The sequence below is a fragment of the Paralichthys olivaceus genome, chromosome 6 (genome assembly GCF_024713975.1).
Source record: "Paralichthys olivaceus isolate ysfri-2021 chromosome 6, ASM2471397v2, whole genome shotgun sequence".
In the NCBI taxonomy this organism is placed as follows: Eukaryota; Metazoa; Chordata; class Actinopteri; order Pleuronectiformes; family Paralichthyidae; genus Paralichthys; species Paralichthys olivaceus.
In genome coordinates, this window is record NC_091098.1 from 4,854,676 (window position 1) to 4,915,623 (window position 60,948).

The 60,948-nt window shown below is 39.4% G+C and overlaps 1 protein-coding gene across 1 annotated transcript; it reads left to right on the top strand.

Annotated features, from left to right (window-relative positions):
* Positions 1-9,215: 9,215 nt before the first annotated feature.
* On the top strand, positions 9,216-58,889 carry ntsr1 (neurotensin receptor 1 (high affinity)). Its single transcript, XM_020089022.2, has 4 exons — positions 9,216-10,417; positions 33,665-33,866; positions 47,556-47,640; positions 53,275-58,889. The coding sequence occupies exons 1-4, from the start codon at positions 9,749-9,751 to the stop codon at positions 53,528-53,530; spliced, it is 1,212 nt and encodes a 403-aa protein (XP_019944581.1). The 5' UTR covers positions 9,216-9,748; the 3' UTR covers positions 53,531-58,889.
* Positions 58,890-60,948: the final 2,059 nt, after the last annotated feature.

Here is a 60,948-nt window from a genome sequence, read left to right on the forward strand (position 1 = left end):
GGTTGAGGGAATTTTAACAGACTTGTTGCACAAAAGGAGAGAGGAGAAATTACTCAATTTCATTCTCAAACTGACCACGCTCTTGAATAAAAACTCATGCAATGCAAAACACCACTATAGAGCACAGCAAACTGGTGACACACCTGCCTGAGCACTTAGCCCAACTCCACTATGACAGTAACTTGAACAACATGACGCACAGCATCAGCACAACACACACAAGCACTAAAAATATGCTTTTTTCCAATATGACTTGTCCACAGCTTCTTTTTACATGTAAAATTCTCCTCCAGTTCATTAAATCCCTGCAGTCATCTGAAGGCAGCAGGACACATATGATGATAAATGCACCGCACCAGAGCACAATGCTATTACACATGAGAATCCACTCTGTTTTCATTAAATACCATGAAAATGACACCAGGCTTCTCCGAAATAACCACACAGTTCTATGACAGACTGGTCAGTTTCAACCTATTCTGTCTTTTTATGTGAGAGACCTCTGAGTAGAACATCTCTGATTCTGTACCTCGAGAAACTACTTTCAAGCGGTCTTCTGTGTGTGCTGTTAAGTCTTGATTTTGTTCAGACCCCAAAGCAAAAACTGATACAGGTTAGTAGATAAGTAAAGTTAATTGCTCCATAAAAGCAACAAAGAGCAGGCAGTGGAGGCAGAGAGCAGGCTGGCTGGTGGAATTCCAGGGACGACACGAGTGCTGAGCACATGGAGGAAAATAGAATGCACTGAAGACACAATGTAGGCCATTAGCAAGGCACACAGGATACCTGGCAAGGTATTTCAAAAAAGAAAACAGGAACACAGAAGATTCACAGGAAGCAAACACGCACAGCAACTATTGAATGAGACGGAATTATCTGGCAGAGCAGTGGAGTGAAGACCAGGCTTTTATGGGCAGGTTGGTGAGGTGAGTTGAAGCATGCCCCCTGCCACACACATGCCCTGCTGGAGAAAGAACAAAGGTCAGAATCAACAGAAATATGGTCAGAAAAACAAATAATCACCACAAGTAAAAGAACTAATCAGAACATGATTCCCGGTCATATAAGTGACATCATGTCAGAAAATGACTCTATACATTGTTGAAAAAAACAAAGCAATTATCTGTGTATCTCTGCATCAGGACTATAGACACGAGTCATAAGTTATGGTAATATGGTAAGATGATGTCACTATGAAGTCAGACATTGATCCCATACAGCATTCTGCATAAACGTATGCAATAAATAAAATAAGAGACACAATCTATGGCTCATTTAGATTAACAAATCATTCACAAATGGTATAAATATCGATGAGATTATAATGAAATGTCATTATTATTACTATTTAAAAGCCCGATTGAGAAAGATAATGTACACGCAGCATTTCCCTGTGATACTTTTCATTATTTAGCGCATACATTATTCAGCTCTGTGACAATGTTATTGATGTGATTATAAAACACAGATATACTTACTAAATGACTTCCATTTTTTAAAGCGGATATTTAATCCCACATATTCACATCACAGAGCTCTGCACTGTCCTGACATTGGGCTTTTGTTGAGGAGCATCTCTTCACTGTCATTAGTTCACTTATTACGTAACATAAGTGATGTAAAGTCCAGAACATTATCAAACTGACCAGACACTGAACGTACAGTATATTGTAATTGTGGCGTAATGCAGTAAGAAAAATGAGGTACTATTTTGTGAGTAGGACTCTTATTATTTTGGGTCAGTTCATCATAAACATTATAAAAATATTACAATAATATCATCTACATATGAAAAAAACACTTTTTGTTTGACAAAAGTGTTTTAGAGTAACAAGCATTCTGTCTTGTTTTTTTAAACAAACCGAAACACTTGAAAATCAGTTGATTGCATATACCAAGGTCAAGATTCAACCGTGAGGTAAAACTGCAAAACAGATGCACTGTGGTTAAAAGTCAATGTGTTTTTCTTTTATTAAATGGTAGATATAAAGCAACATGTCTGACACACACATGTTTATTACATGTTTACCACAGGTTTTTTGCAGAGCTGCGACCTATGAGGTCAGAAACCAGTGAGATCACATTGCTTTGGGAGAGAGCGTGTGTGTGTTTGTGTGTGTGTGTGTGTGTGTGTGTGTGTGTGTAAGAGGACCAAACCAAACTAAAAAAGCCTTTCTGTTGCATCTATAACTAGCACAGGTGCTTTCATTGTACTATTTTAACTTCTATAGTTATCTTTGCAATGATAATGAGGGGGACAATTCTCCAAGGATGTAGAAATAGGCCCTTGTGTGACTGGTCACATGATGTGCGTTTTCTGTTGTGTTAGTATGGATGGAGGTTAAAACGGATACAGAGTGAAAATGTAGCACTATGGACGTAACCTAACCCTAACCCTAACCCACACAACATGAACTAAGCAGCACATTAAGCCAAAACCTCACAAACTGACAGAGAAAAAGTCCTGAATGTATTTTAAACAAATCATGTCAAAGCACATATATTGACTAAAAAATACTATAGACAAGACTTATAATCAAATAAGGAAGTCAAATCTCAATTGTGCCAAAATCATGCAGTACAAATACACTAACACACTTTTCCATTATCTAACAAACTGTTTCTTTTAATTAATTATGTGAATACTGTTATTTTGTTGATGTTCTCAGTTACACATGGCACATGTTGCACTTTTCCACAATCCTGGAGAAGGGACCCTCACATGTGGCTCTCTCTGATGTTTCTACATTTTGATTTCCCCTGTTCGGGGTTTTTGGTCATTTTTCCTCACTCTTGTTGAGGTTAAGGACCGAGGATGTCACTCCTTGTTAAGCCTTATGAGACAAATTGTGATTTGTGAATATGGGCAATACAAACAACATTTGATTGATGAAGAAATGATCTCATTCTTTTTTATTTAGGGCTTGATTTTTTGAAGGGAAGGCTAATGAAGGGCTTACAGTGATGTAACTACTGTATATCTGACATGGCTCACCATTGTTAGTGACAGTAAAGTAATGTTTAGTCTCATATGTTTTCTACTGAGAAAATGTTCCCCACAGATGTGATTCACTAATATTTTTCCTGGATGCTAACATTGTCTATACTCACAACATGAGTTCTAGGCTAATGTGATTTATTTTTTTTAATGCATGAAGCACTTTAGGAACTAGAGCAGACTGAGGATTCCCCCCTGTCCTGACAGTAATTGCTCCTCTCATAATTTCCTGTGCCTCCCAGAATCTGTCCTGTCAAATTTGCAGCCTGTTTGTTTTTCATTGAAATGTGTTTAAGAATCCACTGATGAACTGTAAACTATATTATGCTGTATATATTAACAAATGACCCTAAACCCTTACCTTTCCATATGCATCAGCTCCAACTTTGACATTTCTTTACACCCCATCTCTGCTCTATGTCATCCAATTTCACAACACACTTGAATCAATACAACCTTTGGGCTTCCTACGTGTATGAAATATGAAACCCACTATTCAGGACATGCACAACTGTTGGATAAATCAATATTGTGGAAACACAGAGATTCTCATGAAGGGGGGGGGATCTCTCAGTGGTTGGCCTTCTTATCATTTCTTGACCACAAGACAGTCCCTGGTTAATCAATTATGTAGTGATTGAACCATTCGTAAAGCTGAAACATCAGGTGGACTGAGGGACACATATAGAAGGAGCAGCAACAACCATTCCACCACAGAAGCATATGTGCAGGACCTTTCTCAGATTTAAGATTACATCGCTTCAGAGCACACTGAGATGCACAGTGGTGCTGATCTGTTAAACTAATTGGCAATTTGCTGGGGTTTTTTATGTATCATCCCCCCATCAATATAGAGGCTGTGAAAGGAGAGTGAGAAAGGGGGAGGTATTTTCAAGGCGATTTTGTGAATCAAAGTCAGACTAGCATTTAAGAGTATGCAGCCACATCGGTGAGAAAAAAGAGTGTTTGCTGCCCCTGTCTGTCCCTTCACCAGTCCTGCCTGTGTTCATTCAGGGAAAAGATGAAATAACGACAGATTTAAACCCTGGTCTCTTGGATGAAAGTTTGATACATTCATCTGGCGTGACCTGCTATGTTTGTGTAACAATGACTGTGCTGTGAGAGCTTGCAATCGAGTCTGACAACATCCGCCTCTGTGGGGGATTCCCTCAGAGGATTGCTGCCCCCACACCTCCTTTTTGCGTTGGCACCTCGGTCTTTCGCTGTCTGCGTCCATCTCCATCTATTCTCATCTCTAAGTGTGTTAGGAAAGTTGGTTTTGGTTTTGTTTATTTTATGATTTGTTGTCACCCTCAGCTCTGCTCCCTTTGTTTCTCCTCGTCTGGTTTTCTTTGTGGAATTGTTTGTTTCCATCACATGCTCTCAACAATAAAACGGCTGCGATTGCCTGTTCAAATCTGGCTTTGTGTTTCTTTCTGTATCTGTAATCCGTAATGTAACAGTATGTCTCACCACATTCCCTAAGTTCTGGCAGGTCAGGAAAATCATAATTGTTTGGTGCTAACATGCTGCTTGTTGTTAACTTGATAAGTTAAGCTTAGCAGTCTTCATGTGTCCACCTGAGCCGTAGGGACCGAGACCCATACAGGTTCAGATCCACGTCTCAGTCCTCATTACTTTATCGTCTGTGACAATAAACTATGACAATAAATTAGCTTTTAATCTGAAATCATGAGGGGATTAAGTTAGCCATACTGCTATATCAACCACAGAGAGAAATAGCATAATACCTGTATTCTACACATTTTCTTGGAGAATGTATCATATGAGTAACTGCCAGACACAAGGTGCTTTTTATGCCCATGAAATATGAAATTAATTTGTGGCTTTAATTTTCTTTTTCCACTGTTAAGTAAAATAATATTACCCAAAGACAATAAAGAGATCCCATACTATGTCTGATGTTCTGTGAATTGAATTCTATCCTCACTATCTACCACCACATGGTCACAGCACCGTGTAAGAGAATATATATTATGGCCATGGCCGTGACCTCAGCTTTCCCTGTGTTTTCCTGTTGTTCCCCTTGTGTCTATCTATGTTGTGTATATCTGTGTTGCAGATGTGGCCCCTGTCTCTTCCTGTTCCTCCAGCCCTGAAGTTTCCAAAAGTGATATGATTCAATGTCCCTAAAATGTTGTAGCGTGGAAGTAACCACCTCCTGGACAAGAGCACTGGGACTAATGGGTTATTATTGGACTCCCATTCATGGCATTTACATCAGAACCGGAGGTTGCTGGCCTCTCAGTCAGTGCTTAAACTTTCACTGCAATCATTCACTTGTTTTAACTGCTGTATACATAATGAATAACCACAGGGAGATATAATCTGCAGTAATGAAAGTATCTTACCCTTTTTTATGCAAAAACCCTTGGAAGTTGAACAAGGAAGCTTTAATGAACTTTGCAGGTGACAGGATTCTCAATCTCCGTGCACCAAATGTTTCTCTTGATTAAGCCCTTTCTTAGCCTGCCTTGATCAGAGAGCTCTTAGCTATTAATGAAGGGATTTTAACTTTTTTAGCAATAAATGAACACCATTTGTGTGTAAAGTTGTTAGACTCTTTAGAGCAGTCTGTTGCCCCTCTGTGCAAGTGAACTCTCTCCCTCTTGGTGATGCAAACAGAGATTTTAAAGTCAAATGAAATTAAATGGGTTTTTGCTGCAGGCAGAAATTTGGGTTGTAGGGATGTTGTCTTAACTCCACATTAAGATGTGCAATAATCTTTGCATTTAAAATGAAAAGCTGCTCCTTGTCTCTTTCATTTTAGTCAACAGCGAACATATTGTTGCATCTACACAAACACTGAAAAAGAATGACAACAAGTAGCAGGTGTTATAGCCTGCTTTATCAGTGCCACATTACTTCTTGGGAAAAAGCTGGCCAATTCTGAAACTTAAATAATCCTAGAATAACATGCCAATCATTTTATTGTTTTTTAACCAAACTGCCATTAATAATCAAGTCCTAATAAGCAGTCAGTTAGCTGAGACATTTCCTCGGTCCATCAACATCGACAGCCCGCCTCTGCTCTCAGATGGGGATGAATACCATGAAGGACAAGCTCTTATTGTTTAATCGGGATGTGACGGGCTCAGCAGGGCCCTCCTCGTCATCGCTGTTGAGACGAGAAGTGTTACAGGGCCTCGTGCATGATAGGACTTTTTATTTGCTGCATGTTAAAAACTGTTGTCTTAATGATTTTTTGTCCATCGCTTCTTATTGTTGTCTTCTTATAATTCTTGCTTGCATGCAGTGTTTTTCGTAATGACCCTGAACGAAACAGACACTGGCCAAACCTGAAGCAGCAATCAGCAAAGTGGGAAAGGGTGTGGTGGCACAGGTGGGTAGGAGCTCATGTCCCTTCTGCAATAATAGACCCAGGAGCAGGTTGTGAGGTCAAAGGAAAAGGACACCATGATAGACTCCCACATTGCACCAAAGTTTTCACCAGCTGGGGACAAGACTGGACTTCGACACTTAATTCGTTTTAAAAGAAAAACCTTTAATTTGGTTGGGGTTCTTTTGTTTGGGGTTCTAGGCTGCACCAGCTTTTTATACTTTTTAATTGGCTGAGCTGCCATAGGCCACACAGTTTCATCCTGTCTTCTCTCAACCTCACCAGTGTCAAGATCAAATCATGGTCTTGAGTGTCATTTGTGCCACATTTACACCTTGCATTAATGCATTTTAGGTGATCAAATTAAAGTCAGATAGGGCTTAACCAAAGTACATGTGTAAATACAACTATAATTTCATTGGGGAGGTATTGTTATCGGGGATGCATTGTGATTGCATTTAATTTTGCAGTTTTGTTGTCAACCCACAATCAACAATAACTTGGGTGGACAAACCAGCAAGGCAGGAGCAGTAAGGTATAGGAGTCATCTCCACAGTTTTCAGCAGATCTCAACATTATTTAAGAAACCTGTAAATGGAATGAAGACAAGGTCAACCAAAAAACAAACAAACACAATAGTACAACTTCACGAATGGTACAGATTTTTTTCCTCTGATTGCTAAATCTGAGTAGGTTTGATGAGGTAGTCACTACAGGTAGTTCCTTGACAAAAACTATTTTATTTCCTAGTAAATTTGTAACTTCAAAATTTGGTTAATGAGCTAACAGTAAACATGGATGATGGACATATAATCGCCCCTCTGTATGAATTGTGGCCCCTTATTTAGAAAAATGATAGATGCACCAGTAGCAGTTAATCCAGGCAAAATAAATACAATTAGTCATTACAGTTACTTTACTTTTAATACAGCTGTTTGTTGAAAGGGGCAGCACGTCTCATGTGTTGGGAAGTGGAATGTATATCGAAGCCAATTTTAAGTTGTTTGTTTTTTGCTTGCAATGATTTGTTTCTGAAAAAAGTTGCTATTTTTTTTTTAGTCTGTAGTTTAGGCACATTTAGTTTCCCCTTTCATTCCTTTCAGATGTCTACATTAACTGTATATTTTCTGGGTCAGGCTTGTTTGCTTTAAGCTGCAAAAGGAAATTACTACAAATGAGGAATTCAGATCAGATAGCAGAGCTTCAGTGTTTCGGTCAAAGGGACGATGTGTCTTACATTGCTACTGTCAGGTTAAAATAAATAAATAAAGGAATTTAAATTGTTAGTCTCACGGTCCAATTATATTTGTGGGACTGCCTAAGCCAAGTGCCAGCTGTGTAATTCATTCATGTTTTTTCTGGACTGTTATATTTGTAACCCTGTTACAAACACTGGTACATGACTGAAATATAACATGTATATTCTTCAAACATGGCAAAATTACATTAAAGTGGTGCACCCTCAACTTTTAATACTGTATGTACTGTACTTCCATGTTGAGTGACTTTGGTAAGAAGTCAATTGCTGATTTTAAATGTGTATCCAGTGTCAAAGTTTTATCTGGTGACAATTATGTGGTGCATTATAGAGTAAAATTAGAGACATGAGCAAAGTATGATTATGTATAAATATGTATATATATGTCTATCCAAATAATCACTGAAGGTTGAAAGTCACATTTTCTTTTGTGGCCAAAATATGACAATTTCCAGATAAATACAGTCAAATTTGTCTTTAGCTTATAAATCTCAAAATATTTGTAAAATGTTGACATTTGACATGAAATGTTGAAATAGTGACATGGACAAATGAGCAGAGCCGTATATTTCACAAACAAGGATAATAGAAAAATATGAGGAGAACAAACACATTATCCAGATTCAAAAAAACACTGGTAAAGCTGCTCAAGGCAGGAAGTAAAGCTGGAAAAACTCACTGATTGTTTTTAGAGTAAAATGTCTGATCGGCAAGAGTGGATCCGACTATAAATCAATCTGTGCTTCCATAACATTGATGGATTAGTTCCATGTACTCTCCTTGTATGACAGTCAGTCTTATTCTTTCAGGTGCAGCCCCGGCAGGTTCAAGCTCTTCTGGGAGCAAAAGTAATCACCCGCAGGGAACAAGTAACTCACACAAGCAAAGAACCCTAGATCAATGCAAGCAGTCTGTGGCACTGGGAGCACATTGCTGCTACGTGTCAGGTTGGTTACGTTCGGCTCCAGCAGCTGACAAGGGTTTATTATTCCCTCTGATGAGATCTATATCTTTAATAAAGACACTCATCAGAGCTGGTGAAAAGATTTTGCTGGTCTCTGAAGACCCTCGTCCTCCTCGTAGACTCAAACAATCCACACCAGCTCCTCTATGAACGGTGGTTTCAAAAGCACTGCTTGATCAGTGGGCGGCACAATTATACGGTTTAAACTCTTATCTCTTATCCTACAGGTTAGCCGCTCAGCATAATACATCATGGTGATTTACGAGAAGTGAATTAGCTGTGTGGGACTGAAAATGCAGATTTACACCTGAAGTTACCCTGGTAACCGCAAATCCTGCTTTGTAGTACAGGCCCCTGATGTTCCGCTGCAAATATAACGTGAGCAAGACATGTCTTCTGTGACTCATGCTAACCATATAAGTCCGGTTGATGTGACTCCTTCATGAATCCTGTGTACCTCTTATTTACCCAGATACAAATGTAAAGACATACGTAGCAGTAGACCACAGAGTAAATAACAATTAAGATTTATTCATCAGAATTAGCCAGTTATGTTCATTCTAAACCTTACGTGGTTCAGAGGAGAATCTCATCATCATCATCATCATCACATTCATTGATCTCGTTTTTATTTGTGGATCCTAAAACACACGTTTGCCATGGAAATGGACAGTTATACTACAGCATGTAAACAAATACATACTCTGTCTGCCCAGTGACAATACTTCTCCATACTGACACTGGAACATCAGCACTGAAGACACTGTAGCCTTGGGCACGAGTTATTATACTGTACTGTACTGTAGTCTCCAGCTGTCACTGAAAATCATTTCTCTATATGCACTTCTGCATTTGTGGCGGGGGAGGAGGAGGAAGTGGACAGAGGGAGAGGGACAGATGTTCGATTTGTTGGACATCGTTATTCTTGGTTTCCAAGGTAAAACATGAAGGGACAAAATGACAAGGGCTCCACTCACTGAATGGCTGGACGTCATCGAAGCAGCGCCAATAGCGAGCACGCCTCCTGTCGTGCCAAGTATTAAAGCTGCTCTCCTCCGACTTCCAGACACTGAACCCGTTTCACTCCTGTTGATGACCCAGTGAAAATCGTCAGATGCCTACTCCTTCATATTTTCAGTTCCTACGCTTCCACACATAAAGGCTCAGATGGATTTAAACTTCACGCTCCCGGAGCGCGATCTGGCCGGCTGGGGCGCGCTGGCGCACAGACTCTTTGGGAATATTTCACTGTCTCGATTTGACAACAGCTCCAACGCTTCCAAAACGGAGGAGGAAGATCTGGAAGTAAACACGGACGTTTACTCCAAGGTGATAGTCACTGTTCTCTACGTAGCTCTGTTCACTGTGGGCTCTCTGGGGAACTCCATCACCCTGTACACACTGCTGACCAAAAAGACCCTGCAGAACCTCCAGAGCACCGTGCACTACCACCTGGCCAGCCTCGCCGTGTCCGACCTGCTGATCCTCGTCCTCTCCATGCCCATCGAGCTCTATAACTTCATATGGTTCCATCACCCGTGGGTATTCGGGGACGCGGTGTGCAGGGGCTACTACTTCCTCCGGGACAGCTGCTCCTACGCCACCGCGCTAAACATCGCAAGTCTGAGCGTGGAGCGCTACATGGCCATCTGCCATCCGTTCAAAGCCAAGAGCATCATGTCCCGCAGCCGCACCAAGAAGCTGATCAGCGCCATGTGGCTCGCATCCTTCGCGCTCGCCACACCGATGCTGTTCACCATGGGCCAGGTGATGCGTAAAGGCGAGAAGATATGCACCGCTATCGTCTCCCTTCTCACCATGAAGTCTGTTCTGCAGGTGAGTGGAGGAAAGTCATATCTCTAGTTTGTTTCGAGGTTTTACGCACACGTCTCCTCGGCTGCTCTTTACGCACCAATACGGTTTCAGGTGTAAAATGTTAAGGCTCTGGGGGTCTCCAGCCACAACAAGTAGGCAGGTAGGAGTTGGTGAAAGTGGTTTTCCACTTGTGTTTTAGTGCCTCATAGGCGTTTATGCAGCTTTAAGCGTGAAATTTGTCTCCACAACTCGATTTTTGCGCATGGACATCTGTTGATTTTCATCGGTAACTATTAAAATAAACCAAATCTAATTCTGCGCACACCTAACGTTGATTTGATTAAGTTTTGTAAGCTTTAATTCGGTGTATTAACATAAATCAAACCAGCGAACTATGAGTAATTCCGTTTCATTTCAACTCCATTTCTTCCAACAAATGAACGAGGTAGACTCCCTTAATTATTCAGACAACATGCTGAACGCATAGGAAACGATCTGGGTTTTTAATATAATAAAACCACTGAAACCAAAGGGAAAACATCAGGGACTGACGCGAAGAGTGCGCAAAGTTCCAGCTGCAGGCAGGGCGCCACAGGTGGGAGGTTTTCTGAAAGGAACTGGTTCCTTTTTATATGAGGTGCAGGTAGAGATGAATACTCAGTAATCCGTTTCTGTATTTAGATACAATGAATATGTATATTAAGCTATCTTTCAAGAAAAAAAAAAGATTTGATGGTTTCAGCTCCTTGAATTTGTTCATTGGTTTATTACCTTGTGGTAAAAGTGAATATCTTTGGGTCACTTGGTTTTACAGTCCTCTCTGACGCCAGTTTATGTTCCCCTCTCACACTTGATGTGAGTGTATTTCCAGATCCTCTTCTATCCCTCTGGATGAAATACATTAAACGAAAAAAGAGGCCTATTTCCTAAGTTGTGACTCTGCTTCCATATCCAAACAAAGGTGGCAGCCAGAAATAACATGCAGTTAACTATCTCAATTTATAATTAGTGTAGTGCTTGTTCTTAATTCTAGTTCTCTTGTCCTGTGTTAAAGCTCTGGAGCGACTTCAGAATTATCCCTTGTCATTAGTGAGTCCTCCTCAAACAGTTTTACAATACAAACAATATAATGTCACTTTTTTTTTTAACAGTCTATGGTGACGAGTGATGTTGTTCATATACCTGGATAATCTTCAGTGAAGATTTTATCATCAATGTTTAGTCATTTAAATTAAACACAACTTTGAAAGTTTTACTTAGCTGGTGTTTTTTTCATACATTGCATTTTGGCTATTTCAGATGTCTGTTAAGCGACCAAGTTCACAACTTTTCAAAATAAAACCTCTGCAATTTCACTCTGCCATATTAACTGCAAGAGCAATGAAGCAATGTTGTGCTTTTACTTTGAAGACAACTTGCTAAAGAGGAAGTGATTATATGAATGTTGTTGCCATAATTGAGATCAGCACCTGCAACTCCCTTGAATGTCTGTCAGTCCAATATGGGGAAATAAAAATAGTCCAATTATCCAAATAATCTTGCACTGATTCTGACCCATATTCCGATCAGTGCTGTTTATCCACAGATGTAGCAGACGTGTTCAACTCGGTCCTCAGACTGAAGGAACACTGCCCCACCCCCACTGACACTGCACTTTCTATAGCAATTTACCATACACATGCCAAGTGTGAGGCCGAACAGATGAATGGTTCACGAAATGTGTTCCACATTCAGACAGACGGATGAGACTAAGTGTTCACAATCAGGTTTATATAGGTGTACACTGATTGAAAATAAAGTCATCTCTTCAATCTGTATGATTTTATTTCTCTTGGACGATAATATTCATCTTTTCTCTTGCATCATTTTATTATATATTATGTTAAAAAATGTATGATTTTTCATTTCTGCCTGAAGTATTAATAGAAACATTTGCACCTTGACAAAAGTGTTGAATCGCGTCACTGTGCAGCAGAATGATTCATTTTTCATCCAGATGTTTGCAAGAGTGAGAGTATTTGGAAATGTTGATAAATGACCTTCTGGGTGGTTTATAGATGCAATTTATTTTCCTAGAAAACCTTGTGGCTCTGTAACGTGAATAATAATGATTATACATGAGAGACACAAACAATTGTGATTCACAAGAATCCCAACTAAAAGGTATGCATCCTTAGAGAAAATAATCAGTAATAAAATCATCATTATGTGGATGTTGCAGACAAACGCTTGCTGTTTGTCTGCAACTATTTCATAGTGTGATTCCAGAGACTTGGTATCTCAAAGAAAATGTGATTCTTCAAACAACTTAAAGGTGCATTACCACCACCTTCTGAAGTGGAGTCTGGAAAACTTGTGTGATAAAATGCGACTTCAGAGGAAAAACCAACATGGAGGAGGACTGAGGTGCGTGTGTTCTGTTTTACAGCAAAAAAGAGACAAAGCTATGGATGTAGTCATGGCTGAGAAGGCGGAATTGTTTATAGATTTTGCAGAGCGAGCTGGAGGATGATTTGGAAATGTATTGTTGTTTTGAATCACAGTTGTACAAGTTTGGGACATTTGGTTGGAGATGCTTCCCGGGCAGCTGACTCTCATTAGCTATTGCGATTTTCTGTTGGAGAAGATTCGAGATTGGGGAGGTTGCATCTCAATTGGTAGCATGAAAAACATTTTTAAACCCCTCAGGATCATTTGGGCAGATAATTGGCACCGATTTTTTCCCCTTGATTGTCGGAAGGGGTAAATCAATTGAAAATTTGAGAGAGTTGCATAATACTCTGAGCTCATCGGCCCTCTCTGACAAAAAAAGGCTATATTTTATAGGCTGTCCCCAGTGCTCCCCAAGACAAATGGTGTAGCTGTGAAAGTCGCAGTTGGTATGAATGATCAGGCCAATCTCCCCAGCTTTGTTTACAATGCACATACTTGACATAGACTGAGAAGGTGATCAGAGTCCTCGGTGTTGTGACTTGCGCTCTCTGAAATTAGAAATGATTATGTGAGCTGGACTGTAAAAAGCAAAAGGGAATGTAGCATTACCTGGTGTGGAAAGTATCTGTGACGGCCTTTTATGTAATCATCACAACCCCCATCATCAGCAGCAGAGTCCACCATGCCTGGAGTTACTCTCCCCTTCTTTGTCCCTGTGCGTCTCTTCTTTTGTCCATCCATCGCTCATACATGACAATGCCTAATTGAAACAGTGCCAAGGTTAACAATACTTATCTTTCAATGCCTCTTTTGAGAATATTGGCATTTGTGAGCCCAGGTGGAAACATTTTCCCGTACTAGAGGTCTTCGCCTACAGAAATGCCATAAGCCTGTTATTTTATCCTCTTAATGTTAAGATGAGAACAATAAATAAATCACAGCAGAGTCTGGAGGTAGCGGACGGAGAGAGGAAATCGCTCCTGCAACAATGTGTGTGTGTGTGTTTGTGTGTGTGTTTGTGTGTGTCTGTGCATAAACTGGTTCAGGAGGTGACCTGCTGTTGTGGAGGGTCCCCATGCACTTGCTGCTTTGACAACGGGGAGTGACACTACATAGAGAGATGTGTGTGTGTGTGTGTGTGTGTGTGTTTACGTGTGACAGTCAATCTCAAAGGGAAATATACAGCATGGAAACATCTGAAAACTATTTCGACCTCTGAGAACCTTCAAGGGCAGAGTCTCAGGGGTTACAAAAGTGTTACTCTTTCAAATTCTTTCAGTTCAAAGTGACTGCCCACATAAATGCAGCTTGACTGACTAATCCTACCTGAGCAGACACGCATCAGTCCGGCAGTGAGTTACCCAACATGTGAAAAAGTTCCTCTAAAGGTACAGTCCATATACCTACCATGGAAAAACCAGTCTGTTGGCTGCTCGTATGCACATTAGCTCTGTAAGTAACATACCATGTGCTGTGACTAACAACATCACCTGCTGTTATGGGTCATCGGTGACAGCACATGCTTTTTCCACACATTGTAAGGTGGTGACACACATATGATGTGTCCCTCAGCTGAAACGTCTGGCTCTTATCTCCCACCCAGAGTGAGGTGGTGCCAAGTGCAACACAACTGTCTTTGTGAAGCAGCAGCCACAATGTTTAAACAGCAAATGCACGTGTGTCCCTCTGAGAGCCGAGACGTGGTCATGTGCATTTCTTTATTTTCAACGTGTTTCTATTTCTGACATCTCACATTGATACACAGCAAAGAGTCATGACAGTTAATGCAGTAATCTATGGTCTCTCTATTAAATATGGAGACCATATTTATGTTGATCCTACCTTTGACTGATCAGCTCAAGAAGTCGCACACACACACACACACACACACACACACACACACAGAATGAGGGCGAGGAGCTGAGGGACTTAATTTGAAAGAGGATTTGGGTTTAATTCTTCAAAGTAGAAGGATTTAAGTGACTAAATGTGGAGTTAACTCTATGCAGTGGACAGTCAGACGTTTCCAGTACATTTACAGTTTATATGATGTGGGTTTATCCTGCTGCGACTGTGTGGACTTTCTTTGGGCTTGTGTACATGTGAGCCTGACTGGAGCTGTTGCACTGAGTGCTCTGCTGCTGTGCAGGAGTCTCCACTGGGGTTGCACAGGGCCCTGATGTTTGTGCATCAGAATGAGTCCGAGCTCATCCAGGGCAGAAATATGATATTACTGAGCAAATTTGTTGACATGTTGCTTTTGTTATGTCCTACAGACCACTTGCCTTTTCTCCCTACCATCATTTTTTGTCTTTCACCATCTTATAACTGCACTGTAAAAAGTGCGACCAAGTGTTGCATAGAAAATTATGGAAACAAAGTGATATGTGATATTATTGAGTAGATTTTAAGTGCTACAAATTAAATTAAAAAGTATTGAATAAATTAACCGAATTTAAACCAAAACATTTGTAGGATTTGGTGAATCACGATCAATTTCTCAAGGAAAGCATATTTACATTTACTAATGATCTGGGTCAAATCAATTTAGATTTACAAATGTTTGGGTTGAACTTAATGTTTACCCTTTATTGGAAGTTGATTTAGAGTCACTAATAATCTGGGCTAAATATTTTAGCACATTGTTGCTAAATTCAACACATTTACAGTGATATTCTTATTTATCTCTACATTCAATACTTGTTTTTGGTGCAACGGTTCACTATGTTCCATCAACAGATCCCAATGACAAAAAGAATAGCAAGAACAACTGCATTTATTTGTTCAATTGTGTCCAGCCAACAAAAATAACAGGAGCTAAACAAAACAATGGCAAATCAATGTTTGGGGAGTTGTTAATGCATAAACTAGGTGTTTTTATATCTTACTTATTTCACTTGTATGATAAATATGATATCAGTATTTCTGCAGCTTTCATTTCAACTTTTGAAAAATGTGTGATTTGAACACCACTGACCATAAAGCTGTCCCGCCTTATTTCTAGTCAGTAAATATGAATTAATCCCAGTAACACTTTTATCAGTGAGCCATTCTCTCTGCATAGATCAACTGCTTGCTCAGTGATACAAACAGCTTGGAGAATTAGAGGAAATCCATGTTCTGTCAGTATCAGTGGGATTATTCATGTTTCCTTTAAACAACTGTAAGAAATTAAGAATTCCGACGTCTTTGATGTCATAATGCTAAAGTAGCATATTTACCAGTGTTGTCAGTGATGAAACCAGTGGTTACTATGATTATATAAACTGAAATATTGCTATTCTGTTAATTAAAATTGAACCTATAAAATATCATTATTCATTAATTTCATTATTTCATCCCTTTGATATTTGCAGTTGTGAGAGGACTTTAGAAATATACAGACGTAATCAATGTTTAAAAAATATATTTTCCCAACGGATCCAAAGATTTTGATGCTTTGTGGCAGACAAAAAAAACAATATTATAAATAATAGGCAAATTACTCCTCCATCGGACTAGAAGCAAAAAAGGTTTCAGAAAAAAATACAAGCAGTACATATAAATACTATAAAATAATATTTATATGCCAACATACTCTGGTAACATGCAGACATTTATAAGTATAATGCTTACCATTTTATCTTAGCATGTTAGCATGCCAGTGTCTGCTAAATAGCACTTGACACAATGGTGCTAGATGACAAGTTCATTAATGTCTGTACCACATTTCATAGCAATTTATGCTATAGTAGAATTTCAGTCGAATATCATGACAGATCTATGGATGGAACCCTATTATACTGTTTTAACTTTCACCTCTATAAACCCGACCTGCTGCATCATATACACATATACATTCTACAGCACATTCAGCCAAATGACCCCTGAGGCTGAGTCTATACTCTCACACGCAATCACATACTGCAGCTTCAAACGTTCTCCACTAGCGCAGCAGCTCAGCAGGTGAAATGACAATTGATGGGTCTTTATTTGTGCACGTGTTCGTGTACATGTTCATGTTTGTGTGTGTGTGCGTACACACTGTAGACTAGTGATAGCTTTTCAATGTGTGCATAGAAGTTCTGATCTGACTTTGAAATCTAGCTACAATGTTTCTGACAATTATAGCAGAAGCAAATCCTTCATTAGCTGATAGCGGCTCTGGTAGGAGATGGGAACTTGACTTCACCCACCCTGCATCAGGCCTGAGGTCCAAGGCAAGTCAGTGCAATCACATGACCAAAGGAAAAAGCTGCACAATGTGATAACAACAGGCTCCTGCTCCTGTTCATTTTCCCTGCGGCTGCTGGAGGAATTAAGCGTTTCCCTACACAACTGGGGGAGATTCAGGTTCTGTCATTACATCCTATGTACTGAGTTCTCTCCAGGGAATGTGACTTCACAGCCTAACCCTGCTTGAAGGCGTTAGCATCATGTCTCCTGATTGATTTTGTGTCTTTTTTAACCCTTGTCTGTTAGCATTGATGGTTACATGCACTGTGACAGACCTTATGCATATCAATAGAACCAAAAGCTTAAAGGAGAACAACAAGCTGTTTGTTTCTTGCCTTGTTTATAAGAGGGACTTCAGAACAGGTCTTTTATTTATGTCTGCACAACGAGCTGTGAGTCTGTATATGCAACGTGAGACTCAAAACAACCGCTATGAAAGAGAAGGTGTCTCATCAGACCACCTGCCTTGCTGATGCACAGTTCAGCAAAGTTGAGCATTCTCCGTCCAATCCTCACTACCAGAATGCAGTTGGAGCCACAATTCAACACAATGTTGATCAATAAATACAACAGTAATATAAAACTGCCCGCTGTGCTTAAGTAAATGATCAAACTGTGCACACCGGGAGACCTCAGCTTGATGGAACTCTGAGAAGTGTTTTCGTTTTTCGAAACTTGCAGCATTGTAAATGATGCTTTGTGTCGTCTTGGTTCCTTTTATAATGCACATGGGAACAAAGAACAAGAAGTGGTGGTGAAAACAACGACTGGTCACATCATTTATGAACTTTTGGGGGAACTTTGCCCTCTTAGTCATCCGTGTGAAACACAGTGGCCATTGAGCAGTACGAGAGCCGGTCTACACACATTCGCCGGCAGTATATGGATTAAACAATTGTGTGGTTGCTAAGCTCTACCACAAGAACTGCCCAGTGAGTAAATAATTGTTTTGGGAACTTGAAACAACCCTTGACGTCTCCTGAAACTCAATGTAGTAAACTCAACTCTTTGATGTGACAGTCAGGACTCTCGGTTTAAACATCTTTCCTGGCTATAGCAGAGCTGCTAATCCTGTGATTGTTTTCCTCTTCAAAGTAGCCGTCCAGGCCTTGTTGGATCAGAGGTGGAACGGAGCCTCTGTTGTGTTTCCACCCTCACAGCAGCAGTAGCTGAAATAAGTGATAAATGGAATTTTGGCCTCACAGGGAAACAAAAAATCTCCACCGTCCTGCTCGACAGCAACAGAGCACATTCACTGAAGCTTCTGAGTTTATTATATTTTTAGAGGACGTCTTTTCAGCAACATGGTTCCAGTACTAGTGTACGAAACATACTGATCCTTCACTTCACACAGTGTTCACGCTTGTTCTTTCAAATCTAAAATGGCTGATGGGATTAAATGTGATTTTTTTCAATGCATTATTGTTGCGGCTTTACTGTAAAGTTCTTAAATATAATCATATTCCTATTTTGATAGTTTACAACTTTATCCTGCTACAGCAAAAATACACTTCCTAGCTATGAGAAATGGTGATTAAAAGGCTGCAAATGTTAGCCTGATTTAGCCTTAATTTGTCAATAGCATGGTACATAGTGTTTAGGTGAGTTTTACTTTGAGTGTTTAGTGGAGGTTTACAAAAAATGATTAGAATTAGTGTGAACATCTAAATAGATTATTAATTCCTGTATTTGTTTCTAATGCACGACAGACACATAAATGAGAAGACAAATATCTCCCGATGGAAAAGTGGCGTCATACACATAGAAGACTCTGATGTCAGGGGAGTTTGTGGAGCTGATGACGGTGTCGGGGTGCTGTAAACATGATCACGTGATCTCTGCAGCGGAGTTAGCAGTCTGCTGCACCTGGCTGCTCCGTCTCTCACCTAAATAATGCAGAGGATTTGCTGCTGCCGTGCTGAAAAACCCCTGCTGTGTTGTGCATGTGTGAAAGGTAAACTCTGGGTAAACTCCGTGGCCAATTCTCTGGAATTTACCCATAGGTCGAGGCTTAAAACTGATCTGGAGCCAGAACCATTGTACGGATGGATCACAGTTTTCAGTGGCTCGTCTGCTCACCCACTGGAACCTGCATGTTATTCATAAACGACTTCAGTACTACAGAGATTGATTGGTGCTCCACTGCTCTGTGCATGTAACAGACGACACCAGACAGTAGCCAGATGTGTTCTTCAATTGTTTCAGTTCGAAATAATACACCAAGTGACACGCCGCGTGTAGCCTGAGCAGAGACGTGGGTCTAAACAATGTCAGCGTGATCCAAACATTTGGATAATCCCCTGCTGAAACTTAGATAGATGTTTATTTGGATATGAGCAATGGGGTCAGTTATGGGACAATTATGGGAGCAGTGTGTCAGAGGAGAAGATAAATAGGCTCTCTACTGTTTGAGCAAAGCATTCAAACACTAACTGGCTACAGTTGTTATTTAATTTAATGTTGGAATAAAATGATCAAATCATGGACATATATCCCAAATCGTATAATTCATCAGCATTTTAAAAAGATATTGTCAATGTCAATTATGCACTTTTTGCTTTTTACCTCATCAGCCCTTTACAGCTGCCCGCCATTAATCTTTGTGAATATACTTGTGGAACATGGCTGTTCCCTTTATTTTCATCAATCCTCTCGTGTAACCCAGAAATTGATTTATTGTGCCATCATGGAGGATATTACACAGCTCCTTTTTTCTGCCTCGAGGAGAGAGGAGGAGGTACAAGGAGGCTTGAGAGATAGAATCTTCTTTTTTTCTGACACAGGATCTGTGTTCACTGCCAATCTGATCTACAAAGGAAACACAAAACAGGATTTTCTCTTTTGTGATCTGTCATCTCCCTTTTAAATTTCCACCATGGACAAAATGATGGCCTGGAAGATCGGAAGAGTCTGTTGTAATTCAACAAGAAACTGCAATATCTATTGGTGTCATTTCCATTTAGTCACATTCAACTTAATTTGTATTTTGAGAATAGGTCCTGAGTCTGTATTGAATTGTGAATTTATAATATTTATTCCTCTTGTAACCTGGGTTATTAAAATATGAGTTCACCAACAGAATATCAATACATGTAGACCTGAGCAGTAAAATCCATTTACTGGTGTATCTGTGGTTGGAATGTTCACAGCATGAATACAAAATAAGATTTTTGAGGGGAAACATTCCATTCATTTACTGCTTTGGCATGTGAGAGGTCGTCAGTAAAAACGAATCGTTGTTGAGGATTTTTTGATCATCCTCCCACATTACTGTATATGCCACTATAAGTATATAGTGTATATTATATCTGTACACCATTACGGGAATAGTTCCACAGAGACACAAACTTCTAGTCTCACCAACTTCAACTCTTTTTGTGTATTTCACCAGTGACAAGATATAAGGACACAATGTGATTTAGGAATGCATATTTAGACTTAACTATCCAATAGGATGTGAACACTTAAATGTAACATAGAGAGAGACAACAATTCTAGCCATTCATGGATGTGCTGTTAGAATGGGTGACGCAAGTAGAGGAAGATATATGTGGATGCTGTGGGAGACACCTTCAGACTTGGAGCTGACAATTGCTCATGTTACTCTGTTAGTGTTTGTATATTGTTCCACTTTCTGGTCTCCTTGATGCATCAAGTCCACATCAAAATGTTTCAGCTGCTGCCTGAGTTCTCCTTTCACCAGCTTCCAGAAAACATATTGAAGTCAGCTGTACCTGTGCACCCTAACTATTATTCAGACAGTTCAAATAGAAACTGCAAAGGAAGTTCATTCATAAGATATCACATTCTCCAGAATGGGACGGATGGACAGACAACCTGAAAACATAATGCCTCTGGCCGCTGGCTGTCAATGTAAGCAAAGCATTTCAAAGGAAGGCACAGCACATGTGACAGATTGCCAGAATGTGAGGTTACAGACTAAATGCTGTACAGCATGAGGTTTCATCAATAATGAAGAAGATTGGGTAATTGAAAATGACAGAGGTGGAAAAACTGAATTATAATTTTGGACTGAACTTTCTGCCATGCAATTTTTCCATGTGTAATCCATTGTTTACCGATGGCAGGTAAAGCTTGTGAATATAAAATAAAGATGGACAGCATTGAGCTGACAACACATTTGTTTCAGCAATAACCTCAAACTAGAGATTGACAACATACTGAAGAGTTTTTGTTATTTGCGTGATCTGTTCAAAATGTTTACAACATCAAAATACTACATACACTAAATTGCTTCTTCTATTTAAAAGAAAAGTAGAAGCTCTGCTGGAACACTTGATGTCTTCAATTCAATTTTATTTGCATAGTGCCAAATAACAACTAAGATCATTTTCAAGGCTCTTTACATTGTAAGCTTGAGACCTTAACAATGATAGAGAAACCCAACAGATCCAACAAGGAGCAACTGTGGAGAGAAAAGAGAGAGACCAGAAACAGTTGTGTTCTATCAGACTGGTTTTCATGATGAAAATAACAATAGTAATGCTATTGATGATAGCAGCACCAGTTAATAGCAGTGTTAGTAATAATAATAATAATAATAGTAGTGAATCATAATCATTGTTATTATTTATATAGTTGAGCATTGTGTCAGATATGGATGCTGTAACTAAGGAATCAGACTGGACTCAGTCTCTGGACTAGATGGACTATGTTGTTTGCTTAATAGTTATCGAAGAGGGCAATGAAAGTTTACAGGGCCAATGAGGTATTGAGGAGACTTGTTATTGTAACTTGGTTGCTAATAGGACAATAGGCTCATAAGTGGGTTTTGTAAATGTAATAAAAATGAAACACCAGGTTGATGTAATTAAGAATGGAGTCAAGCCAAACCAGATTATTTTATAATTATTAAGGTGGAGCAGAGCCTCTGAGAACAGAAAGCAGTTACTGACAGAAGTGAGGCCGACCAGTGTGTGAAAGTGCTGCAGAATCCTTTCATCGTGTGGGTTGAATGGCAACAGTTAGGAGTAAATGAGTGAATCATACTGTAACTTTTCATCCTGTTGTCACACTCAACAGCAGTTGTTGACAGTGGACCTCAGTTTAAGTTCTGCAGCCAGGGCCCATGAGAGCAGTGAGAGAACAAGGACCGCTCTTGGATCTTTGGGAGACGCAGCTTTTATTTACTGGCAAATAACCTGCATTTCACGGCTAGTTCACAGCGACACTGAAAACTTCTATAACTCACCAGCCTCCCCGTCACACCAACTCTCTTTCTGCTGCCCAGTCCTCATGCACACCACTCGTCTATACAGTATACAATACTGTTTTAAACATCCTGCAGTTCTTACGCAGAGATGATAAATCATAACCACTTGCTTGCTTTTATGTTGCTGCTGCCTCTTAACACTGAGGAAGGGCAAGAACAGTTTACACACTGTCTAACACCGCGAGCAAGATATCCAATCTCAGACGATGGAGGTTGTTAGACAAGAAAACTTATCTGCAGCTAGCTAGAGTCAGTCCCCGATCAGAGATCCCAAGTTTGATCGTCAATGTGCCAAATTCCAAAGCAAGCTGCTCTCCCCTCAGATTGATAAGCCCCACAATTTATCACTCAGTTACACCCACAGATGGAACAGCTGCAAGTCAAGCTACCTTCCAGAGAAAACACCACAAGTGAGTCGTTACTACACAAAATGAATGCACACGAGCAACATCAGATACTTTATGGGAAGGAAAGCTGCTCTGAGATCAGATGTAAGGAGAGATTTCACATTCCACTACTACATTGTCTAATTGAAGCCTAATTTTAGCTTTAAAAGGTCAGACACTGCTTCACTTGCTTTTTTTTTTTTCTTGACACACGACTGCTGTATTAGAAAAGCTACTTACTTGTGTTTTTGCTTCCCCTTTGACAATATCTAATTCTTTTTCAAGCACAGTTATCCTGTGATTGTCTGCATACATAATTCAGATTTCAATGACCAATAACATATACTGACACTATGTTCCTATCCATATGTATTTAACTTCACCATCATTATATTAATATTTAATGTCTAGACTTCTATTAGTGTTGGGTATTTGAGCTAAGTAACTTGTGCTGGAAGAGTCAAGCTGACCTCGTAGCTCGCCAAGTATTCACAGACCATTCAAGACAAATTCTATGTGTTAGATGAATATAAACACAGCCTTATTCACGACGACAGCTCACAGGCCTGAAAACAAGTCTGTTAACAGCGACCACAACCGCCACCGTCTCCTTTGAGAGTTATCCAACTGATCGAAGGTGAAAGCTGAGCTGTGCAGGGGCAACAGCTAAAGAAGGTGTGAAGCACAGTGATCACAACACACCATATGTAGGCAAGACAGAGCTTTGGTCTCTTACTGCTTTTATCAGTTTCAGTACACATGGCTTCCATCTCATCAGTTTGTCTCTGTCTTTGTTGCATATATGATGGCTAATAATTCCTTTCCCAGAACTTAGATACTCTCCTCAGCAAAAAAAATTACACCCTCTCGCCTAATAGTTATTAATATTGTCCCTTCTTGTCATCTTCAATTAAAAGGATAGTTCAACCAACAAAATGAAAATTCACTCATTGTATACTCACCACTATGCCAATGGAGAGAAAAAACATAAAATGCTGTAGTGTCATCCAAGTGTCTGCAAGTCCCGACATTCAAATTCGACTCGAAATGCCGTCATTTACACCATGTTTTTATGTATGTATCACGAGAACTGGCCATAGCTGCAGTTACTGCTGCAGGAGGCATTTTATGGTGGGTTTTTTTCTGTTGTGTTATTATGTTTGAAGAAGTGGTCACCATTTACTTCGATTGTTTTGGATTTGGCTGCAACGCTGTTTACCTCTAAGACTCTATAAATGTTTTGTGGACTCAAACACTTCACCCAGCTCTCCTTCGGCATAGTCGTGAGTAAATAATGACTTCAATTTTTGGGTGAACTCTCCCTTTAAGCTTCTGATTATGGTGCACTCACTCAAATATACCCTGCTTGTGCTTAGATTTCCTGCTCTCCAGCTTCAGCTCATCCCTTCCCACTCACACTGTTTGTATGTTAAACATCTGCTCTCAACAAAAGTCCACAATCAATAGAATGTCAGGAGGGTGACAAGTGAAATTATCCTGCCCTCATTGTGGGTGTGTTAGCCTAATGTCTTTGAGAGTTGCATATGGCTGGCTGCTTTAACCGGGATAATGCACCCACGTCTTTATTATCACACCAGCGTGCTGTCAGGTGACAGCACCCTAATCGAGCAGGAGTCCAGCAGATTGCTTGTAAACATGGAGCGGCAAAATCAAGGATCTCATTTTTTTCCTACTTAATGGGAACGCTGCCGCTAGCAACATTAAAAAAAAGATAGACACAGACATTTCACACATGCACAGAATGAGCGTGAGGAGAATAGCTTAAGTGTAATTTAAACATTAGCAGAGTATATATGAGTGCAAGTGCAGGGTTTGAGGTTTTAATTACAGCAGTACAAAGTCTAGACGTGAAATCAGTACGTTCTGCTCTCAAAGTGAAAGACCACCCTCTTGAATAAAGATAGGAAAAGTACCCGTAGAAGCAAGGCGAGAAAGAAGTTTGGTAATTGAAAAATCTGTAGGGCATGAAGGCTAGAAATGGTTGCAAACATTTAGAGTTTGTTTGCTCTCATCTGCTGTAATTGTTTAGCCTGGTGCTGCATCATTAAGCGACATCTCATCAGAAGAGCTGTGTCAGCCCGTATGCTGTGTCCTAGTGTGCATCATTAATTATTCAAACTGAATCAAGCCTTTCATTATCTGTATAACAATGCAGCAGCTGCCAGCACATACATCAGATCATGTGTGAGTTCTGAGGGTTTATTTATGTAAAAGTTATTATTATTATTTGAATCCATTTCATTATGATGTTCTTCTACTTAAACCAGCAGCATTTGTTTCTTTTTCTGATCACCTGCTTTCATAGGTTTTTCAGGTAAGCATGTTTACCACAAGGCAGTTAATGATAGTGGCTCTACATGTGATTTTGACAGCCATGCCCTTGTGTGTTATGAGCAGCAGGTCCCAAACACCCCCTCAGCAGTCTTATCCCTCAGATGGTTGCCCACTCTGAGTCTGGTTTTATTAGAAGTTCCTCCCTGTTAAAAGGTTTTTTTTTTCCCCCTCCACTGTCAGCAAGTGATGCCAACCTGATTCCAGACAACAGGACCTACATGGATAGCCAGTGGAATCTGCTTACTAAATAAGTGCCAACATGTTCCTGGTTAACAGGAACAGCTGCAGTGCTTTGCCAACTGGTTCTGCAAGTGTTCAGTGTGCATGTGGATGCTGTGCTTCCTGGTGCAACAGGGTTTTTACATATTCATTTATCTAACATAAAAACATTGTCCAAATTAAATATAGACATATTTTGTATTTGAAGGTACAATTAATATCAGTCAGGACAGATGTTAAAACTGATCATTCACTCTGGCCTTTCTGAAAGGCAGCTGAAACCTCTGCGTGGCCTGTCTCTGTAATGCAAATGAAATCAAGAGGGCAGGTAAACAATGCAAATGATTTTGAAAGAGGTTGCTAGGTGACAAGTTAATGATAGCACACAGCATCAATATAAAAGAAGTTCACAACTGTGAGCTGCATGATGGAGCCAGGGAGGTTTAACCGTGTGAACTGTCTTAGAGCTGGTGAAAATACAACAGGGCAGCCTCACTGTGTTGAACTTGAAATACATAATTGACTCGACACAACAGCAAAGCAAATACTAGGGAGACGCATATGGTAATTTAGCAAACAGGCTGGGTCCACCTAATGTGGAAAAGTAGCATATGTGCTGGATTCTAGATGTCTCTTAATTTAATTGTGACAAACTACAGATGAAGGAACTGCAGCAAAGTGTTTTTCACGTTCATTACTACTGTGGCTTTACATCGTCTAGTTAATAACTCCATTCATTGCATGCACAGCAGGCGTCTTTTCAAACATCAGCTGGGACAAAACATCTGTCATGTCAGAGCCCCATCGACAGATCCACATTTCTCAAACTCTAGCAAAGGGGATGCACCAATGAGCAGTGCTGTAGTGGTTCCTGGAGAAGTGGGTATCCTATTTTCTTTCTTTCTTTTCTTTTCTTTTTCTAAGCAGCCTGTCCATCAAAGAATCTGTCCAGCAAGGAATAATCATCATTATAAATAGTGTCATGTAAGACTGCTGTTGCATATTTTGCTCACCTTAAAATGGGCCAGTATGTTTGTACATTGTCATTTTTTCTCTGATGATACTTGCCCACAGACTTTATGGTGTCTACTATGAGTACACATATTGTGTTTCTTTAGTAAACTGTCACTTGGAAAAGCAGCTTTTCAAGAACTGTTGCCATCTATTTAAATTAACATTTGTCATGGGGCAGTTTGCAAATATTTCTGTATAAATAATACAGTTTGAGAAATATTACAAACTTGTGCGGGGCGATGAACTACTGTCACTACCTGAGCTGCTGGCTAGCAGCACTAGAGGTAGCGGCACAATGCTCGTTTCTGATGAAATTTTGTTTTAGGTTGTTTATGTTTGAATTCCATTAAATTTAATTGTGTTTTTTTGAGTTCAATCAACCAGGAGGTCAGTTAAAGACCAGGTGATATGTTTCCCATAAAGGCAAACACAGACTCACACTACTCTGCCTATGATTGGCTTATTTTGAAATTCTTATCCTAAATAACCAAGGCCAGGTGATGCTTTCATTGTCCAAGGAAAGACATGGCTTGCAGTACACTAATGAATGATGTGCATGAGAGGCATGGTAGTGGGTATACACTGTGAACCTGGTTTGTCACCAGATATAACAAACTCAGACGGAAAAGAAGTCAGGGTTTGACAAGACATGCAGGAACATCAGAAGTGAGATTACTGTAAGCAAATCCGAGACACCTCCTCTGAACAATCAACATAACAACTCCTTCAGTCATCTTGACTGTTGAAAACAAAGTCTGTCAGTGACCTTTCCAAAGGCAATAAACACAATAAAATTCCTCCATAAAGGAAATTAAAGTTTTGGTCATCAACAACAGTATTTGTACACATGTGACTTTGTAACTTCATGTAGTGTCAGATCCACTTGTGTATTCACCTCAATAAATGCATCTCTTTTGGTGTAAGGACTGAATTGGTTCTTGCCAGCCGAATGTTTGATTTTGATAAAAATAAAACTCATGCATTCAGAAACTGTTCACATTGCATTTCCTTGTTAGTCTACACTTAATGCCCCATAATTGACTTTCGTACAGGGGCAACCAAATTAAGTATTTTTTGAAAAATAGTTTTTAGATTTTAGTTCTTTTCTATGACCTTCTCCCATACTTGTCTGCTGAGAGCTTCCAGCTGTACTAGATAAGTCAGACCACCGTATGTTTGCCAAAAATGACCTTGCAGGGAAAAAGCTTCCTGCAAACATGTCTACAAAATGTCTGAACATTACGGCCATACATACCTTTTAACTGGATGCTGTTGTGTACAGGCAGAATTTGAGAAAGTCTCTGTTAGTCTCCCTATTAATTGCTCATCATATGAGCCTCCAGTATTATATCGCTATTAAAACAGGTCAGGGTCAGTGACTATGTTTACATGGACACCAATTTTCCAATTTTAACCTGATTCAGACAACAGTCTAGATAAGACACTCCTATGTAAACATCAGTTTCTGATTACCTTAACCTGAATAAGTTCAGACTCACAATAAGCAATAATCTAATTGAGACGTGTATTATTCTGACTTTAGATGCGTTATATAGACATGTTTACATTTTAATTGCATTATAACATCTATATTCAGATTTCACAGCATTTTGCAACATCAACATACAACAGTTAAATTGATTGATGACACATGTAAACAAGCTGAAAAATAAAAAGCAGTTTTGGCTTTTGCAAAATTAGATTAGGTGTATGCTAGATTTGTAGGCTACATTTAACTTGTTCAGGTTATTTTAAAACTGGCAGAATAACTTTGGACTTAATGTAAAAGTCGACTTAATGTGTCATTTATTGTGTCATAACCAAAAAGGCTTTGTAACATGTAAACAGGAATATAAATGGAATTACCTACTCATGTGAAGGCCATAATCAAATTTATATCTTATTCTGAGTCATTTGAGGTCAGTTGTCGAATAATAAGTGTCCATGTAAACGTAGTGAGAGTAAGAGATGGTGTAACATCTGTCAATTCAATGCAGCCATAGAAAGGACACAGCAGTAGATTTTTTTTGCTTGTTAGTGTAAACATGGGTTGTAAATTGGAAATACACTAATTCATAAAAAAAACAGGAAGGAAGGAATCTGACAACATTAATGATGCTGTCAGTGACACTGTTATTACTGGTAGTGACCATGAGGGTGTGGATGATTAATTAATAATTACAGTCATCTGTTATACGTGCCAGAACCGGTGAAGATCATATTTCACACAACTCATACATGAGCTTGGGCGTAGGTGTTGTTTTGGAAGCAAGCAGGAGGTTGTGGGAAGGTTGTCTTTTTAATTGCAAAAAAAAGGAGGTGGCCGTACTTTTTCAGCTCCTCTTGACTAATTATGAGGGGAGGGGTCTCTACTTTCTCCATGCACTGCATTTAGCTCACACCAAAGTAGTGAAAATGATAAAAAAACAACAGTTTCAATGTATATATCTGTTGGATATGTTACAAATATAACATGACATATTTGCAAATTAAAGTAAAAGTAAAATCACTCCAGCAACTCTGTTGACTTGGCTTCACGAGTCCTTCCATTTAAATGAATAGGCTACTAATTTTTGGTACTTATACCAGAAACCCTGCATAGCACGCTCTCTGTGTGACGCTCACAACAGATCAGTGAAGCAGCCATCACATGCTGCACACACACCCAAGCATCAGACATTTGTGGTGTTGCTCTTATTTGTACCTTCACGGCAGCGGGAGAGAACTTAAGTGGGAAGATCAAAGACTGGCTCTTTGGTAGCCTCATCAGGCCAATCACATTCATTTTCTCTATAGACAATGTTACATGACTCAGGGCTGGAGCTTTTCTATGGATTACATATGAACATAGACGGACTTTAAAGATTCAGTGGTAAAGGTTCAGTGTGTAGTTTTGTGATATCTAGTGTTGAAGTGTCATGTTGCAGCTGAACACCCCTCACCTCACCCTCCCCTTCCTACCATGAAAATGAACCTGTGGTAACTTCATTTGTCATAAGTTGTCATTAGTTTGTCCAGTCTGGACTAATGTAAAAAACATGGCAGCCTCTGTAGAGAGGACCCCCTCCATGTAAATATAAAGTATTTAAATATAAAGGGCCTTTTCTGGGGTAAAGAAAACTACAATTCATCCAATTAAGATGAAATGAAAGAGTGAAAACATCATGAGGATTATTCTACATTAAATATCTGCCAATAGATCCCTTTCACCTAAATCTTACACACTGGACCTTTAACTTGTGGGATCAGGGATGTCCAAAACATTCCTCCCATTTTACTACTTTACTACTGTGAAATTGAATGACTCAAACAAGTATGTCAACAATGTATCAACAGTTTAGGGAGTTTAGGGGCGGCTGTGGCTGAGGGGTAGAGCGGTCATCCTCCAACCAGAAGGTTGACAGCTCAATCCCCAGCCTTCCCCATCTGCATGCTGAACCCTGAATTGCCCCTCATAGAACAAAAAGTGCTGCTAATAGATGCACTGTATCAATGTGTGTGTGAATGGGTGAATGGAAAACTGTACTGTGAACATTTTAAGTGGTTACCAAGATTAGAAAAGCGCTTCATAAATACAAACCATTTACCATTTTATGGAAACAAGTATAACTTGGTGACCTTCAAACTATGGAAATGTAAAAACTGTTTTTTTTTAAAAGTATAATACGATAGCCACATGTCTCCAGCCATCCTATTGTATTGTTCAAGATATAATTAAATTAAGGCAACTAAATTAGTTTATGGCTGTTAAGAGAGCATAATGTGGAAACCAATACTGTCTGTTAGTAGGAAAGAGATGAGCTGCTATTGAATTGCAACACTGGCACTGGGCAGCATAATCCGCCAGCCTGAGTAATTTTTAGGAGAATGAGTTGGATGCAGACAAAGCAGTCTGTGGAAGTCCAAAATGAGCCAGAGCTCAGACTGGAGGCAGTGCAGTCCAGCAGCACTGCACGGTCAGCTGAAACTCATGCATTAAGAAAATGGCTGGTCCATTGATGCTTTCTCAAGCGGCCAACATTAATCTGTTTTGGATTGAGGGTTCTCTGAATCAAATTCACTCCTCTGAGCAGTTTGTTTGGCTTGTAAAAAAAATAAAACTCTGGTTGTTCATCAACAAATACAAGTCATTTTCTGACATATTCACCAAATGATGGCACTAGATCATACATTAAAAGTCAAATTAATGATGATTCATCCACTGGGGATCGTGAATTTTTTTTTACAAAGTTTAATGGCAATCCATCCAATAGTTGTCAAGATACTTAACTCTAGATCACAGTGTTAGAATAACCAACCCACCAACATGGTCATCCCTCAAGCCTCATCACTGGTGTGGTTAATAAATACAAGACAAATACTGTGAGTTATGCTTCTGTATGGTATATTTATTTATATAGACTTATAGAGAAAAGGTTGGTATTAAAATTGGCAAACAGTAGAAAATAATGATGCCCTTACCCCACCCTATTTTATTTAACATGGTGGAAAAGATAATAATTAAGAATCAGCCCGATTCCCCAGTGCACCTCACATCATGCATACAACATATTAGATGGCCCTGCACTCATTTATATAATAAATCATCTTTAAGCCATGTCCTCCTTCCGAGATAAACATCAGCAAAAAAAAAGACAAAGTGGTTGTAATCCCATGGGCCTCTTTGATACTTAGTGTATCTACTTGCTTCGTAAATTATTCCAACCCCTTCCAGGGTTTCTGCAGGCTTCATCAAGTTAAATTTAAGAGTTTAAGTCATTTTCCAGAATGACAGATATGATGGAATAGAACTGATTATATCTTCCGATGATTAAAGTTAAACTGGCCAAGTAGATAATAACCCTTGAAATGCTACAGTTTCTGGCCAACTACAGGCAGAGACAGTGGGTATCCATAGTCTTTGATCCTATGTTGGTTTTTATTTGTAGTTGTCAGTTGTCAGATTTATTTTTGTCTTAAAATTTGTTCACATAAGAAAGACCCTTTTTAAAGCACGATGGAAACGTTAAATAAACATGAGCATAATCAAGACCTGCCTAAATGTATTTCAGAAACCCTGCCTTCACTTCACTTTTCTGCTCTTTATTGGATTGTCAACTTAAATGGGTAAAATAGCCATTTCCTTTATGCTTCCCTTCGTTAAACTGAAGCGAATCTCAATGTGTTCATGTAAACACCTATGTTCCCAGCCTGTGGTGTGATGCTCAGCTCCTACGCCTCGATAGCTTTGTGTCCACAAACATGACAAGATGGATTTTTTTCAACTAAATGAAAAAAGCAGCATATTGCAAAAGACAAGTGCTATGGACAGCCAGTTGTAAATCTCCAGTGATAAGGAGGTAAATTAGAATCTCATTACTTGATTAGAGTTATATATTGTACACAGCCGAAGCTCTGGCAGCAGTCTTGTAGTGGGTTAAGGCCTAGAACAGATACTTGCTTTTATTTCTGTGATCTTACACCTTCTGTACTCATTAAAACCTCACACTAATACATTTCAAACCTCAAAATTATAATTTTCTCAATGTGTAGTCCATCATCTTCAATTTCCTCAAATTTCTATCCCAATTATCAACATTAGCTTTGCCAGTTTTTTGGCAGATTTTCATGTTTTTCGGGGGGGGGGGGGGTCTCGTATCACAATTAAACCAGGCTTTGCCTTGTTGCTTTTCCTACTGCTGTGCTTTTCAACTTTAATCTGTCATCAATGACTAGAAGGCAGGGGACCCTCAGAAGTCAGCCAGCCTGTTCATTAAAGCCATTAACATTTTTCATCCATGATTATCCCTTAGAAAAACAACAGCCCTGCGTGTGTGTGTCTGTGTGTGTGTGTGTGTGTATTGCAGCAGTAGGTTCAGACGGATAGCTCTAGGGAGAACCCGATGTTAAAGCTGTTGCAGCCATAACATCTACACAAATTACCACCTCACACGTCCGTGCACGTTTCCTCTCTTCACCAGCATCTCACACAGGCTCCACACAGCTGCACAGAAGCTGTGGTAAGAAGTCATCCGTCATAACCGATGTCTGGCAGCATCTCCTCTCTCTTTCTTCTTTTTTTTCCCTCTCGGATCTCACTCCATTGTTCTCTCTCATTTATCTTCACTTCTTCACTTTCGTTTTCCATTCGATTGCAGCAAGGCAGCAGAGTGTGGGGGAAATTATTTGAGCAAATAACTTTCTATTCTGACGCTGATCAAAGTTGGCACTCATAAAATGTAATTTCATTGAGTCTCTCTTGGTATAAGTTTTGAATTACAAAGAAAAAAATTACCAGGATGTCAATATGTGTCTCTATTGCTTTATGTGTCTGCCAAATGAATGTAAATATTAGCAAGACTACTTTAATACAAATAATGGTCCACTCAATTAGCTTTGCTGCACTGCTTATTTTCTCTCTGGCTTGTTTGTGATTCATTCAAAAGTTCCCCTCCACCTTTCATGCCCTCTCTCCCCACACAATGTTCTCCTCCTTTTTGTACATTATCCCTCTTTATTTCAGAGAATGTCTGCTTTCATGTCACACTTTCTGTGTTAACACTGTCATGATCTAATGTATTATACATGCTTCTGCACAAGGGTTGCTTTGAAGTAATAATGGTTTGTATTTGCATATAATTACCTTTGTTCTGAGATGATAGCATACATTTCCTCTGACTGAAACACCTGGAGTGACAGAGGAAGGTGTGGAAACAATGACATAATAAAAGTGTTTCGTTTTATTTATGTAGAATCAAACAGAGGGTGTTGTAGCTTAATGAACAACAGAGCCAGCATGATTTTTTTGGGGGATCTGAACTGTTAAACAATAGGTCAGATATTATCCGGTCTGTCAGAAAAAATACTAATGTGCTTGTTAGTATGTGAGAACAGGTCTTGGATGCTGTGTCTATCCCAGCTCTCCATGCTGGCCTTGAAGCTTTTCTCCTTGAATATGACTGTGCTCTGAGAAATGTGGTACAAAGTACACAGCGCTTGTTCTGTAAAAGACTCTCACTTGTTACGATCTGAAATTATTAGAATTTGTTAACTCATGGGAAAATCACGTGTTAGTGTTCATCATCTTTTCCTCTGCATCACTTTTTCAGTTGTATCTTTTAAATGGTGAGGATTTGCCTTTTTAAATCGTATATAGTATGTTGAATATCTTTGGGTTTTGGATTGTTGGTTGGAGAATATTTCATATTTTGGAGACTTTTTATTCCAACACCACCCTTTACTCTACTTTAATGTGGGTAGACACCATAGAGAATTACACTAATGTCATTTTGTGAAAAGCCAAACACTTATCTTGGGCCCAATTTCTATTCAACCATCAAGTGGAAAATAAATTCTTAGGTGACGATATCTTGACTTGACCATCATCTGTGTGTCAAGTTTAACATCTCGTCTCTGACTTTCCTTCCTGAACAGGTGAATGCCTTTCTGTCCTTTTTGGTTCCCATGGTGGCCATATCTGTGCTGAACGGGGTCATAGCCAATCAGCTGCTGCGAATGTTCCGCGAGGCAGAGCAAGAAAACCGGGTCTGCATCATTGGGGGAAATCCCACCATGCTGAATGTCACAGTGGAGCCAAACCGTGCTCAGTCGCTTCGCCATGGAGTTCTTGTTCTCCGTAAGTACACACACACACACACAAACACACATGCGCATCTCTCTATCTCTATTGTGAGGACACTCATTGACATAATGCATTTCCTTGCCCCTTACCCTAACCATCACCACTAATGTCTAACCCGAACCTAATTCTAACCCTAACCCTAAAAACAAATCTCAACCCTCAAAAAGGACAAACCAAAATATCAACGTCCAAATGTCCTCACAACGATAGTATAGAACCAAAATTGACCTTCATAACTATAAATAGACATGTCCACATGTCACACACACACACACACACACACACACACACACACACACACACACACACTATTTTCCAACAAACCCAACATCCTACATTAAATTTTACTTGAAGAGAGGAGTGTTTTAATGACTCATTTTGTTTTGCCTTTAGCAGTCCAGCCATTCAGGTTCAAGATCAATTTAAATCTATTTAATATTTCACATATTTGCCATTCTCAGGGAAACAGAATGCCATTTCTCATGAGCCTCAGAGCAAGTGTGAACATCACACAGGACATGGCCAAGTTTACATTAAATTCGATTATGTGATCGTCTGATTTTAAACCCTCTCTCTGAGGTTTAGCCCAGCTAACCTGCGGAATAATAACTTATTTCAGCTGCTTGTATCCGCGATCTAATTCTTTCAATCTCTTCTAAAAGCTCAGGAACTTTTGTGAGGGTCAGAATAATGATTGATCAAAGATTGATTAATCAAGAGGTTTCCAGCTCAGCTCCCTCCTCACCACATTGTTCGGCTGCAGTAATAATTCTGCTCCAATCTGCCTGTCAATTTCCTACTCCATCCTACCCTCACTTATGAAAACCTCAAGATACTTAGTCCCAATCTTAATATACCCCATCTCCCTACCCCTACCGCTTGTTCTTGAGGGGAAGTGGTTGAAATCCTCCCCTATGAATTGGGACAGCACTTCAAGAAGCTATTACGTCATCAGTGGTCATCGATGTAAATAGACGCGACAAACAGTGTTATTTACCATTGTAATAACATTGTTGAGATCTTACGTAAACCAATGCTGTTGCTTGCAGTGAGTAAAGTGTGGGTCTCTCTCCCATCTTGCCGGTGATTTGCAAGGCATTGGGGATTTCATAGCCCTCGGTTTGAAGTGTGGACTCTCTGTGCCCACTGTACACAAATGATGCCAAATACAGCAGATACACATGCGACCAATTGCAAGTCTCAGCTGTCAATCAAGATATTTCACCACCATTATCATAATATCCATTCATTCTAAATACTGCTTATCCTTTTGAGGGTCACAGGGGGACAGGGGGAGTTGAGGTGGGGTACACCCTGGATCGATCGCCAGTGTATCACAGGGCCAACATACAGGGACAAACAACCATTCACTCTCACATTCACACATACAGTCAATTTAGTCTCCAATTAATCTAATCTCCAATATGCATGTAACTACTTAAATGACAGAAACTATTTTTAAGGAATTTATTTGGTGTGCATCTAGATTTTTAGGTTCATGTCCCATTATCTAACATGGAGGAGGTAGGGTTTAGGAACTATACCTTAGCCAGCCACCAGGGGGCCATCAAGATGCTTTAGCTTCACTTTTTTAGAGCTGTCATGTTGTTGTCGTTCTACACAGACCCTAAGCTAACGAGAACTTTTTCCAGCAGAGAACTATGGCCTCATCCCATCCACTTCACTGTGTCCAGTTTGAGGCATCCCCCAGCTGTGCCTTGATATCCTATCCAATAATATCTCTATAACTGGATGGGTGACAACCTGGTGCATAACCACTGGCATTCAATAACAACACAGAACAAGAATAAAGACACAATTAACTTGTTCATTCAGGGATAAGATTTATTTTAGCCACGGCCTCTGAAACCCATATACCAAAATAACACCAACACTTTCCAGCACTGGTTACTGTTCCCTCAAAAATCTCCTCTGTCAAACAGATTGTTGGTAGACAGCGGTGTACACATAGAAGTTTAGCATAACTTAAACAAAAGATATGTACAGATTTACTTCAGCCTTCTAGGAACATTCACCGCCACACCATTAAACAATGCCACCAAAAGTTGTTGCTCTTTTTAGTACACTTTATCCCCAAACCGTGAAGAGCAGGCTACACATACAAACACAACCATTAAAACCCACTCCCTCCCTTTGGCCCTCTCGCCAAACCTACGTCCTCAAAAAACATGAACACGCTCTGACTGACAACTACTAGAACTGTGACTCACTCGATAACCTCTGACTATCGTCTCTGCTCCAGTGGTGTGTGTCTCTCTGGCTTGTTAAGACGGTGGTCAGTGAGAACGCGGGCAGGCGGACAGGTTAGTGATAGAGGGATGCACCAGCAAACTATTTCAGTTATAAGTCAGTGATTGGTTGTGTTAAAAACAGTCTTGCAAGGGCCACAGACATTGGCTCTTTTTTTTTTTAGATTAATGTATTTTTTGTTGATGGCTATCGGGACGTGAAGAAGACTTAAACGGGATTTCTGAAACAAATGAACAACCCTTCCTTTAAAGAGGAACAAGTAAATGTTCTTCTAATGAGTCAATTTGTGTCTGTTGAGTCCACACCACTGTGCAGAGGGAAAAGCAGATAACACACTCAGTCAGCATTAACACACACATTCACGCACGCATGCAAAAGGTTTCAGCTTAGCTCCATCAAACTGTCAATGATCTGCACTTCACTCATTCCACCTTAAAAATGATCGAAACCGTTGCATTCATCATTGTTATCTAGTCAGTGATGAAGTCGTAAATTCAATGTATGAGTTCATAAAACCGAACAAACAACACTAAAGTTCATCATGTTGATTCCTTTTCTATTCTTTGTTTTTTTTTCTTTTTGCTATAATTCTGAATTCGAATGGACATACAGCATAATAAAAGACTAAACATCATTTAATTTGTCATGCTTCTAATACTCCAATCATGTAACAGTCGAGTTACAAAAGCCTATTTGCAGTTTCAATATTTGACCTGAAAATAATCATCAAGAGAAGTTTTGGGGAACAACAGTTCATCATGGAATTGACAGACACAAAGCATCCTCTCCTCAAATGTAATCAGTGAATTAATGATATAGAATTGATTTAGCTTCAACAAAACAATAAATAAAACAAACAGAACATATTCAAATGGAGGGAAGATTCTGGGTCAGTATATAAGTAATAAACAGGATCAGATCCAGATGACTTGTTCCAGATTTTCTTCATGTTAAGACCAGATATGGAATTAAGTTGGATATAACATATACTGTTGGACAGAAACCAAGTCGTTATGTAGTAAAGTGCATTTCTTATTATTCTTATTATTGTCATTATAGTTTTTTTTTTTTTTGAGAAGGATCCTGTGTTAACAAAATGATTCCCTCCAGAAGTACAGGAATGTTATATCTGTCTGAGGAGTCACAATAAAACAGCTGATAACTGGACATATTTAAATTATTTGAAAATAATGATGTCTCTTTTACTCCAGGTATCTACGGGGAGAATTTTTTTTTATAAATTAAGGGCCAGCTTAAAAGCCTTTGTTTATGGACAATTTTATGGGGGCATTTGGCATTTCTGGCATTTGTAATAAAACACATAATGTCTTTCTATAATGATTCTGCTCTTATTGTTCTGACCTATGTTATTCTATCGTAAATTGAATTTAAAGTTTAATTGGATCAAGATGGGTCCAGTTTGCTCTGTGATAGTCCCACTTAAACCAGTCACTGCTACTTTAATTATAGGAAGTTATGAGATGATCGTGGTCTGACTGTGTCCAAAGTCTTTATCACACAGAGACCGACTAATCTGTGCTTCTCATTCTGTATTCATCAATTATGTAAGCCGAGTGATATATTGACCGGGATGGAACACAGATTTATTTGGCCTCTTCCTCTTTCGAACCCTATCAACTTCATCCCCCTTTTCTGTAACTTAAATTCACCTTCTCTTCGTGTGTGTGTGTGTGTGTGTGTCATAATCCCAATTCAGTGGGTCCAAATTAAAAACCCAGTTTTTCATAATTATGAATTATCTTTGTCCAACTGTTGCATCATTGACAATCCAGCATTAGCTATATAATGATCACTTGCACAATAAACCTTAGATCCTGTCAACATTAATTAAAGCTGTCCACAGTGAGTCATGGTTTCTAAAACCAGCCACAGATGTCAATAAAATAGCCACCTCACGCACTTTGACAGTTTTCTTTTCACTATGAAGCAGTGTGCTCATTGAGTCTATTTAGCACCTGCTGTGTGCTGAATGGACTGTTCACTGTGGAGCTCTGAGCTCTGGTGGATAGTCATACACTAAATTGACAAAGAATGACCTTTGCATTCTAAAAATGTCTTCTTTTTCCGTTTGAAGGATTGCGTCATCCTGGACAAAGTCCAGAGTCAGTGCATTACTCAATCTAGCTTTACATAAACAAATCAAAGGCCCTCGACTCCATAAGCTTTATAACCAGGCCCTTTACAATGGTTTACAGGAGTGCAGGTATGTTTTTCAAGTTAAAACCCTTATGCTAATTAGTTCACACCAGATACAATTTGAACATTCTTGATTACATAACAGTTGTAAACCGTAATATCAAACAACACATTCCTCAGGTAGGCATATAAACAGGTTTCTTAAAGTCATCATCTTCTTCTTCCTGCCTCATTCACACCCAGCGGAGTGGTACTGAGGAGGCTAAACTAGAAGAAACAAGCTGAGCAAAGGTAAAGCTCACACTGATTTTTAACATGAAAAATGTGGGCCGGGTGACAGTAACTAGTGTGGGCCAAAACTATTTTGCTATGTGGGGAAGAAATCCTATTGAGATAGGCGATCCAAACGTATATTATTATTTTGGTTAAGAGACCCCCATTGGCATAAAATTACATACGGTGTGTTTAATTAAAATCAAATATTAGGCACTAATCCATGACTATTCTCTGTGTCCACCTCTGGTTGAACACATTTGTATATTTGTGCTCAGGAACAGTTAACCGTTGAAATTGAAATGGTGAAATCAGGTTCCCATCATTAATAAACATGAATGGTAAAATGTACTTTATGAATCCATAAAAAAGAGAGGATGGCTCACCCTGTTTTTTTAGATCTATGTGCGCACACTATCATTTATAAGTATGCCAGTGTGATGACCAACTGATTTACTGGGACGGACAGACAGTGACAAATAGCAATAGGCAGAATGCTGAAGATGGAGGTGGCATGCTGCTATAGATTCCAGACAAATGAGTGCCCTGTCTGATACTCCCTTATTGATGGATTACAGTGGTTCATCCACCCACACACACACACACACACACACACCCTAACACATTTAAAACTTATAGCTCTGTCCCTTTACCATTGTGTTTGTAACTTGAACATGTCGGTTTAAGTATTCCTGTGCTGTATGTGTATCTGTTGGTGATGATAGTTCAAGGTAACAGATAGAAAAGCAATTGCCCTTTTAAGATGTGTCGGTATTTCAGTAAACGGTGCAGAAAATTATCCGACAACCTCAAGGCCTGAAAGTATTTGTTTGCTGGATGCAGAGTGTCGCCTAAAGAATAGCTGAGCTGTACTTAACCACCACTGTGAATCAAAACATTATCAAATAGTTACATTTAACTCCACGTTCATAACAAGCGAATGGAACATCTTGAAACCAATCTTGTGTTGAGTGAGGTGAAATCACAGTTTTGTTAGGTCGGAGTCAGATCAATCAAATATGCCTTCTATGGTGACAGACTTGAGTATAAATCCTGCTAGCATCTTATTTCTTGCAATATCAGATGATCCTTATATCGACAACTATTGGTGGAATTTCCATATTGTGAATTTCATTGATTATTGCCTGACTTCTCCTCCAGCCCTACACTTAAACCCATGAAGTAGACATTATGGTTTTGAGTGAAGTGCCTCAACAATCGACAGATTGTCGAATGTTTCAATCCATTCTGCCTGCCTTGTGGTTTGGTCTTGAGAAAGACACTTGACCTCCAGTTGCCTCTGACGGCTGTGCCTGCAGTGTGTGATTGACGTGTGATTCAGTCAGGGCTGTACATAGATGCTCTGTATGAATGTGTGTGAATGGCAAAACTGTACTGTAAAGCTCTCTGAGTGGTCATCAAGACTAAAGAAATACTACAGAATAGTGGTTCTCAAACTATGGTACGCGTACCAACAGTGGTACGCAAGCTCTCTCTAGTGGTACGCGGAAGAATCTCAAAAATATTATAATATCATAATTATAAAATTGACGGTTCAAAAACACTGCAATCTGGCTCCAAATGGGAACTCTTCGGAAGAAAAGAGAGTATCAGGAAGACAAAATTTCGAGCAGCCGTGTTGAAAGTGAAGTGGCCACAGATGGTAAACATGTGATAAATAAATATAAACAGTCCCTGGCTACGGATTCAGAGACCATGGACAGCTGCACAGCCGGGTGAAGGTGCACGGCTTTACAGTTTTTAGCGTCTGTGTCAGTTATTTCCATCTACTTTGTAAACTTGGAGACTAAATTTACAAAGTCTGTTGTTTTTCCTTAGACTGAGTTTATACATTTTTCCAATCCCACTGTTAGTGAGTGTGTGGGAGCGAGAGGAAGAGAGAGAGAGACAGAGAGAGAGGAAAAGAGCGAGCCTGACGGCGGATGAATGCTCTGCTCTGAATAAAGATTTAACTCATTAATAAAAGTATCAGTCTTTATGAGATCAGTGTTGACATCGTGGGGCGACAAACAAATAAACTTTTAGACCGTAGCGAGACATGAGACTTCAGCTGAGAGAGAGAGAGAGAAGACACAGCAGCAGCAGCGGAGTCTGTGTGTGTGTCTCTGGTCCTTTTCCCTCAGATTCTGGGATCATTAATAAACTTCACAATTATTTTATACAATCAACCGCTCATAATAATGAACTTAACTCGTGACAAACATGATCAGTAGAAGTTTCCACAGTAGAGTTTAGTTGGAGGAGGCAGAGCGAGATTTGACGGAGCCGCGTCTATATCTACACACCAGTGTGTGTTTAAGTGCCAGTTCTAGCTCTACACCTCTGTACAGCGTGGCTGTGGCTCACAACATTCAAAAATAAATCATTTTCTTATTAGGAATAAACCTCCCTCTTGCATGAACTGGCTGTAGCTGAATAGGTTAGGTCTGTGCTTCTGTATTTTAATGTTGGTCCTAACAGTGGTACTTGGAGAGCCTAATCTTTTCTGAGGTGGTACATGGTGTGAACAATTACTCATATTTCTCTTTGAGGATGTTGAATTCTCAAATAAAAAGTAATTTTTGCCATAAAAAATGATAATCTTTAATTAAACCTTTTAACACACTTGTTCAGGCAAACCTTTACAGCTATATAGTTCTCTCCTTTATCAACTTTATTGAAATAACTGAACTGACACTATTATTTTCCCCTGTACTCAACTTTCAACCTCTGCAATATTCTAAACTATTAATATATAAAGTATATGATATGACCTACAAAGATAACTCTGGTAACACATCTCTTAGCTTAATAAGGAGTGGGTTATTCGTTTTATTTAAAGAAGTAAACATTCTCTAATACTGTGCAGTACATTTCACAAAATTTAGGTAAGTAATTTGGTTATATTTCCAAATATTTAAAAAACTTGAGAGAACCAAAATGAAAAAAAAACACCTACAAAACATGGTCATTACTTCTTCCAGTAGATGTCCTTCACTTTGTACTGTCCAAAGGCTACGTGAGTGAGCACAGTCCAGGCTTCCATCCATCGGTTGTCCTTATTAAACAACTCTTAAACTTGTGTTCAGACCACTGCTGCGTCCAGCAGCCTTGTAGAGCTTCATCACACTAATGGAAAAGTTGTTGTCTTTGTCCAGTTCCAAACTCTCAGCAAGTTGCTCTCTAATGTACAGGTTGGGATGACATGGTGTAGATAATTCACGGAATATGAGAGACACTCGGTTGAATGTCCCCAGCATTGACATATCTTGATTGAGACATAACTCTAATTCTTGATATGATTTATGATTGACCCCCAGGCTCATTGCCAGCATCTAATACCATGTCAGTGAAAGGGTTAGCCAGAAGCCCAGGTTGGAGGTGTTTCACAGTCAAATAACAGTGTTCAACAACACTGCCAAAGGCACATAAGGGATTTGAAGAAATGTCAGGCACTTTTTTATATTAAAGATATTTACAGCTGCTATGTGAGTGGCACACAGTAAATTGACACTGGTTTCAAGACATTTAAACTTACTTGATGACCCAACACCTCAAGTGCTAAAAGCAGGGCTGTCACTCCCACCACATGGATCAATCGCTGTGCGTAGGGCACCAAGTGTCAGAGGGGGGCAATATAATTATGATCATCATCATAGTTGTCAAAATAATTCATAATATTAAATTGGTGTGTGATTGAGAATCCTCAGAATCAATGTTATCGCAAGACCGAAGAGGCACGCCTTCATACTGTAGTGTCCTGGCATGTAGTTGAATACATAACCCGACTTTTATTTAAGGAAATACAGTAATTATACCTGAAACCTTATGAAGCAGCTCCACTGCAGATCAGCAGCAGACACACCCCCGTCCACCGCAGCCAGTGTGGCTGATGCGTCAGAATGGATGTTGCTGGTTCTGTACTCTCTGGAGAGCTGCGCAGGCCTGCTGGGATTCTTTTCCCAGGGCTTGGTGGTGCTGTGTGCACTAGCTGGGGCAGTGGAGCTCCCTGGGTCCCTGCCCAGGACTGAAATCCAGAGTTGTGCATCTGTAGAGCTTCCTGCTTCCTGCCTGTTCTGTTGTGCAGTATATGCTGTCCTCTGCAGATTTTGGGATGTTATGTAACTTTTCTTGTGTTTTGTGCGACTAATTGTATTGTTCTCTTTTACTTATTTGTATTTATATTTATTTAATTTAAACAACAGTAGCAAGTTAGCCACATTGCTGATTAAAAAGTAATTCTTTGGTTTAACTTATTGAAGAAGGTTGCACTTTCATATATGTGTGTGTTGTGTTTTGCCTGTTCTGTAGTATGATATATACCGACTTTGCAAAGTTAGTAACATTTTGTGACATTTATGGAGCGTACCCTGTGAGCTAGTTCAGGAAGCCTGGAGCTGTGCTGCTCCAGTCATGTGACACACATCATTAGACATACATCATACTCCCCGCGATCATCTATTATACATGCCCACCTTATTAGGCAGCCTATTTAAGCAGAGAGAAATTTCCCATCAACCCCTTTGCTCGTACTGCTGCTGCAGTATCACTACCAGTTGCTTCAGCCCCTCCAACACCCCAACAACCACCTGTAGCCTCCAGGGGGGGGGGGGTTTACAAGTATTTCCCTGCACTCCCATCATATCTGTGTAAACATATCAGGGAAGTGATTGAGTCAGAGTCTAGATGCCAAACACAAACTATGTTGTACTGCTGCAATAAACAGTTGAATGTGAGTTGTCTGACTGAACTACAGTTATGTGTCTTGCTTGGGTGACAGCCTTTTCGCCAAATCTCACTGCACTGAAGGAGTTGCCTTGTTCCAGAGGGGTCTACTATGACCTAGGCCCGAACCTCCTCTTCCCTGTTGAACATGGCCCACAATGCCAGCATGCTGGAGCGCTGCTTCTGTCTGTTGAATTGTTTCTTTTGGTGTCCATTTCCATCCTGGTGTCAGGGATGGTCCAAAAGCCTGTATGTAGCAACATTGATAATTCAAATATATTTCTTTGGTTTCTTTCGTCGAATAAGATTGCACGTTCAAATACTTGTCAATCAATCAATCAAATTTTATTTATATAGCCCATATTCACAAATCACAATTTGTCTCACAGGGCTTTAACAAGGTGTGACATCCTCTGCCCTTAACCCTCAACAAGAGTGAGGAAAACCTACACTGTGTGAGTGTGTTGCTGTTTTGCATGTTCTAGAGAGTTATTATATACTGTCTGCAAAGTTTTGTGACATTTCTTCAGTTGTGTATGTTTGACTAATCGAACAGTTCTGTTTTTTTACCAATACAAATATTTAAACCAATAAATATTTAAACAAATATTTGTTGTTATCTTATTTTTATTTTTTTTCGGGGAGGCTAGCAGCGGCCCGGCAAAAAGTAAAGACTGCAAACCAATTTCAGCTTTATAGAGTTCTTTTGTGCCCACTCAAGGCAATCTGAATACTGTTTAGCCACAGAAAATACAGTGTATTGAATATAATGCAAAGTGTAGTTGGAGCCCTGTGAGTAAGATGAAAGAGAAGAAGGAAGAGGAGATGGGAAGAGAGCACCTGAATAAATCTAGTAAGAAACACCAGAAAGGAACCATTAATTTGAGCCATTCTCTGCCCAAACTGCTCATTCTGTCTGGATGAGAAGAGTTGCTATTTCTAGCTCCTTTGAGACACAGGTCAGATCTGCCACTAATGCCTGTTGTGTGCCATTTCTCTTGGGTTATGGATTTCTGTGGAAGATAGTTTCTGTTTTAAAGGTCCAGTGTCTAAGATTTACGTGAAAGGGATTTTTGGCAGACACTGAATATAAAATAATCCTAGTGATGTTTTCACTTGTGCGTTTCATCTAAATTGTATGAATTGTTGTTTTCTTTACTATGGAGAGGACGCTTTATATTTAAATTACCTCTCTGTGGAGGCCACCATGTTTTTTTACTGTCGATCAAACTTGACAAACTAAAACCTTTAGAGTTTTCATGACAACTGAAGTTCACCACAGGTTCTCTTACATGTTGGGAAGGGGAGGGTGAGGTGAGGAGTATACAGGTACAACATGCAACTTCACCTCTAGTTATCACTAAATTCTACACACTGAACCTTTAATGAGAAATGCTGTCATGCATGCAGGCATCTGAGTTTAAATGAATTCTAATAGACTTCATGGGTCATTTCAGCGGTCAAAGGGAAAAAACTGTCTTGCACCTGCTTTATGACAATGCAGCATATAACAGCATCCTTTGTGAGCCGTTTGAGTGTTGGAACACAGAAAAATATTTTTTTTAAATAAACATTTTGAAGAGAAATTTTATGCATTCAAAAAATGTTTTGTTATAACAAACAAAAGTCTATTCTGTGATCAATAAATGCATTTGCAGATTTGCCCGAAGTCTGTTTGTGGTCACGGTGCTGACTCCTCAGGCGTTCAGCATGACATCCTACAACTTGATGATTCAATGGTCAGATTTGTTGAAGTTCTTCAAACCGTTACGCACATTTTCTCTGATTTTGAGGTAACTGATATGATCAAACAAGCCCCTGCTATTGTTGACTTAGATCCACATAACTACTTTTTTATTTTAAAAATACAACAACTCTGGTTATTCATCACATGAAACCCTTCCACAAGAAAACAACAGATATTAGCCTCGACTACCAGTGTAGAATGCAACATGAGCTGTGTCTCAATTCAGGGGTCTCATTCTTTGGAGGCTGTATTTGGAGACCGATTACGTCACAATGGTGCAGACAGACTGTCCCAATTCAAAGGCTCTTCAAGAGCCGTCTGACAAATGTGTTCTTCCACCCCCAAGCAACAAAGGATTCTTCTTGATCCACCATATTCCATGATTCATTGCACTTCTGTAATTAACTCTTTTTCAAAGAGGTAAGCAAGGCAAGAAGAATGTATTTTTTTAAATTCTATTCAACTGAACAGCTAACAGTACATATTTGTGGCAACAGACTCTGCCACTGGGGTCTCCTAACAACTTTATTAAGGTAAATTGAAAGGACAAACTAATATATCAATCAAAAGTTAAATTGCCCACTAACTTTTTCAGGTATTGTGATTCGTGGCAGCTCAGCTCTCTCAGTCTCTACATGTCTCTCATTCATGACTCATTTCATGTGTCAGTCTCTCTTCTTCATGTGTGTAAGTTTCTTCCTCCTGTGTCTTTCAGCTCAAATTTTGTTGATTAGAGGTTATAAATGTCGATTTCGATTAATTTTTGGTTAATTGCCCAGCCCTAGTATGGATGTAGCCTTACACCCCTCTTTCAAATAGGTAATTTTGCACCTGGGTACTAATTAAGATTAAGATTAAGATTAGTTGTATTACATCTTGATGAGACAAGCAGCAAAACTCCACCACGAGTTTGAATCATTAGCAACCACAACTGAGAGCCTTGGAAAGGTCTGTATTCTCTGAATGTTTTCGACACCTTTTCAGTTTGGTTCCTGGCTCCAGACTTGATGTACTGCTGCCGGTTATGATTTAATTTAATTGTACAGATTTGTTTTGAAAGGAAGAACATTTACTGAGATGGGATGGCATTCATCTGTCCAGACATGGGATAAACTAATTTGTGTCAAATGTTTAGGGAAGCGTCACCTCATTTATCTGACTGACACATACAGTCCCTCTGCTATTCCTGTGTCCATCAGCAACCAGTCCACACTGCATAGGGCTGAATCTAATATGACGAATATAAATCATTCAAATGTCAGTTGCAGGCTCAATTCTATCAGGTGAATAACAATTCCGGACACTGTCCTCATCAAGATTCCCCATTCTCACTCGTCACTTCCTCTGTTAAACATGTCTTTTAAATGTCAGATCTCTGTCTAACACTTTAATTTGTCTTGATTTTATTATGTCACATAACATAGAGTTTTGTATGATCACTGGCTGAGCCTGGAGGACATTGTTCCTCTTATCTTAATAAAAAAGAGACTGATTATGTATCAACACTCCACTCACTATTCCACAACTGCTGTGTTCCTACCTCTCAGATAGTGGAGGGCTCTATCTCTGGTTTTTGGAACAGACACCTCATGCCTGTGGTGGTGTTCGACAAGGGAACATTTTTGGCCCTTTATTTTTATCAGTCAAGACAGAAAGTAGAAGTTGGACACCACATGATGTCCATGCAAGAAAATGGACAGGAAAGTTTTCAAGTGTCTTTTAAATTTTTTTCATAGGAACATCTAACCAGCTGACAACCTCCTTTTTGCTCGATTGCTTTTTTAAAAATTCAACAACTCATTTTTATGTGTCTTCTGTCACTTTAAAATTATCCAGCAATTTTAAAATGACGAACCTGATACAGTCAGACTTTTTATAATATTCCTTGATGTGCTGACTCTGACTCCCCAGTTCCACTTCCAACATTAACAGTCACACAGTTTGAAACTAATCTCTTGTCTCAATTATAAATTGTGTTTTATTCATTAATAGATCTTTTTAATGGCATTGCATTTTGACTCGACAAGGACAGGTTAAAAATCATTTCATTAATAATGGCTTAGTTCCAAAAAGTGTTCCAATGAGTCATGTCAGGGAGCAAACCTGCACAATGAGGACACAGCAAGGAGCCTTTGAGGGACCTAAATCCTGTGATTCTGAATCGTATCATTTCCCCCTATCATGCCAAGGGTTCCAAAAGTGTCTGCACCTAACAAAGTAATGTTGATGTTTATCTCAGAGGTCAGGGTTTAGGTTTTATTCCGATTTTAATTATGCATCAGAATAAAATACAACACAGTTCTCTTGTTTAGGCCATTGCACACTATCTTTCTCTTACATCTTTTACAGATGTTATTCATCTTTGTTGCATCATAATCTTCTGACCATTGTGCACAATTTACAAATACAGCTATTGAATTATTGTACCAGTTTTATGCTTTCAGTGCATATTTGCTCCGACTGTAACTGTCTTGCTTTATTCTTTTGGTGTCTCTGTCTCTCGTGTGCAGGAGCGGTGGTCATCGCGTTCGTGGTCTGCTGGCTGCCCTACCACGCTCGCCGCCTCATGTTCTGCTACATCTCTGACTGGTCTGAGTGAGTAATGGTTCCTCTCGGTCTCTCTTGCGGTTGAACCTCTAGGAGTTTGTTTGCTCACTTGATTGTTGCAGAACAATCATGCTGCATGCATACATTGACATTCACATGCACATTCAACACACACATTTTTCGCTCATGTGCACAAACCCCTAACGCACAGACACACACAATCATTGTAGCCATCATTTAGAGGTTCATCAGTTAAGAGCGCCTGACAAAGAGGAGCAGGGCCGATACATCTTCCTGATTAGATTGCTTTGATTTAACATTCTCATCCTCTATAACCCTCTCACTGATGCATCCTCGGTTCCTGGTGTCTTGCAGACACAGTTTCAGTCTATGAATGTAATTGCTGGGAAAACCTCTTTCTTGGACTCTCCAAAAAAAATACAGGAGTAGTGATTCATATCTGACCAGTCTGCCAAGCTTACATTACATCCTCCTCTCATTTGCAAACAAAGACAGAAGAAGAAAAAGCTGCACTTTTGGGTTTACTTGCGTTTTGCTTGGTCTCGTCTTCACCATAGAGTAATCTATATAGTAATGTCCACAGTCAATTTGACCACAAAGAAAAAAAGGGAGTAAAGCTGTTTGTTTATTCTTTAAATATAAGAAAAAAATATTTAAATGTACATTTTTAAAGTTAATACTTTGTGTACACAATGTAACTGATTCAAATCACACCACTAAATCTGTGTGTGCCATCATCCAAGTGTAAAATCAGCAGGCCCAATCATGTTGTGTAGGCGAAGCCATACAGTGCACAAGCAAAATACTTCTCAGCAAAGTTGATTAGATGGAAAGCAAGAGGCAAGTTATCTCAGAATGTCAGTCAGCTGTTACAAATGCAACTGTGTATTATTTGTTACTGTTATTATTTGTTATTACTACATAGTATTTGATCCACTGCGGGGAAAAAAAGACTTTCAGTATCATTGTAGTGTTATTATCTTTGAGTTGGTGTTTTGGATCAAAAAGCAGACACAGAAAGGGATTGGTTGTGAAAGATAAGTGGTTTAATATGGAGCTGGGGTAAGTGACAGGCTGGCTGAAGATGAGCAGGAGACACTGTGAGCTTGAGATGAAGCTTGAGATGAGTTGAGTTGGAAGGCGGAGACAAGGAGAGGAACACAAAAAACAGGGAAACGCTAAAGTAACGGTGACATGTAGTTCATTTTTAAGTGAGGAGAATTCAAACTTTGTCAACTTTGACTTGTGAGACTAGAAAGCCCACTTGAGAGAAATGAGAATTCTTGTTTTAGACATGCATTATTGAGCAGAAGTATCTGTAATCATTTTTTAATCAGAAAGAAGTTATGTTTCAGATTAAATCATTTCATTTTTCTTTTATTAAGGGTTTCAGTTCTTCATCTGTGCCTGAGGAGGCTGACTGAGCTTTGAACTTATCTGCCTGCTGCTGTAGATGAAAGCTTCTATTCATCATCAGTTAATATGCACGTCTGTATATTTGTGCACAGAATCTATTTCTTATTTCATTCTTGCAAGGCAGGAGTGATAATCTTTGTTGATCATTGAATTACACTGTGAGACACTTTGAAAGCCGTTCTTCTAAATCTTCTGAGCTTTAGGCTCCAATTTACCTTGGAGGCAACTCAATGTAGTTACAATTATTTCCATTAAATATAACCTTTTTTTTTTTACATCACATCAATAGAAACTGCCATTCAACACTGCAAAACATGTGATCCAGTATTGTTGGTGTATTTTCTGCATCCTGCCTGCATTGGTGAGGAAAGGCACTGTTATTATTCTCTCAGCATGTTGCCACAGGCATCCAAAGCCCTGCAGGATACAGCATCAGCACGAGTGTCATTAGGACAGCGTGAGTCAACTCCCCTGCAATAGTGAAGGACAACCCTTTTTCTGTTTTGCTACATTTCAGAGATGCACTGCACGGTAAAGATCAGCAGTAAAATAAGGTCGCTTGGTCAAATTTGCATCAGAAACTTTCCATTTTTGTGTCTTCTGCTTTTATTTTGAGGTAATAAATGAACCTGGTGTGTTAGATCAGGGTAAATCAAGTGCTGTTTGTTCACTTGAGTTAGTCCAGCTGTTAAAAACAGCTGCTCAGGGATGGACAAACCTCATCAGGCCAGTTTATGAGTCCAGTTTGTTGGGAAGGACTATGGCAAATGTGCAGTAACTGACAGTGAAGGAGGGGGGGTGTTTTTTTTCTACAGCATGTGCAGCCTCTGTAAGCAATCAGCACACACACGTAATGCCATCTGCACCTGCTACAGTCACCACAATAGTATATTTTCATACATACTAAGCAACTGCTAATGCAATTTTGAATCATTTTTTTCAAAAGGTGATTAACTGATTACTTCATTACTTCCACCTTGACACGTACTGATCCTGCTCTGTGTCTCAGTGAGTGTAGAGACTGGCCTCTAAACAAAGGGTCTTAGTATGTTATACAATAACAGAAACAGGGCTCTGAATTCTGAGATTATGTGTGCAAACCGAGACATGGTGTTGCATGGGATTTTGACGATTTCTTGCCAAAAGGTGCCCGGTGCAGATGGATGTGAGTTGGTAGCAGGAAATAACCGCTCAAGTATTTTTGCTTTTCTTTCCCAGTAATAGCAGTCCTCTTCGGTCAATTCCTATTAACCAGAGGGGATCAGCGTGAAGCTGCCACAAGAGGAAACTGACTCAGAATCATCACATGTGAAAATACTGCACTTGAAGCACACGGTCTGCCAGATTTTTCTGCCCAAGTCAGGATTCTACCTCAGCAATGACTCCTGGCTCATGTGTCATCATCCATTACATAAACAGAGTCCGCAGAAATACCTGAGTATATATAATGAAAAGGTCACATCTTATACTATTCCTGTTGTCCCTTTCAATCCTGTCCTCATTCATCTTTAATGTGTATCTGTATGCAGGCAGACACACATCATTGACTTTCTGCACACTTCAATGATCCTTGTCCACTGTGAGAGCAGAAAAGATCAATACACCGAAACCAAGTGAGATGATGCTCAGGAGTATCTTCACTGAGTTAAGATTTATTGACATGTTATGACTTTTTCTTTTACCTTTAATGTGTTGCTGTCTTATCTCACCGCTTGTTTCTGTGATACATATACTCTCCATTTAACGTCCGTCGATAACTCCTCTGACTGTGCACTGAAAGTAATACAGTGGTGTGTGTTCTCATGAGAGACATGGTGCTCAGATTATCCATGAAGAGATGCGAACATGGGCACTAAAGGGACATATACACTTCAGTATGTTCCCTGGGAAATCATCTGCTCTGGTGCTGCACCAATGCACTTATCTGTCACACTGAACCTCGGTATCAATATCCACTGTATATCCTGTTTTGACTTCTTCACACATCTGATCAATCTTGTGAAACATATTTTTGTTTTCATCGATAGAGCTCTATACATGTGTGTTCTTCACCGGAGTAGGGTTGGGTATCCTTTGTTTTTTTCCAATACCGATACAAGATTTGCTGCAAGTCCCAGTGCTGGAATCCTTTTTGCATAAAATACAGACACACCTTAGACTGTTTGGTTGTAATTTGTCTTTCGAGGTGGTTACTAGCCGTCTGTAGGCTAATGTTACGTACTGCCAGAGAGAGTGTGATGTAAACTTGGCACGTGTGGTGCTGTTTATGTTGCCTGTGGGCAGGGCAACTATTTCAGTACAGAGCTCAGGCACTGACATGAGGTACCGGAATCTGTGCTGTGATTCAGTCTGATAGGTACTGGCTGTGTAGGAACCAGTACCAACTCTACAGTGGAGTGTAGATTCCCGGTCCTGATTACGACTGAATTGACGTTTTGAATTGTCTGTTTATAACAAGGCACTCAGGCTGTTGGAATCTGACATCATTAGTCATTGCTTAGGCCACTTAGCACTACCTATTTGTCTAAGGCTCCATGTTGTGATGTTTGGCAGTCTGGACTGTTTCCATCAACAAAACTAGACTCTTCAGACAGAGACAGGTAACACGAGACCCCCCTCTAGGATTTTTCTCATCATGACCAAAGCACTATTCCTAAAGAAATATACAAATGCCTTAAAAAAAAAGCTTTATCTAATAATAATAATAATACATTTTATTTGGAGGCACCTCTCAAGTCACCCAAGGTCACCTTACAAAGAAAATAAAAGATTAAATGATCAGAAACAAAAACAAAACATCAACATTAAAACAAGTGAAACACAGTGTCCGGTTATAGGGAGTATGCCAGTTTAAACAGGTGGGTTTTGAGTTGGGACTTGAATGATGTGATGGAGTCTGACTGTGTTATGTGTGGGGGGAGGGAGTTCCAGAGCCTAAGTGCTGAGCAGCTGAAGGCTCGGGCACCCATGGTACTGAGGCGTGACGTGGGGATGGTTAGCAGTCCAGCAGAGGTTGGGCGGAGGGTGCGGGAGGGAGTGTATTCATGAAGGAGGTCGCATAGGTAAGTGGGGGCTAGGTTGTGGAGAGCTTTGTAGGTGAGGAGAGGGTTTTTGTAGTGGATGCGGTATTGTACAGGGAGCCAGTGGAGTGGGATGAGAACAGGGATGATGTGGTCCGATGATTTGGTACCGGTGATGATGTTGATGAGTTTGGTGGGGAGTCCGGTGACGAGGGCATTGCAGTAATCGATGCGGGATGTGACAAATGAGTGAACCAGGATTTCGGTGCTGGATTGGGTCAGTGATGGGCGGTGTCTGGAAATGTTGCAGAGGTGGAAGAATCCAGTCCGAGTGATGCTTTGAATATGGGGTGCAGATGAAAGGGTGCTGTCCAGAATGACACTGAGGCTCTTGACTTGGGGGGAGAAGGGTACAGGGAATCCGTCCACGATGATGGGTGGAGCTGGGGTGTGTTGTGATTTGGCGAGGATGGATTTGGAGCCGATGAGCAGCAATCTAGCAATATTAATGAAAGTGATTCAGAAGTATAGAATAGCACCTACACTGAAACGTAAGGGCTTCTCCCCTGGGCCGTGCCCCATCAACTTTTTGCAAAGGTCAGCTGACAAATAAACAAATAAAAATTGATAGATGAAAACATGGATGACCACAGGGTGAGATTTTATTAGAGTAGGAATTAAAGTTGACATTTATAGAAAGACTACTCTACTGTTATCGATTTAGCTCTATCTAAAGTCATATTCATAAAAGGAAATGGCACAGAATAAGAAGATATTATTAAAAACTATTAATGGCTCTGCTCTGTAACTCTGCTGTTTAATGGTATCTCATCTTAATTTGCTGTAACTCGTCTTATATCTTTTTTAATTTAAGTTAAAGCGAGCACAAATAATTTAAAGTTTAAATGTTAATGATAAAGTGGATCAGTCATCTGGCTGCAGGTCACCTCACGTCTGTATTTCAATGGTAGATTTCCTGATATTTCAGTCTAGTTGAATTAAGTTGCAGTGGGCTTTGGCTCAAGGGGAGAATTTCCACAGATTTTAAGAAAGATTACGTGACAAAAAATAATTCAATTTTTTTACCTCAAGTCAAAAATGCAGTAAAATTTAAATTTACTAATATTGCATTCGTGTTTTATATGCAACATATTTATAATGCTGTGTTATAACAAATGTTAAAAATGCAGAATAACATTAGTGCTCTGTTTGTGTCATTTCACAGTGACTTGTATGACTTCTACCACTATTTCTACATGCTGACCAACGTCCTGTTCTACGTCAGCTCGGCCATCAATCCCATCCTCTACAACCTGGTGTCAGCCACCTACCGCCAGATCTTCTTCTCCACCCTGCGCTACTTCTGCATGCCCTGCCAACATAAGCCCAGGAGGCACCCCCACCCCCTGACCCGACACTCCATTAGCATCTCCAGCAACCACACCCTCTCCACCAACATCATCAAAGAGACGGCGTACTAAGTGACATGGAACACACTTTGTCTGTTTTAGAACCCATCACGATGTGTTTACTGGTCCGACTTAAAGGAAATACTGTTACAATGCTGGAGACTGTGCAGTGGCTTACCCAGCACTGGGACCACCATTACTGTCATGTGGGTCAAATGTCATTTCATTTCAGACTTTTGGTTTTACACATTTTGGTTTGAGGTGTTATTTCCTGATTAAGCATAACATGAAAAAAATGACATAAACAGAGTTAATCCTTAACATCAAACTGATATATGAATGTTTTATATAATGTTTCTATATGTACAAAAATGTTATTGGACCAGTCATTCTCACTTGCTTGGTGCTGAACAGTAGAAATTACTGTTTCAGTGTCTTCAAGAAAAAACTTTTAAAATTCTCCTGAAAGTACAAAAAAATAAGAATGGCCTCCGGCAAAAATTCTTTAAAACTTCTGATGTAAGCCTCTGTGTAATTCAGGATGGGAGGTGTAGGAAGAATCTTTTCCATCTTCATCCCTCCCTTTGTTTTATCAGGATTGTTTTTGATCAAACATGTAATAGTTTAGAGGGCATGACCAGATTATGCTTATATGAAGACGATCTGGCAGATTATCTTTAAAAACTGAAATATGAATACCATGGTATTTGTAGAGTAAAACATAAAACATAACATAAACATAAAAAAACTGAATTCAGAAAATGTGGCTGTAATTTCAAATTTGTATAAAGAAAAGTATTCATACAAATCAGTGGTGACCGTGAGGCACAAACAACATAAGGTAGAAATGGTGTTCATTTTGCCAGATATTTTTAGTTTCAGCTTGATCCTGAAATAAATAGTCTTAAGTTAGATTCAATCAAATTTAGTCAACATCAATATTTTGAATCAGTTTTTAGTCGACCAAAGCTGAGGGAACATTGTCTTGTCTTAGAAAAAGACCAAGAGTCATCATTTAGTCAAACAGTTTTTTGGTAAGATTTCACAGAACTGGTTGTCAAAGAGGAGGCTGCAACACAGTGGCAGGGGCTACAATGTAATCTTATGGGGCAAGTGCTACTGTCCATGAAATGTCCACTAAAAGTGATTCTTTTTCACCAATAGTCTAGCAACACTACACGTGCTTCGACAAGAAGTATTACTCAACCTTGCAGCATCTAGTTGTCCCTCCTCTGCTTGTAGCCTCTCTCTCTTAAATCACTCTTCAGTTTGAAGGGGCTCTTTGTCAGTACACTCAGGCTCAAACAAGTAGTGACAACCATTGGATTAAAATGCTTCACTGACATTGTCCACATCAGGAAAAGATTCAGCCAAAACAGTTTCTCTTTGTAAAATCCAAACTCTCTCCAACTCTCTTTCTTACTCTCACTTTCACTCATATCACCACCTCCTTCCTCTTTCAACAGACTTGAGAGTGAGACTTCTTGTTGAGAGAGACAATGTTGCCAGATTCTTAGCAAATACCGAGAACAACAAATCGAGCATTTTATTGGAGGATAAAAAACCTCTTTGTTTCTTTTAGTTAATTTTGTGGACTGTCGCAGTTGCCCCATAAGATTACATTGTAGACACTGCCGCTGTGTCGTGGCTGCCAGCGGAGGCAAACTACTCGACCGATGACAAACATTTTTGTCAATACCATTAATATACACTCACACACATATATTAACAGAGCCCAGGTTGAAAAATACAAGAATTTCCCTTTAAGGGATGGTCGCAATATCAATCAATCAGAAAGTAACAAGAAAAAAGAAAGGTTTTCACAATTAAAAAGAAGCTTGTTCAACAGACCTGCAATAAGTCCTGTATTTTTGTCATCCTGTTGTGTTGTTCTATGTGGTGATATAGTTGTTTTGTAACAGTGTTGTGTTTATGATAAGTAATTTAACAGTAGTGCTATGACAAAATGTGTTTGTAATCTCTTTGCACACAAAGCAAGATAAGAACCAGACAGCTGCAGTAACTTCTACCTGACATTATTGATCCCAAATCAGTCTCCTATATTATGTACTGTGCTTTTTAATAACCAATATATGTCACAAATACACTACATTTACCTGTCATAGATCCTCCTCTAAATCATCAAGAAGAAATGAAGTTTATGGAAATTTTGTTGTGTAAGTTGTCTAACATTTCTAGTGACTCTCTCCATCTGCCATTTAACAATGTCCCATTGCTGTAAGATGTATTACAGTAGATAATTACACCACTGCTGTTAAGTAATATGGCTTTCACAGTAAAGAAACATTGTATTATATGTTATTATTAGTTTATATCAGTTTCTGTGTATTGCACCTAAAAGTGTCTTTTCAAGATTGTAGTTTTCTTCTAACGATTTTTTAGCTGCAGATTTTCTCTCCTCACTTGTTCTCTCTGTGGAGTTATATTTGAAGTGACTCCAAAAGTCCACCTGTTTTGTCACGGCCATTAATTCTGTCCCCTTCACTGTGTGTACAATGCACATTGGGTTCCCAATTCATGCTTCTGCGTCGAAGCTACGCCATAGCCTACGCATAGACACGTACCCTACGCAAAGCCTTACACCTTACGGTGTAGCATGAATTGACGGAGCATGAATTGGCCTTAAGCGCATCGCCAGGTCCAGTTTAGCACTGTTGTCAGTGTGTTCATGTTGCACTTCTTTTGATATAATTGGAGCACACAGAAAGACAAATGTGCATCAGAGCAATTCAAAGAGAGATATTTAAATTAAAAAAATGTCTGTAATGTTTTTTGAACTACTTTTTTGTCTTGTATTTTTAGTTAATGATATTGCATGTTGATATGTTCATTGTTTAATGATGTCAGTGCCGTCGCAACATTGTCTCAGCTTCATCATGGTAAAAAATCTTGTGAGTTTTTGTGAATGCTGCCAACACAAGCTATCAATGTGATTGTTGCATAGACACAAGGATCCTAATGTTGGGCCTGTGGGGGCAGAGAAGCTCCTGCTCTAACACTCTGGCACCAGCAGCTGCTTGAGGAATCAGTTGGCAGGCTGAGATATGGGGAATCCAATTTATACAATCTGGACTTTTATTCAGCTAAGCCACACAAAGATTCCTATGGGGTATTAGATAATTGTTACCTTCACATCCATGAGCTAGCCACAGCATTTTGAAAGAACATTTTCAAATGCACAGGAGGGTGTTTTTAATAATAGTCTCATCTCAATGTACAATTGAAATACAATCAAGTAGCTGACTCTCTACAAATTATTATAATAAGCCCAGTGCACCATCCCAGTAACCCTAGTAATTGTATCTGATTTTGCATCTCATGATTTATACCCAGTGTCAGTGTTCAGTGCCACAGCAAGAACTAATGTCCCCTTTATTCAGTGAGGCAAAAAATAATAATATGGTGGTGGAGGAGGCCCAGGACCTTTTAATGTTTGTCATCTTTATTAACCGTAACCATCATCATTCCAAATTTTAAAGTGTTGTTAAGGTTTATTTTATTTGCCATAAACATGGTCAATCACCCAACCTTGACCAGTGCCTAGGCTTTTAGTTGCTTAAAAAGCTGTAGTATGCTTAAAATAATTTTTTTACATCCAAATGCATTGAGATGAAAAGGCAACTGTCGTAGAGAAGGGGTAAGATGTCCTGATCAATAATGGTGTACACCTACAGACAAGCACTTTTATTGACGAGAGGTAGTTCTTTACCTGGTGGTGAGAGAACCAAGGCTCTCACTCAATGTAGAAGAGAAGTTTATATACATTGATTTGCTACAAATGGAAATCTATGGACTTCATTATGAAAGGCTGTAGCAATGATAGAGCAGTGGAATCATTCAGATGTAATGCTCTGAGGGGATACATTTCAATAGCAGCTTTGCTGTTTGCCAAGTTAGAGACCAAAGCTTGTGTATTCAGAGTCCCATGACAGAGTACAGCAAGTCACTTCAGCATTGTTGATCATGACCTATTCAGACCTGCAGTTTCATTTAGACTCAATGGTGTGAAACTTTTAGAGAACACTTACACTTTGATGCTACTGTCAGCTTGTCATATAATTTTCCAGTATAATTTTGTACCGGGCGGCACGATGGTGCAGTGGTTAACTCTGTTGCCTCACAGCAAGAATTTGTTCACGTGTCCTCCCTGTGTTGGAGTGGGTTCTCTGTATACTTCAGTTTACTCCCACAGTCCAAATACATGCAGATTGGGGTAAGTTTAATTTGCCACTCTAAATTGTCTGTAGGTGTAAATGTGAAGGAATGGTTATTTGTCTCTGTATGTTAACCTCGTGATATGCTGGCAACCTGTTGCAGGTGTATCCCACCTCCTGCCCAATGTCACCCTCAAACGATAAGTGGTATAGGTAATTGATGGATGAATGGAATTTGTGCCAATTAGCACTAAAACAAGTATCATGGAGGCTAATGGTAATTTTGACCTGAGATGGTGTTAGATGAGAATTCTGGGAAATTCCGACAGTTATTAAACAAAGGTCAATACAATTAATGTGGAATCATCCAGGTAGTTGTTGAGATATGTCAGTCTGGACTTAAATTAACCTAAAGGGGGTTAGGGTTAACCCAACCTTAACCCACTGAATCAACTCACAGATGGTCAGTACCATCCACAGACCCAGTTGATAGCACTAACGATGATGAAACTAAAAACCATAGGCTACTTACATTAAAATGCTTTAGTTGTGCAAAAAGATTTGCAACAATTTCACTTCTTTCTGTACCTAGCACCTATGTATTACAGTAATGTTTGCCCACTGAATCAACAACATACCCTTGCACTTTAGTTGAACTGTAATCAATACTTGACACTCTTGCCACCTTCACAGTGCACATCACAGCAGTTACTTAGCGAAACAAACTCAACCTCCATGTTTTATTTTTATTCTGCGATGACTGGTCATTATTAATATTGTGTACATAGTAATTGTTGGTGACAGTAATGTGCTGTGCTTTGTGTTGGTTGATGTAGCTGTGTTCCTGTACAGCGTATGTGTTTTTAATCTGTTGAGCCACTTTACTGTATATATTCTCTTTTATTAACTTCATTCAGGCCAAACACTTAAGATTCCTTTTCCCACAGGTTCACCAGACAGCTAAACTGAATGGAATATATGAAAAAAATACTGTATATCCCTTTAAATGGACAAACTATTCCAACTGCATATGCAGTAATAGTGATGTTCTCTGGACTTGGCAGTACAGACCTGCACATGGATGTATTATGAGTTGAATGTGTTCACTGTATTTAAATCAAAGGAATATTTTTGCTTATTTTGCTTGATTCAGATCATCTATATTAAACTGTATATCACATGTTTCTCTAGTAGAGGTATTTTATTTCATTATAAAAAGAATTATAATAATAAAGAAAATGATGTTCTGGCTTTGATGTTTGCAGGATTTGTCTCATCTGTCTTATTCCTGCGTACAGTGTTTCATACACACACTCATACACACACTTGTGTCTCCATGACTTTAGAAGACATTAAGTTGTCTTACTTAGATTTTCTGGAGATTTACTCTTATCTTAACCATAATTTATAGTTACCTAACCCTAATTTTAATCAAACTTTACCCAAACCTTAATCTAAACATACTATAATATTAAATGTAACCATACACTAGCTTTAACACATGTCCTGGCCTTAAAATTCAGGGATTTACATTATGGAGAAAGGACTTTTGTCCCCATGAGGAAGACAAGTCTCTGTACTGTGATTATGAAAACAGAGTTCAGTCCCCATAACATTAGTAATCGCACACACTCACACACGGCACCTAGCAGAACGGTGTTTGACCTTTTGTAAAGCGCACTCATGACAATTAATAGCTGTAGGCTTAAATAAAGATGTCGCTCAGAGAGCACAAGCGTTTCGCCTCAGAGGGTCGACCATATCAAACAGGCCACATGTCTCACTAAAGATGATATCTGAAGAATAATGTGTGATATTACAATGTCCCTCGTGGGAAATCAAACCCCTCAGTGATGTGTGAAGAAAACATCCACTTTTGTGGCTGATGTTTGTCCAGACATAAAGAAGAGGGTAGATACTCTGTTGGCTGAATATAAGATGACCCTCAGGCTTTTCCCCAACTGAGGAACAGCAACAGGCCTGACCAACAAAACCACCTACCAAACAAAGATGGGGTAAAGTCCATTCGTTCTTGTTTCTGACCAGCCAGAGAAATGTATTCTCACAACTAGCTGGAGAAATATATTTTCACCGCCTGGACCAGCTACGATTTCAATGTTATTACTGTGTTCTAAATGTAGCTGCTGATGACTGTTATCTGTGTTCCACTGTGCACAAGTGATTGACAGCTGCGTACATGTTTCAGAGCAAAACATATGCCACTTCTAAAAAACAAACCTCTTGAATCAAACTGCAGGTGACAGCAGTGAAAGCAAGGTTGGGTGTTCTGTGTCGTCTGTAACCCTGAGGCACTGGAAAGCTCATTCTCTGCCACTTCAGAAAAAAGAAATGCTTTACAGTCCTTATATAGGGTTAGGGTTAAGCTACTGTTCCTAAAAAGGTGTAGACAGGTTGGATATACATTTTCCTAATTCTCTGACACTGCTACAAATCTGCTATTTGATATTTCCAAACAAGATTATGATCAATAAAAAACATTATATCCAGCAGTTATCTCAGATTTTATGTGTGAATGCATAAAATGAGGGACATCTAGCCACTCAACAAAATCACGAGCTGTCCTGGCTCCTAAATGGTGGAACGAGCTCCCTATTGGCACCAGGACAGCAGAAAGCCTCCACATCTTCTGCCCCAGGTTAAAAACACATCTCTTCCGACAACACCTTGGTAAAGAAGATGATGGTCTAAAAATAAAAGAAGTTACAATAAAAAAGTTAATTTGCATTTACATGTTGCACTTTGTAGTTTGGCTTTTTAAAGCTAATGTACTTCCGTGATTCTTGCTGTTCTTGGTTTGTACTCTCATGGTTGAATGCACTTATTGTTAATCACTTTGGATAAAAGTGTCAGCAAAATTATATGTAATGTAACATAATATGCTGTATACAGTATGTGGTAGACTTCTGGGTATTTTTTCTATTGGACATGTGTGTTCGATTCTGGGAAAGGGAAATTCATGACACAATTCGTGCAATTATAAAAGTGCAGAGATTGTACAAACATAATCAAGGCACTCAAAACAAAAAGGAATAGATACAAGAACATTTTTACCTATTTAGAAATAATCCTGGTACAAAAAGGAAAACCGAAGTATCAAAGACTAGTAAATAGTATAAGGGTCTGCAGAACTGGATGACCTCTTAATGTTTATGCAGCTAATATACACTTGTAATAGTGCAGTGGCTTCACCTCAACACTATATTGCACTACAACAGGAGCTATTCTTGCATTTAGTGTAGCCACTGTTTATTTTTTTTATTCCATTTGTATTTTTTTAGAACGCCTCTAAGTATT

What these genes read in the sequence shown, in the direction of transcription:
- ntsr1 (XM_020089022.2), top strand. Translation starts at nt 9,749, where the DNA reads ATGGATTTAAACTTCACGCTCCCGGAGCGCGATCTGGCCGGCTGGGGC. An exon ending in CCATGGAGTTCTTGTTCTCC is followed by an intron (nt 33,867 to 47,555) that starts GTAAGTACACAC and finishes TCTCGTGTGCAG; the next exon opens with GAGCGGTGGTCATCGCGTTC. An exon ending in TACATCTCTGACTGGTCTGA is followed by an intron (nt 47,641 to 53,274) that starts GTGAGTAATGGT and finishes GTCATTTCACAG; the next exon opens with TGACTTGTATGACTTCTACC.